The sequence below is a fragment of the Podarcis erhardii genome, assembly GCF_964252035.2.
Source record: "Podarcis erhardii genome assembly, chromosome: 3".
Classification (NCBI taxonomy): Eukaryota; Metazoa; Chordata; class Lepidosauria; order Squamata; family Lacertidae; genus Podarcis; species Podarcis erhardii.
The window spans coordinates 107,348,381-107,420,469 of NC_138507.1; the positions used below are offsets into that span (position 1 = coordinate 107,348,381).

A 72,089-nucleotide genomic window follows, 5' to 3' on the forward strand; every position below is an offset into this window, starting at 1 on the left:
AGCCCTTCAAAGCCCTCTGCCTGACTGTCTGCAACACCCCTAGACACCAAGCCCCCAGTGGCCAAAGAGATGCTAAGGAAAAATTCGGCCTGGAAGAAGGTTTTGTTTTGTTTTCTCCTTTGGCCGGAGTCTGAAGTCACCCAATCTTGGGAAGATGCTGTGTGCCATTAATCTGATCCTGTCTTGAGTATCCTGTCTTTCAGGGCAGTAATTAAGTTGTACATCTTGGCTTGTGAAGCTATCAGCGAGGCAGCTGCACTAGCCAAGTTAGAAGTACATTTTCCTTTCACTGTTCTCTTTTCTAAATCGCCTGCTTTTGTTGATGCCTTTGGCTCTCTGCGTTTTAGGAATAAAAGGGGGGGGGGGCTTATTTTGGTTAAACGCTCTAGATTGAAGTAATACCACAAGCTTGGTAATAACCACATATCCAGACTCTCATGTGACGCCATTGGTAAGGTCTGACTCAGGATAAGGCCACCTCCTATGTTCCCCTTGTACCTCTCTCAGCAGAAGTCATCCAACAGGGTGGATAAGGCCAGTGAACTGGGCCAGTGTGGAGTAAAGGTTATAAATAAATAAATACATCAAGAGAGGCAAGAGGCATCTATTACCTGCCAGTTATTCTCTTCCCAGATCCCAGTTGGGTTCTCTAGATGGGAGGGAGCTCATCCCCAGGATAATGCCAACTCCTGACAACTTGCCCTAAAATGTGAATATGACATTCTTTAATTGCACAAATAAGGAGAAACAGGGCAGTGGGTGACCAGGGTCAGGGATGAGAAAATAATGACTGTTTGAACGTATGTATCATATGATGTGCAGTGTAATAAGAGACATGCTTTCTCAGAAATAAGTCCTATTGGGTAAGTCTCCCTAGAGTGGCAATGTAATTCACAGGATTTCAGGACTAGGAAGTGGCTCCTTAAAGCTCATCTTGGGGTTTAAAGGTAATACAATTCCATTCAGCAACACTCCTTAAGCGTGGCAAGAGAGAGAGAGAGAGAGAGAGAGAGAGAGAGAGAGAGAGAGAGAGAACTTTATTCACATTAGCCAATGGCCATAGCAACAGTAAAACATTACAGTAATGGTTAGAGTGCTGACCTGGGAGAACAAGGTTCAGATTGTGGGAATCGTGCTTCCTAAATACTATGCAAAGTGTTAATTTTGTAGTATAGAATTCTGTGATGTCATATGCCTGAGGGTGGTCCCCCCCCCCCGTTAGTTCAGTTATCGACTGTTCAGCCGCTCTGCAAATATTAGTCAGTCTCGGATGCAAAACCATGTAAATATGTTTTAGTAACATAAGTATTTCCTGCCTGTCTTGTACATTCAATCTGACAAGAACACCAAGTAAAAGTCATGTCTTATTTTTAAACTTTAAAACAAAAGTGTGTTTCATAGTGTGTATTGTTTTCACAGGAGGGGAAAAGGCATAGCTGTCAACCGTCCCTTATTTGGCGGGAAAGTCCCTTATCCCAGCGCTGTGTCCCGCTGCTGTCCCTTATTTTTTTTTTTTTTTTTAGTTTTTATTAAGTTTTGCATAAGTATATTTCACAAACATACAAAAGACAAAAGTAAATAAGACAAACATAAAAAAGAAAAAAGACATACAATACATACTACCCAAACAACACAACTTAACATTAATTTTACAACAACATTGATCGACTTCCCTTTATCTCGATTTCGGATAATGTTATCTTAGTTGTCTATCTGCTGTATCTATTCCAAAATGACATTTGTAACATAGTAAGCGTTATTTCATGCCTACTGTGATTTTTTTTTTTTTGATACATATATATTTCTGATTAACATTTTGATGTACCCCTTATCTCTATTTCCATATATGTTCTAAATTTATCCCATTCATTACTAAATTTTGTACGTTTTTGATTTCTTATTTTTTGTGTCAATTTTGCCAATTCTAAATAATCCAATAATTTAAATTGCCACTCCTTTAATGTTGGGATTTTTGGTGTTTTCCAGCACTGTGCTATGAGGGTTCTAGCGGCAGCTGTTGCGTATTGGAAAAAGGTCCTATCTTCTTCTTTGATATCCTTGCCAATTATCCCCAGCAGGAAGGCTTCAGGCTTTTTGACAAACGTATATTTGAGAATTTTTTTTAATTCATTATAAATAGATTCCCAAAATTTTTTGAGAATCTCGCACGTCCACCACATGTGGAAGAATTCGCCCTCCTTGTTCTTGCATTTCCAACACAATTTATCACCTATTCTATAAATTTTATGTAATTTTATCGGCGTTATGTACCATCTGTACATCATCTTGTACATGTTTTCTTTGAGTGTCGTGCATGCTGAATAATTCATATCCGCTGCTGTCCCTTATTGATGATGTCCCTTAAATTTCCTGGGTTTCATAGGAAGCTGTTTCTCTCCCTCCTTCCCTGCCGGCCAGGGAGGAGGGAGGCTCCAACTGTGTTGCTTGGCTGTGTTGCTCACCCAATAAGGAGTCTAAGAACGACTGGGGGGTGGAGCTTGCATCAAATCGGCCACGTTGCCTGGGGACTTGCCTTTGCTCAGCGCTTCCCAGCGGAGAGGTGACAGTGGTTTTCCTTGCTACATCCCCTTTGCCGGGTTGCTGCGCTGTGGGAACCACCGATTGAGGCTTCATTGGGCTGCTGGCTGGGCTTTCTGCCTTTGGCTTGGAGGGGCTCAGAAGTTGAACATACCTGTGTTGGAAAATCCCTTATTTTGGCTGCTGATCCCTTATTTTCGAGGCTGCTGGTCCCTTATTTTCAAATCTGTAAGTTGACAGCCACACAGATCCCGCCCATGTTCCTGAAGCTCACCTTGGGCCAGTCCTTGCCTCACACAGGATCAAATGGGGGCGGGAGAACCACCTTGAGCTCCTTGGGGGAAAAGGTGGCATATAAACATAAGAAATTAATTAATGGATTGATTAATAAGGCTCCTTCGGTACTGAAATAACTGCGCTAGAACACTAATGAAAACAAAACTCAATCATGGAAGGTCAAATTCAAACGAATGCTGGGCAAAATCCAGGATAGGCCTTGCTTAATTTTTGTCAGAGGGAGGAGAGGTTTACAAGGCAATTGGTACCCCCCCCCCGGTTTGATATGAACTCAGAGCCTGACATGAAGCTACAGTTCTAGGGGAAAATGAAGTGGGAAAACTACCTTTCTTTTTCTTGAAAATATCTGTGGTATACCATTGATTTCCGTTCTCTAGGCCTGAAGGTTTCGGTGGGTTTTTTAAAAGTGTTTTTAATAGGCAACGTTAGGAGCAATTTGAAATGAAAGCTTTAAAAAAACCTCTCAGGGGTATTAACTATTCTCAGAGCAATCAATTCTCACCAGGAAAAGAAAGAAAGCTATACAATCTTTTCCATTTCTTTTTTTTAAAAAAAAAAAACTGAAGTAAATGCACAGAAATTCCTCAGAGCTACATATTCTCCGCATCATTTTGAAATTTTAAAAGGCAGCAGGAGATCAGCGTACATAAAGGGCACAATAATAATGATATTTTTCTGAAATTCTCCATAAGTCGTGACAGCTAAATAGTCAAGTAATGGCCAAAGTTTTGGCACGGGGAGAAGAAAGTGTGTTTGTGCACACCTTGGGACCTCAGAAGAGGGAATGGGAATAGGGACTGGAACAGGTGTGTCTGAACACCCACACATACCAATTAACGAAAAAGACTGTTATAGTAGTCAAGCATGATTCATGAAGGCCATATTCATGTCATACATTTAAAGCACTATGATACCATCTTAAACAATCATGGCTCCCCCCAAAGAATTCTGGGAGCTGTAGGCTATTAAAGGTGGCAAGAGCTGTTAGGAGACCCCTATTCTCCTACAAGAGCAGCTATTTCTGAACTGGTTTCCCAATCTATTCCTCTTTCCAGGGAATTCTGGAAACCGTAGCTCTGTATGCTATTCTAGGCTGCATCAACAGAAGTATAGTGCCCAGATTAAGGAAGTAATAAAAGGTAAAGGTACCCCTGCCCGTACGGGCCAGTCTTGACAGACTCTAGGGTTGTGCGCTCATCTCACTCTAAGGCCGAGGGCTAGCGCTGTCCGCAGACACTTCCGGGTCACATGGCCAGCGTGACGAAGCTGCTCCGGCGAACCGGCACCAGAGCAGCACACGGAACGCCGTTTACCTTCCCGCTAGAAAGCGGTCCCTATTTATCTACTTGCACTTGATTGTGCTTTGGAACTGCTAGGTGGGCAGGAGCTGGGACCGAACGATGAGAGCTCACCCCGCCGCGAGGATTCGAACCACTGACCATGTGATCGGCAAGTCCTAGGCGCTGAGGTTTTACCCACAGCGCCACCCACGTCCCTAAGGAAGTAATAGTACCAGTCTATTTTGCTGTGGTCAGAGCTCCCCTGAAGTTCTGGGTCCAGTTTTGGGCACCAAAATTTAAGAAGAATGTTGACAGGGTGAAACATGAGCAGAGGAGGGCAACCAAGATGATCAAGGGTCTGGAAACCAAGCCTCATGAGGAACGGTTGAGGGAGTTGGGTTTGTTTAGCCTGGAAAAGAGAAGACTGAGAAGGAGATATGATAGCCATCTTCAAAGATGGGTTTTCTCTTCGTTTTTATAGAGACACATTCAATCACATTAACTTCTATCTGCAATCTGAATGAGGACCCACTGAGGTAGAGACTTATCATCTCCTCAGTGAATCAGTGATGGCTGGTGCCTGTTGGGACTGGTAGGCAAGGAGGCCAACTGCAGGTGGCGCCAGAGCCAATGACAGGTGGAGCCAACCAATTCTACTTTGTCCCCATCCTCTTCCTCCCTGCTGAGGTTTACAAGGACAACAAGGAGACTAAGGTGGGGGGAGCTGACTGGTTACCAGATAGGCAGATGAGGGGCTGGATAAGGACAGACCGAGCTTTATCGATGCTATTTATTATTTTAAATATCTATACTGCCAACTCAAGTCACACCCACACCATACATTTGTCCTTCCAGAAGAAGCAGTTCTTGGCTCTTCATAACATTCTTATATAGAAGCAGAAGAAAACTGTGTAATTCATGGGCTTGCCCCTGAACTGTGGAAGGGCCAAGACCCCATGATTTGCAAAATGCAACAGATGTAGTCTTTCTTTTTAAAAAACCCACAGGATATAACAAGAACATTATGCATGGCATAATGTGGGCAGCGACCCCCAACGGAACTTACACAGACACTTTTATTCTTTGGAACCAGTTGAACGAAAGGGGCATAATTAAACATGCACCACACAGTTTGCCCTACACGTAGATGCTGAGCTCCCCAGGTAACTAATTAAATGGGTTGTAAGATTCCTCAACGTTTCTGGAGCCTCAGAGAATGAAAGAAAAAGCCAGAGGGGAGGCTTCTGGATCTTGCTCTGCCTGCCTTGACCCCACTTTCTACTTCCTCCGCAGGTTATGGTTCCCGGAGCTTTCGGTCTTCCGATATTGCTGTCCTTTTCTTCTGCGTTCAGAGTCTGCCATTTACACATAGGACAGAAGTGAAGGCATACTGAATATTTGAAATGGCGTCCTGTTGGCTCTACTAGGCTGTTCTCTGAACCTCCCAGAGAGGTAGAGAGGGGGGAAATGGAGAAGCACAGGACTCCCTGGCGCCCTACTTTTGGGAGGCCCAGACCTCTATTGGAAGGCACCATCTGACTGAAGAGCTGCCATGTTTAAAGCTAAAGAACTATAGCAAGGGAGAGCAGGAGAGGCCTAGGAGTGCCTCATCACCTGGACCATCACCTGGACCAAGAAGGTACATCGGTCACTTGGCCACTTGTCTCACTGTGGTGAAATGGATTATATTTCTATTTCAATTCTTGTAAGTATTTCTACATTTACACTTACGCGTATTATTATTATTATTATTATTATTATTATATTGCCCTATACCCAGGGATCTCAGGGTGGTTCACAGAATAAAATCAAAATATGAAACCACAAAATACATAATCAAAATGAAAACAATAACCCAATAACCCCCCCCCCCAAAAAAAACCCCCCACATTTTATAAGGGCATAGGATGTAATCAGATCAACCAAAGGCCTGATTAAAAAGGAGTGTTTTTGCCTGGTGCCTAAAGGTATATAATGAAGGCGCCAGATGAACTTCCCTGGGAAGAGCATTCCACTTCAAGCAAATACCTTTCTTTGTCCTTTTTTGAGGGAAAGGGGATAATTGTCTAAGTGGGTATCAGATCTGCTTCATAGGCTGACACTTTGTACACAGTTGCTTGGCTGCCTATGACCTCACTCTAGCCGTGGTATGGGGTCAGTGGACTAGGGGGACTAGGGTAGCCCCCTAAATGTTCCCCTGGCACATCCTTCCGGGAAGCTTCTGCCCAGCAGAAGGAGGGAGGCATGATGCTCGCAGGAACAACATCACTGCCGCTCCCAATCACCCTTGCAAGCTGGCACCTCTGGCCCTAACTGTTCTCCTACGAAAAAATTCACTGCACGTCACTGACCGTTCCACTGTTGAACAGCTCTTGCTGTCAGAAAGTTCTTCCTGGTGTTTACTCAGAATCTCTTTTCTTGTAACTCGAAGCCATTGGTTTGAGTCCTACCCTCCGGAGCAGAGTGGCTAGGGATACCCAGCCAGATGGGCGGGCTATAAATAATAAATTATTATTATTATTATAACAAGCTTGCTCCACCTTTTGTTAGGTAAACGATGTGTTTCCATGGGAGTCGATTGTTAAGACGATCTTCCTTAAATCTTCTGAATGGCCAATGAATTTCAGACTGATCTAGCTGTGTGTGTCAGTTAGGGCTGCCATATGCCTGGGTTTCCCCAGACACATCCAGGAATTGGGCAGCAAAATGGCATCGGGGGGTAGGGCAGGGTTTTCACTGAATCGGCAAAATGTCTGGGAAAACCAGGAAAAGCTCAACCATTTTATCTTGATTTTCAATTTGAGGAATCTGGCAACCCTAAGTAAAACAATAGATTACAGTATTTGAGTGGATCACAGATGATGATGATAATGATGATGAATAGATTCTGTGACCCACAAGGTGGGTATAGTTATTTGATGCACACTTAAAAACCCTGCTCTTGATTACGTTATCCATTACTTTTCTTCTCTACACATGCCCAGGTGAAGGAAGAAGGAAGTGGTAATTATGATCTCAGTATGGTGGCGCTGTGGGTTAAATCACAGAGCCTAGGACTTGCCGATCAGAAGGTCGGTGGTTCAAATGCCCGCAAAAGGGTGAGCTCCCGTTGCTTGGTCCCTGCTCCTGCCAACCTAGCAGTTCAAAAGCACATCAAAGTGCAAGCAGATAAATAGGTACCGCTCCGGCGGGAAGGTAAACGGCGTTTCCATGCGCTGCTCTGGTTCGCCAGAAGCGGCTTAGTCATGCTGGCCACATGACCCGGAAGCTGTACGCCGGCTCCCTCGGCCAATAAAGTGAGATGAGCGCCGCAACCCCAGAGTCGGCCACGACTAGACCTAATGGTCAGGGGTCCCTTTACCTTATGTGCCCATCCCCTAATGTCATTAGGCAGGTATGCAGATACCTCTCCTCCATTGCTGAGACTACCTACATCTGTTTTCAGATGGTCACACTGCAGGGTAACACAGAATCAATCTACAAGCTTTTATTTCCAGATGAAACCACTTTCTCAAGCAGCCAAAAAAAACATGCAATAGATCTAGCCTCTCTGTGTGTGGACTACATAGGGAAAAAAAGTACTCAGACTCCATTGATTATAGAATAAAACTTGTGTCCACAGCCTTAGTTTTAAGCAGAGTTACTGAATTACACACCAGCCACAGATCTGGGGTCAGTAGACTTCCTGCTGCAGTTGATGTCATCTCTGAATCTGATTCTTTCACTGGCTTACGGACAACTCCAGCCAATTTGAATTAGTATGCTTGCGAATGAGCTGTTCCTCATGTTTCTCATCATGAGTCAGTGCGGCCCAGGTTCTAACAGATGGCTCTGAGAGCAGTGGGATCCTTTGCAAGCCTACAGCAATCTGAGCAGTCGTATAAAGATTTATTTAACAAGCACTTAACCACCTTGGAAATGTTTGCTAAATGAACTTCCACATGGGCGATTACATATAGGAGTGCACGAGTCATATTCCGGATGCGCTGAGATTTTAAAACGAGTTCCTACACATCCGGCCACCTCAACATTTAACATATGGAAAATAAAATAAAAAGAAGCAAGCACATTAAAAATATATTTAAAAAGTAACAGAATATCAGGCTACAGGGACAAAAGGCTGACGTTCGGCCTGCTGTTTCCAGCATATAAGCAGTTATAAAGGTGCGTGGGGATCAACTTGATATTTCAGAAGTTTGGCCAATGAGCTGGTTTTGACTTTAGGAGAATGGAAGGAACATTGTCCCCTGGTTGGTAGTGGCCAAACCTGTCTACACTTGGGGCCAAATTAATGGTTTCAGTGTAACACGCAGCAACAAAAATGCTATTTTATGGCCTTGCAGAGTAAGGAAATGACCTTTTCTCGAGGCTTTTGTTTAGCCAGTGGCTAAAAGATGGTTCTGCAGGGGGCATTAACAGCTACCAGAGAAGTTTTCCATCTGTGGTCTGTAGACCACTGGTGGTCTGAAGCTCTATTCAGGCGGTCCATGGAAAAGCTAAACACCAGGAAGAACTTTCCGACAACTGTTCAACAGTGGAATGGACTCCCTCGGGAGGCGGTGGACTCTCCTTGCTTGGAGGTTTTTAAGCAGAGGTTGGATGGTCATCTGTCATGGATGCTTTAATTGAGATTCCTGCATTGCAGAGGGCTGGACTAGATGACCCTCAGGGTCCCTTCCAATTCAACTATTGTGTTGTTTATTTTGATAGCCATCTATTGCAGAGTAACAGAATGTTTCTCTATGATTAATAATCCTGCACTTCTCTGTCTCCCTCCCTTTCTCACTTTGCTGTCTCAAAATGATATTAGAAAAATGGCATAGAGGAGCCAAAAAAGTGACAGATATGTGTGGTTGCCTGTGAACTGTTTGTCCGCACAGACCCACATCAACTGTAATTTTTGGGTCACTCCCTTCATCATTGCATTAATCACGTACCACTATTAATGAGATCCCATGGTACCTGTTGGGTGCATGCTATTAGCTGATTAATATGCACTGGCTGACATCTAATCCTCAAAAGTCAATTGAATATCATTTTCTTTGCCAGCTTCTTCGTGCCCAAAGCCTGGCAGAAGGCCACTAAATTAGAGAGAGACTTAATTGATCTTCATTGAAATTCTTGGCTTAGAGGAATCTGGATGTAATGTTATGTTACTGCTGAGTTGAAAAGGCTCCTTTTCAAAATGGCTAAGGTACAACTTGTTTATCATTCACAACAAGCAAATTTTCAGATTAAATAATTTTTTTATATAGTTTTCCAGATGCTTCCTCTACCCTTATTCATTTATTTGCTCATTTTATTTTGCATTGTAAACATGCAGTTATTCCAGTTCTCTTAAGAGACTTCTTTCATTTTTGCAAAATAAAAATATCAATGTGGTTCCTATGAGAGTAAGAAATATGCAGTAGTGGTTCCTGCTAGTAATGCCCAGTTAGTCATGCCCATTAACTTCTGTTGGTCTACTTTGAGTAGGACTAGCATTGAACACCACCCATTCAATCCCATTTGCATTTTAAGGCAAATTTAAGAGTTTGGATTTGATATCCCGCCTCTCACTCCCCTTCAGGAGTCTCAAAGCGGCTAACATTCTCCTTTCCCTTCCTCCCCCACAACAAACACTCTGTGAGGTGAGTGAGGCTGAGAGACTTCAAAGAAGTGTGACTGGTCCAAGGTCACCCAGCAGCTGCATGTGGAGGAGCGGAGACACGAACCCGGTTCCCCAGATTACAAGACTACCGCTCTTAACCACTATACCACATTGGCTCTCAAATTTCCCTATTTTGCACTTTCTGAAACAATATGCAGAATGAAACACAGCCGTTCTTCGAAATTTGCTCTTCTCTGAATTTTGCAGCACAGTTTTGCAGCCAAATAATACATACCAAAATGCACATGCTAGGGCAAATTATGAATACAAATGAATGTTTGGCCTCATGTACCAATGGAATGCAGCTCCTAAAAGATTCCCCAGGAAGGAAGAATGCAACTGAAAAATGCATCAAAGCTCAACCAAAGATGGATGTCTATTTTAAATAAGCCTCATAGGTTATCATCTTTGGTCTTGTGGTGTGGGGGATGTATTGATATTATCTTTGCACACTTTCCCCCTTGCTTGAGAATTGAAAATTGAAAAGCCGAATCACCAATTTCCATAGCAACTTTGGATCCTGGCTATTTGATACTTTTTTTAATTCCTTCATTATCTTTTTGTTCTTAATGAAGGCTTAGACCTTGGAGATGCATTTAGACTGCTGCCATTGCATAAGCCTTCCTATGAGCGTGTGTAGGAAGAGGGGGCAAGCAATAGTAGGCATGGGCAGCAGAGCCCCTGAAAAGATCAAGCCAGTCGTTTATTTTATCCTGGTGGTGTCCTGTTATCAATTACAAAAGGTGAAATGAACACTAGACATTGATCACAGTGACTAGGTGGCACTCTTCGGCGATTCTGTTTTCAGATTATGTCCAGCTCTAGTGGCGTAGCAGTAAAACTGCTAGCACATTTAAGAAGCTAAGCAGGGTCTTCTAAGGTTTTTGATTGGATGGGGAACCACGTGTTGAGATTCCTGCATTGCAGGGGGTTGGATTAGATGACCCTCCAGGTCCCTTCAGCACTACGATTCTAGGAGTGAAAATAACATATGGAAATGCGTTACTGTGTATTGTTAGAATTCCTGATCTATGATTGCAGTCATGGGATTTTTGTCTATCACATGACGGTGTATGTTTTGACTCCACAGAGTGGGATGTGACAGAGACAGGATGTTTGTGTTACTGTGTTTCCTGAAGTGGGACTATTGTCCTCTTGTTCTTTTTCTCTTTGCTGTCTGATGCTAGAGAGAGAGGGAGCCATGTTGCAGTGCTCAGTGTGTGTTTATATGTAAATAAAGTAGATTAGCCAAAATGCGGATTTGCTGAGGTCTGTCACGCGAGATGCGCAAACTCAGTGGATCCCTAAGTGTGCCAGTGTCAGTTGGAATCAGTCGCTGTGATGTTCGGGCAGAAGAAAGCTTTTGAAGCTCCCGGACAATCAACCAGGAGGAAGAGAACATGCCATTTGGGCATGTGTCTCTGCCATGGTCCTACTCGAGTGTAGGCTGAACTCCTAACATATTAAGGGAAGTTGCTTTGCAAAAATGTGCATATTGGAATTTGGACCCAAATGCTGATGGATTTTCACAAGGACTTTTTTTCCCTTCTTCTTCTTTTTAAATATAAATTCGGGAAAATGATGTGGAAATGTAGAGAACTGAACCGAAGACTGGAAGGATGAGAACCTGGGAGAAGCAAAACTGACCGTTTCCCCGTCGCTGTGCTGATCCCGGGGGGAAGGTTACCGTAGGCGTAGTCAAAGTCCGGTCCTGGGTCACTAGCCTGGAATCAGTCCACAAGGAGCGGGGCGAGGTCCGAAACAGGAAGCCGGGCGGGGACAGGAGCACTGGAGAGTCAGGTCTGGGTCCGGGCAGGAACAGGTACTCAACAACGACGTTGCTCCCACAACCTGGGACCGGGCCGACTGGCCGGCCCCGGCCCCTAGGAGACCCGCCTTTCTTGGCCTTAAGGCGAGCACTCCTCCTGGGAGAAACCAGTTCCCTTCGCCTCTCTGCCCTGAGTCTCTGCAGTTCAGGAGAGGCTAAAGGCTTACTGGGCCCAGGGGGAGACTCACCTGCAGGCACTGAGTCCTCAACCACCTCTGGAGCCAGAGTGGAATCACCTGGTGTCTGCTCCTGAGGATCTGACACAGGTGCAGGCGCTTCAGAATCAAGGCCCTACCCCAGTTCAGCCGGCCCTGGAGGCGGGGACTCCTGTGCAGGCTGGGATTCCTCTGGTTCAGCCTCTGAATCGGAATCCCAGGCCATCACAGTCCCTATTGTAGCAGCAGCACCAGTAATAGTAAGGCAGCAACCGGGCATTAACTTATCAGATGGCACCCCACACCTCCCCTCTTCCTTCACCCTGCATTGTTCCCAACCAGCAGTAGACAGGGCATCATGTAGGACAGAAATGTAGATGCTACTATATGAGCCGGTTAACTAACAGGGATGGGGGAAGAGTTTACACCGACACCTCCAGCTTCTTAGGACTGCTTAAAGATTTCCATAACTTCAGAATTTCACTGTGAATCAGTGTTAACTTTAAAATGGAAGGGAAAATGTCAAAAAGGAAAAAAAAAGCCACTCAAGTGACTCCTGCCAATCTGGGAATTTTGCCAGATATATATATAAAATCTTGGCAGATTTTACACCTCCTATTACCCACTTTCCGTTTAAGCAGCTTTGGTGGTTGCGTGGGTTCTGGACAAAACCCTGCCCACCTCAGAAGATAATCAAGTATCAGTTGTTCGCAAAGGGCCAGCAGGAAAGATTTCCAATAAGGGAGATTTTGTTAAACTGAAACGTCGTTTTGCTCTTCCGTGATTTCACTGTATCTCAATCCCATCAATCTTTTCATTTGATTGTACCCTAGGGCGGTTTCATATGGGCTTATATAGGACTTGTTTTCTCCACTGTGATATTCCCCAGCCCTGTTCAGGAACAGACTCATGAGCAAGACCAAAACATGAACAGCGCCACCCTGTCTCACATACTGGGCAGTCCTGTCTCCCAACCTCCTTCATAAGGGAAAATGTTTTGGGGAGAGGGCAAGGGGGGAAGGGCGACAAGGCGGATTTGTTCTGATTTCCTTTATTAAAAAGTAGATATTTTCTTCTTTTTGCAGAAAGGAACATCAAACAGATATCAGTTAATGTTTTGTACAGCTGCCTCAAACAATGAGCAATATGAAGAATTTCCCTGGTTTCCTATAGTTTTGTGTGGGATGTGTGTGTGTGTGTGGTTTTGTCTCTCAGCATGGATTAGCATTCTGATTTTTACTCTCTTGGTGTGGTCCTACGAGTTCTCTCTCATCCATTTTTTAGATACATATGTCAGCCCAATTTGTTCATAAATGTGATACACACACACACACACACACACTCAGAACATTTAGACGGTTCAAATTAAATTAAGCCTATGGTAATGAATTTAGCTTGATGTTCACTAATCATATGTATAGCCAAGACAACAGGCCCATTCTTGCCTGCGCTATTTATAGTTCCCACCCACTGCGTGACAGATTAAAGACAAGCGGTAATCTAATACCGCTTATCTGAGCAAACAACAACAAAAAGAGAAGCGGCAAGTTTGTTTGGTTATTGTTTTTTAAAAAACATATAAAAAGGATAGTTTGATGCCAGGATGTATATTCCATGCATATACGTGATAGGAGACCTGAATGGGGTTGAAGCCAGAAAGATTTAGGATTGTATCCAACTAACAGTGTAATCCTAAACACGTCTGCTCAGAAGTTAGTCCTACTGAATTATTTGGGGCTTACTCTCAGTAGTAGTAGTAGTGGTAGTAGTAATTTTATTACTTATACCCCGCCCATCTGGCTGGGTTTCCCCAGCCACTCTGGGCAGCTCCCAACAGAATACAGTTGTACCTCGGGTTACATACGCTTCAGGTTACTTAAGCTTCAGGTTACAGACTCTGCTAACCCAGAAATAGTACCTCAGGTTAAGAACTTTGCTTCAGGATGAAGAAATCGTGCTCCGGTGGTGCGGCGGCAGCGGGAGGCCCCATTAGCTAAAGTGGTGCTTCAGGTTAAGAACAGTTTCAGGTTAAGAATGGACCTCCGGAACGAATTAAGTACTTAACCTGAGGTACCACTGTATTAAAACCATGATAAAACACCATACATTAAAAACTTCCCTAAACAGGGCTGCCTTCAGATGTCTTCTAAAAGTCTGGTAGTTGTTGTTCTCTTTGACATCTGGTGGGAGGGTGTTCCACAGGGCAGGTGCCACTATCGAGAAGGCCCTCTGCCTGGTTTCCTGTAACCTCACTTCTCGCAGTGAGGGAACCACCAGAAGGCCCTCAGTGCTGGACCTCAGTGTCCTGGCTGAACACTGGAGGTGGAGACGCTCCTTCAGGTATACTGGGCTGAGGCCGTTTAGTTAAGGGGGGTTATGAGCTGTAGCCTTTGCCCAACTTGGAGCAGACCTGTTGACCACCTGCAGAGTGTGTTCCCATGGTTCCCAAACCAGGCACATGCACCAACACCAGGCGCCAGAGCGCTTGCGGAGGGCAGAATGAGAAGGTTGCCTAGCTGTTGCAAAGCCTTGAGTGGCTTTCTGTGGAGTCTTTACATGGTGGGGTGTGAAGGGTGAACAGAGCTCTAGGCTCCAGGTTGGGCACCATCCAGGCTGGATAGCTCAGTGGGTAGAGCATGAGACTCTTAATCTCAGGCTGTGGGTTCAAACCCCACATTGGGTGGAAGATTCTTATATTGCAGGATGAGCCTTGTGGTTCCTCCCAACTCTACAATTCTATGATTCTATGAATAGCAACATCCAGCCATAGATACACCACACTGGCTCTTTTGGTAATTGTTAATTAGGTTTGCAAGTGTAAAAGGCTAATGCTCCTACCATAGCTGCATATAATGATTTTCGCTTGGCCTTATTTTCAGCCTATTGCCAAGCTCAGTAGCTCTGCGGAACGAACAGAAACATTATGCATTCATCTCCATGTCGGCCATCATCTGGGCAAGCGTCAGCCTTGAAAAATGCCTATGCTAAAGAGTTTGCTTACTTGCAGCTTGGGTCTTCGCTTAGTTGTGCCTGAAATTAAATGCACAGAAATCTGCAGGCAGACAAAAAAACCAACAGCAACAAGAAAAGAAATACAATATCGGGTGGCACACAACCTCAAATTATTCAGATTTGTTACTTGATAAATAAGGTGTCAGTCTAAACTGAAGGGAAAATGTATTGAATTTTTTTCTTCATTTCGTTATGTTATAAAGCCATGTCCATATGCCATTTATCAGTTGTCTGATAGCTTTGGGCCACGGCATACTTTTCCCCAGAACAGTATGTCTCGTAAGTCTCTCGGCAGTTTGTTTTTCTGTTGGGTGTTTTTATTATTAATAATAATCACCAAAGTCTGTGCGCAGCAGTCTGAGATACATTCTTGCCCCCTGCCCAGCCCCTGCCCAGCCCTCCGCACTTGGGAAACTCCAGTCCCATCAATTGAGGGAGAGTCAAAAAGGCTGGGCTGGATTTCAGGACTTTAGGAAAGTGTTCTCAAACTCCTCACAGCTGAGATTTGATTGATGGCTCTGTGGCCAGAGTGCAGCTATTGAGAAACAGAAGGGGGGGAGGAAGGAGCATGCTCAATGGGGACCCCCAAGGTTTGCAAACTGTTAACGGAGAAATCCGAGGGCTCCCTTGAACAAAAAGCAAGGACATCAACCAGGAATATTGGAGCAAAATAGCAGCCAGTAGGCTTGGTCTTTTTTGAAACTGTCGCGACAGGACTCCCACTCACAGTAAGACAAAACAAGATGGAAGCCCTGAACAAAAGAAGACCCCAACTTTTATTAGCTCCTAATCCCCATGCTACACCCCTAAGACTACATCATTGATACATCACAAAAAGGAGGGGTTTAGGGAGGGGTTGAAGTGGTAACCTGAGTGCCCTGACACCTGTCCTGTTTCTCCTCTTTCCCCCCTGAAGCATACATTCCAGAGGACAAAGAGTTCACAGCTTCCTGCCCCCAGAGGGGAGGGTTGGCCACTGTCCTTTGTTTTAGTCCGTACTCAATCTACTCCCCCCCCCTAAAAAATTGTTCCGGGGTACTCTCATTTTCCTACTCATATTGAAATACTGCCCCACAACAAGGCCAAACTTAGATTCACAAAATGTTTAGGGGTATGCGTACCCCTGTATACCCCTAGGGAAAAAAAGCACTGAGTCTTTCTAAACCACCAACTCATTCATATAAATTGATGGGTAGGTTAAGGTTTCCATATTTCAAACAGCGAGAGTCTGGAAAGAAAAGTTGCTGAGCTTCCCCCCCCCCCAAAAAAAATTTGTTGTTATTTTAAGGGGGGAAATCAGGAAAATCTGCACTGTCAACATGGACTGCCATACGTCTGGATTTCCCACAGAAAGACAGACAGACTACTGATATAGGTATTAAAACATCACAGATGGAACTGTGACCTAAACCACTGAGCCCCTTGGCCAGTTAGAATCTGTGTGAAGGGGTGAGTTCCCATTGCTCTGTCCCAGCTCCTGCTAACCTAGCAGTTCAAAAGCACCTCAGTGCGAGTAGATAAATAGGTACTGCTGTGGTGGAAAGGTAAATGGCATTTCCGTGCACTCTGGCACTTGTCACGGTGTCTCCCGTTGCACCAGAAGCAGTTTAGTCATGCTGGCCACATGACCCAAAAGCTGCCTCTGGACAAATGCTGGCTCCCTCAGCCTGAAAAGCGAGATGAGTGCCACACCCCATAGTCGCCTTTAACTGGACTTAACTGTCCAGCAGTCAAAAACATCATCAAATCATAAAGTTCTAAAATGCAGAACAAATGACCAGCGTCAAATCAAATTAATGTTGTAAAAATCACTGGAGATGAATGGACTCTGTCCCCATGGCCCAAATTTCATCCAGGATTACTTGGGGCAAGAATCACCTGTAAACATCAGTAGATGTTGACTCTGGCAATTCCCAGAAGTCTCAGCTCCGAAGTGCACTGGTTGTAGGAATCACTACAGTTGCATCTATCTACCAGGGCATGTAAGTACATCTGGTTTGCCATATGCTCCAAGTTATAACGGATAACAGCTCTGCAAAGTACTAAACTCCAGAAAGCTCTATGAAAGGGAGGCCCCGGTTAGACAATAAAATGAAATCCAAATGAACTTGATTAAACAAGGAAATACGCTAACTCAGACAAGTCAATTAGGAATGCAGTGGAGACCAAATTGGGACCACCAAGTGAAACAGCTGCTACTAAAACAAAGATGTCTATATTCTGATTTCCTTTCACTTTAATCTCTTTGGACACCACAGAGTAATTCTACAGCTTTCCTGTTCCTGCCATGGAATCTCATTTCCTCATTATCAGTCCTAGCCACTGCAGCTGACTGACCTCAGACTCATTGTCTTTCATTCATTTCTATTAGAATTCCTGGTTATGAAGGAAGTACATTCACAATGTACATATATGTGATAATGTACATGTATCTGGAAATCAGCCCAGATACCTTACTTTTCTGGATTATACAGCCTATGGAAGAAGAGTTTGGATTTGATATCCTGCTTTATCACTACCCGAAGGAGTCTCAAAGCGGCTAACATTCTCCTTTCCCTTCCTCCCCCACAACAAACACTCTGAGAGGTGAGTGGGGCTGAGAGACTTCAAAGAAGTGTGACTGGCCCAAGGTCACCCAGCAGCTGCATATGGAGGAGCAGAGACGCGAACCCGGTTCCCCAGATTACGAGACTACCGCTCTTAACCACTACACCACACTGGCTCCCTTTTCTGAACTATTTTTAGAGACATGATCAGCTGCAGGATAAAGGGAGAGGACTTCTTGCCTCACATACAGAGCACTTTAGAATTCCTTTATTATTTTGATAGGTACAGGATTGAGCTTGCATTATTGCTGTAAGGTGGCCAAGGGGGATTTATATGTTTTTATTTCTGCAGCCTCCCCAGCTGCCTGCACTTCCTGAATTTAAAAAAATCTGTATAGGAGGAATTACCTCATGATATCACTTCACTTAAAACAATAACAGTGAACAGCCAGACCCTTGGTAGACAACCTCTCTAGCTTGCTGTGTTTACAGGAAAGCCCAGCCAAGGAGATAATTGGGTTTTCACCAAAACAAAGGCACCCAGGAAGGCTGCAAAATACAGAACACTGGAGAGATTCTTTCTAGAATGAATGATATGAGACGTGCAAACTCCGCAGGGTCACCTTTAAAATAAGGAGAGCATGGATAAAGATGCATGCCCCACCCATGAGAATGTCACTGAATTGTTTGTTTCCCTTAATAATTATTGCATGCAATTTCTTTTCTCATCTGATGGAGAATGATAGACTACACTGATATACTAACAGTACAATTCTAGAGCGACTTGGGTGGCGCTGTGGATTAAACCACTGAGCTTTTGGGCTTGCTGATTGGAAGGTTGGCGGTTCGAATCCGAGTGACAGGGTGAGCTCCCGTAGCTCTGTCCTAGCTTCTGCCAACCTAGCAGTTCAAAAGAACATCAGCGCAAGTAGATAAATAGGTGCACACCCCGCCATGTAAAGACTCCACAGAAAGCCACTCAGGGCTTTGCAACAGCTATGCAACCTTCTCATTCTGCCCTCCCCAAGTTCCTGGTGTGGGTGCATGTGCCTAGCTCGGGAACCATGGGAACATGCTCTGCAGCTGGTCAACAGGTCTGTTCCAAGTTGGGCAAAGGCTGCTACTCATAACCCCACTTAACTAAACAGCCTCAGTCCGGTATACCTGAAGGAGCATATCCACCCCCATCGCCTGAGGTCCACCACCGAGGGGGATGCAAAGTTACAGGGAACCAGGCAGAGGGCCTTCTTGGTAGTGGCACCTGCCCTGTGGAACGCCCTCCCATCAGATGTCAAATAAATAAACAACTATCTGATGTTTAGAAGACACCTGAAGGCAGCCCTGTTTAGGGAAGTTTTTAATGACTGATTTTTTAATGTATTTTTTATCGCTTGTTGGAAGCCACCCAGAGTGGCTGGGGAAGCCCAGCCAGATGGGCAGGGTATAAGTAATAAATTGTTGTTGTTGTTGTTGTTGTTGTTGTGTGTATGTTTAGGATATATCACTGTGAGCTGGAAAACTGCTCTGCCACAGGCTTTTCTGTTTGCCTCATGATTAAACAGATAGTTCAAAAGGTATGTGTTGATAGCTGCATTTAATTGGATCATATTCCCAGGCATGCTAGAATTAAAGCAAAGCCTAGATGTTTTGCAAGATGCTTCATTTTTCAGTACTTAAAAGCTGGATGGTAGATTAGAGGCTTTATTGCCTGACTCTGTCAACTGAATTTCTGATCTAGGTACCTGCTGCTCAGGTTGCTGGCAAAAGCACTGAGCATCGCTTGCCAGACCTAGATCAGAGTGATCTAGCAACTGATTAGTAATGATTTGTAAAGCAGCTGAAGACTTTATTTAGCAGCTCAGGTTCTGGACGACTTGGCTTGCAAAGGAGCTGATGGGCAATCTTGCAAAGCGTTCAGGATTTGATCCAGCTGAGGGCTTAGCACCAACAATGTCACTAAGGAAATGCCAATGGACGTAAAACAGACAAACACAAAACTGGGAGATCATACTTTATAAGGTGTGTGGAGTCAGCTACGTAATGGTTTCAGCTAGATTTTGCTCATCAGATTTGTCCTCGAAGTGCTCCTTTGGAAAAAGTTGTTGTCAAATATTCTCCAACACCTAGTACTCCAAATATGTATTTAACATCCAATTGAATTATTGTTTATTTGCAGCATTTTCACACAAACATGTTCTTCAGCCCAAAATGCTACCAAAGTGGCTTACAATTCATTTTTAAAAAAACACCAAGACAGTCTCTGACCTCTAAAAGTTAGGGAGAAAGGGAAGAAGGGAGTATGTGAATTCAGGCAATTGTTTAACTTTTTGATGGCAGAGGATTGATAATTTGACATTTCTGACGTGCAATGGCATATACTATTTGACAGTACTGACATGCAATGGCATACACTATTTGACAGTACTGACATGCAATGGCATACACTATTTGACAGTACTGACATGCAATGGCATACACTATTTGACAGTCTCGACATCTCAGGTCTTAAGATTGTACAAAGAGCCCTTCTGGGTCAAATCAAAGGTCTACCTTGTCCCGCACCCTTTTTCCACAGTGGCCGCCCAGATACTCCTGGGAAGTCAACAAGAACACAATACCACTCTTGCACTGTGGTTCCCTAGTGACGGATATCCAGAGGCCTGGTGCCTTGAGTCAGAATATAGGCAGCATGTAGTCATCATGACCAGTGCTTTTCTTCTAGGAAAAAAAATGCTGGTACCACGTACCCTTGGGTACCCCCAGGAGAAAAAGCACTCACCATGACTACTAACAGTTGATCACCTTATTTTCATTTGTTTTTGTTTTCTATTTAAAACTTTGGTTTCCAATTTAAAAGCTTACACAAACAAAAATCTACAAAGGCAAAACAAAGAAACAGGAAAAACAAACAACATTTGTATTACTTGAAACCTCATGATTTCAGTATGTCCCATTTCTGAAACCTCTGTTTTTGGTTTTGCTTCTGTTCTCTGCTGTGGGTAGTGTTCCTATTGTTGTTTTCTTGTGTCTTCGTTTTTGTCTTTGTAGATTTTTGTTTGTGCAAGCTTACAAATTGTAAAAATAAATAAATGTGAAATGTGAAATTACATTTTGACTGTATTTTGTAGCTGACACCAAATCATAGAATTTTTGAGCTGGAAGAGACTCAAAACCTGCAACACAGGAATCGTATCTTCTGTCTGATAGCATTTCAGTGCTTGCATGCAATGAGAACATAAGAGGTCTGTGAGATTAAATCTAGGACCCATCTGGTCCAGCATCCTATTCACACAGAGGCCTACGAGATACCTCCGAGAAGCTGACAGGTAGAACTGTGAGATAAGATGGCGCCCAGTACGCTTCTGCTGCGCCGATGGACATCTGTGCCGATAGAAAACTTGAGCTCCCTTAGCTCTCTTAGCAAAGTCCTTAGCAGAGTTTTTGCAGCGGCAGATACTGTTGCCTTGTGTGTGGATAATAAATCAGACTGAATGCAGGCTTCTTGCTAATCTCCAACAGTCTTCTAATGCAGTGTTTCCCAACCTTTTTTGGGCAAAGGCACACTTGTTTCATGAAAAAAATCTCGAGGCACACCACCATTAGAAAATGTTTAAAAAATTAACTCTGTGCCTATATTGACTATATATAAAGTAACTCTCTTTAATAGGAATCAAATAAACACAAAGAAAGTATTTTATAATTACTTTATTATGAAATAGTAAGTACCGTATTTTTCGTCCCATAGGACGCTCCGTCCCATAGGACGCACCTACTTTTTTGAGGGGGGAAATAAAGGAAATTTTTTTTCCTTTATTTCCCCCCAAAAAAACCAGGTCGGGGAACAGTGGGATGGCGGTGCTGCGCCTCCCCGCTGTCCCCCGAGCTTGTGGGGCTGGCCCATGTCTGCCTGGCGCGAGGGGCGCTCTGCTTCAGGGCGCCCCGCGCGTCCGGCGGCAGGCTACAGTCCGCAGCATGGGGAACCCTCTGTTTCAGGGCGCCCCATGCGCCCCCCGGGTGCGCAAGGCTTGCCAACACGAGCGCGGAGCACGGGGTGTCCTCCGAAGGGCGCCCCGTGCTCCGCGCTGCCAGCTGCCGCCCGCAAGCCTTGCGCTCCTGGGGGGAGATCCCCCGGGTGCGCAAGGCTGGCCAACACCAGCGCGGAGCACGGGGCGTCCTCCGAAGGGTGCCCCGTGCTCCGCGCTGCCAGCTGACGCCCGCAAGCCTTGCGCTCCCGGGGGGAGATCCCCCGGGTGCGCAAGGCTGGCCAACACCAGCGCGGAGCACGGGGCGTCCTCTGGAGGGCGCCCCGTGCTCCGCGCTGCAGGCTGCTGCCCGCAAGCCTTGCGCTCCCGGGGGGAGATCCCCCGGTGCGCAAGACTTGCCAACACCAGCGCGGAGCACGGGGTGGCCTCCGAAGGGCGCCCCGTGCTCTGCGCTGCCAGCTGACGCCCACAAGCCTTGCGCTCCCGGGGGGAGATCCCCCGGGTGCGCAAGGCTGGCCAACACCAGCGCGGAGCACGGGGCGTCCTCTGGAGGGCGCCCCGTGCTCCGCGCTGCAGGCTGCTGCCCGCAAGCCTTGCGCTCCCGGGGGGAGATCCCCCGGTGCGCAAGACTTGCCAACACCAGCGCGGAGCACGGGGTGGCCTCCGAAGGGCGCCCCGTGCTCCGCGCTGCCAGCTGACGCCCGCAAGCCTTGCGCTCCCGGGGAGAGATCCCCCGGGTGCGCAAGGCTGGCCGACACCAGCGCAGAGCACGGGGCGTCCTCCGGAGGGCGCCCCGTGCTCTGCGCTGCAGGCTGCTGCCCGCAAGCCTTGCGCTCCCGGGGGGAGATCCCCCGGGTGCGCAAGGCTTGCGGACACCTGCGTGGAGCACGGGGCGTCCTCCGGAGGGCGCCCCGTGCTCCGCGCTGCAGGCTGCTGCCCGCAAGCCTTGCGCTCCCGGGGGGAGATCCCCCGGGTGCGCAAGGCTTGCGGACACCTGCGTGGAGCACGGGGCGTCCTCCGGAGGGCGCCCCGTGCTCCGCGCTGCAGGCTGCTGCCCGCAAGCCTTGCGCTCCCGGGGGGAGATCCCCCGGGTGCGCAAGGCTTGCGGACACCAGCGCGGAGCACGGGGCGTCCTCTGGAGGGCGCCCCGTGCTCCGCACTGCAGGCTGCTGCCCGCAAGCCTTGCGCTCCCGGGGGGAGATCCCCCGGGTGCGCAAGGCTTGCGGACACCAGCGCGGAGCACGGGGCGTCCTCAGGAGGGCGCCCCGTGCTCCGCGCTGCAGGCTGCTGCCCGCAAGCCTTGCGCTCCCGGGGGGAGATCCCCCGGGTGCGCAAGGCTGGCCGACACCAGCGCGGAGCACGGGGCGTCCTCCGGAGGGCGCCCCGTGCTCCGCGCTGCAGGCTGCTGCCCGCAAGCCTTGCGCTCCCGGGGGGAGATCCCCCGGTTGCGCAAGGCTTGCGGACACCTGCGTGGAGCACGGGGCGTCCTCCGGAGGGCGCCCCGTGCTCCACGCTGCAGGCTGCTGCCCGCAAGCCTTGCGCTCCCGGGGGGAGATCCCCCGGTTGCGCAAGGCTTGCGGACACCAGCGCGGAGCACGGGGCGATGGGATGTGGGAGGGAGCTCGCTCCCCGCCCCGCGTGTGCTCGCCGCCGCCGCCCCGCCTCTCGCCGCCCGACTCGCACGCCTCCCTCCCACGGCACACCAGCCGACATCCCGCGGCACACTAGTGTGCCGCGGAACACCGGTTGGGAAACACTGTTCTAATGAGTAGGAAAAACATCATAAATCAGCCCGGCGAAAGAGCAGACATCCTTTCACCTCTCAGCCAAAAACGAAAGGAAACTCACACACAAAGAAAGATTCCCGTATGTGAACATAACCACGCCTCAGAATGTGAGACGTCACACAGAACTGTTTAACCCTATAAGTTCTGATTCTCCTCACAAGAACAGCATTCTCCCTACTTGCAATTTCCAGCAACTGGTATTTTGTTGTTGTTTAGTCGTTTAGTCGTGTCTGACTCTTCGTGACCCCATGGACCAGAGCACGCCAGGCACTCCTGTCTTCCACTGCCTCCCGCAGTTTGGTCAAATTCATGCTGGTAGCTTCAAGAACACTGTCCAACCATCTCGTCCTCTGTCACCCGCTTCACCTTGTGTCCTCCATCTTTCCCAACATCAGGGTCTTTTCCAGGGAGTCTTCTCTTCTCATGAGGTGGCCAAAGTATTGGAGCCTCAGCTTCAGGACCTGTCCTTCCAGTGAGCACTCAGGGCTGATTTCCTTCAGAATGGATAGGTTTAATCTTCTTGCAGTCCATGGGACTCTCAAGAGTCTCCTCCTGCACCAGAATTCAAAAGCAACTGGTATACAGAGGTATATTGCCTCCAGCACTGAGTTAGAACAGAGCCCACATGGCAAAATAGCCATTAATAGCCTCATCTTCCACGAATTTGCCTAATCCTCTTTCATGGGCATCCACATGGATGGCCACCACTGAATCTTGTGGCAGTGAATTCCACAGGACAATTGAAGTCGGTATTTGAAAGTGGACTTGTTACGCACAAAACTGGTCAAAATCAAAACCAGTCAAGAGAGGCCAAGCTTAAAATATTTCAAGATTTTTTTAAAAAAAAAATAGCAGTCCAAAGAAATTTTGAGCTTGAAATATTTCACGCAAAATTCAATTGCTGAAACTGGAATGCGTGAGAATGTCCACATATTTGGAAATATTAATTACAGCTCTAGTTTCAAGCCTATAATCTAGGCAAAAAACAGCTCTAGCTTCAAGCCTATAATCTAGGCAAAAACAGCTGAGATATATGATGACTTGATATTATGAATGATCACAGCAGAATTGCTGGTATTGTGGCCACAGCTTTTAAATATAATGTAAGATTAGTTAATGCACTTTGACCATAATGCAGATGTTTAGTTTTGTTTAATAATCTGTTGCCCATTCTCATCCCAAATTACAGTGGTCTCACTTGTAATTTGCATGATTCGAGGTACAACCATGCTACACATGACTGATGACTCAGAGAAGCATAATTATTGCTACGCATTTGCTTTTAAAAATATGTGCAGCGGTCTTTCATAGCAAAACATCTATTGTGGGGGAGTTATACTGGTCTACAAACACAGTAGCTGCTTTTCATTCCTCAGCGTCTCAGGTGTTTTAATTGTCTCCTTAAAAACCAAGGGTCACGTGCAACACCATCCCTTCGAGACACCTCAGCACACGCTATTGTTCCTGCAAAATCAAAATATCCATTGCAATCTTCTCCCCTGGAATTTCTCCATTGTGTGCATCTGAATGTGTGCAAAAACATTTTTTTTTAAAAAAAAAAATAATGCTCTGAGTGGAGCAAAACAGTTCCTGGAAGAGCACAGCTTTGCAGGGATAAGGAGACATTTTTAATCATCAGCACAATGGAGGTATCATGAATACTGGGTTTGGCGCCTTCCCTGCTAATTGATTTCTGAAGGTCATCACAAGGGCAAACAGAGAGGGAGCATGCAGGCTTTCAGGCCGCAGTCTCAATATACACTTGAAAGTAAGTCCCATTGAAATGAATGGGGCTTGCTTCTTGGTAGACCCATCTAGAATTGTAAGGCAAAAAGGTAAGGGTAAAGGACCCCTGGACAGTTAAGTCCAGTCAAAGGTGACTATGGGGTGCAGCATATTTTAGAATTTAAAAAAAGGAAAATGCATTACATTTTTGCAAGCAGACACCCCTAATATGTGTGCTAGAGAAAATATAGTTTATATTAGGGGAAATGCGCACTAAAAGGCTGAAAAAATGTATCAAGGACTTTAAAAATAAATTGCAAATGTGGTGAATTTAATTTCAGATTGGGGGGGGGGGGCAGAAAGAAACAATGACTGGCCAATTTGCCAATTTCCGTATTCTCTGTTGAATGCTTCTTCATGATCCAATCATTGCATTGCCAGTTTCCCTCTCACATCACAGACTATAGGCTACAAATTAATATTTCTTTCCTGAGCATCTTTTAGCACAGCTGAGGATTTCACAAGGTTATTTACGACCAGAGCTGATGTGTCTGATTATCTGGGACAGAAGGCTGGTTATCACAGAGCACCCAAACTTAAGTGTTTAGAATCTAATTCCAGCATGGAGAGGGGAAAGATGAAATTGTCAGAACTCTAGTTTCTAGCTCAAAACCACAGGACTGACATTTTGGGAAGCAGTTGAAAGAAGCCGGCACAAATCATTTGACCGAGCATGACCTCCACCACAGGAAGAAGTGATTTGAAGGAAATGGCATATAAAAAGGAAGATGGGGGTAGAACTGAATTGCCTGGATGGCATAAAGTCTACCCTCCAGTTGCTCTGGATGCTGTTGCAGCCCAAGGCCTCAATGATTGGACGAGATGGATGGAATTTGAAGAGAAGGCTTGCGATGAAAACAGAAGAAGACCCCGGGCAGGTCTGTCTTGCAAAGGTTAGGCACTGTAATTGGCAGCGATAAAGATGGCTCCTTTTGTGGCTGCAAGGGCCATAAGGTCATGGTGAGGAATTGAAAGATTCTAAAAACTAAACAGAGAAGGAATTAGGGTGGTATTTTCTGGAACCGGAAGCAAGGTTGGAGAGCTGAGCCCAAAATGACAAAATGAATTTCAGTAGAAACAATTGTAAGGTTGTGCACTTAGGCAGGAAGAATCAGATGCACAAATATAAGAAGGGGGTCAAGGGAAGTAATAGTACCACTCTATTATGCTTTGGTCAGACCACACCTGGAATATTGTGCCCAATTCTGGGCATTTTAAGAAAGGTGTTGACAAGCTGGAATGGGTGCTGGGAACCCACAAGGTGTTGTGAATGTTAAAACCGTTGCCCGCACAGTGAGGCTGGTGTGTCATTATGGCCAGGCATAGAAGTGTAGAGTTGGAAGGAACCCTGAGGATCATCTAGTCCAACCCCCTGAAATGCAGGAATATGCAGTTGTCCCAAACAGGGATCAAACCTGCAACCTTGGCATTATCGGCGCCATGCTCTGTCTAGCCAACTGAGCTATCTAGGCGATAGTTCAGTTCTGCAAAGAGGAATTGGGGATGGGGTGCTTGTGTGGACAATCACCCGTTCCAAATGCTCAGTGCACCCTAAGTTTAAAGAGCAAACATGATGAAGCACAATGCAGATTAAACTGACAAGCAGCAGTAGCAGACGTGATTTCTGCCGGCCCCGCAGATGTGTGAGCTGATTATGGTTCCGCAGCACTGAAGGAAACTCTTCCTGCATATTTTAAACTCAAAAGAAGCCACCCTCTCGTACTTACTATTCCCTCCACATCCTCCACAGTTGAACTCTGGCATTCCCAGGCTGGCTCTGCAGTGGAACACCGGTAAACCTGAGGATAAAAGACCTGGGAATAGGTTCCTTGCATTTAACTGGGGGGGGGGGGGCTCTGACATTGTGGAAAAGGCATTCTGTCCCCATCGGCAAAAGAGGTTGTGGGTGCTGCATCAGCAAATGCTGATCCCAGCACGTTATTTGATGACTCAGATGAAGGTGAGGAGGGGGCGTTTTGAGGGCACAAGTGCCCGAGCAGGAGAAGGCTGTTTCACTCTTTCTCTACCAGCCATTTCCTCCCCTATTCCCTCCCCCTACAAACACCACCCTCTTTTTTTTAGATGAATCCCAAGCCGGAGTTAAGATTGCCGTAAGAAATATCAACAACCTCAGATATGCTGATGACACAACCTTGATGGCAGAAAGTGAGGAGGCATTAAAGAACCTCTTAATGAGGGTGAAAGAGGAGAGCACAAAATATGGTCTGAAGCTCAACATCAAAAAAACGAAGATCATGGCCAGTGGGCCCATCACCTCCTGGCAAATAGAAGGGGAAGAAATGGAGGCAGTGAGAGATTTTACTTTCTTGGGTTCCATGATCACTGCAGATGGTGACAGCAGCCACAAAATTAAAAGACGCCTGCTTCTTGGGAGAAGGGCAATGACAAACCTAGACAAGCATCTTAAAAAGCAGAGACATCACCTTGCAAACAAAGGTCCGTATAGTTAAAGCTATGGTTTTCCCAGTAGTGATGTATGGAAGTGAGAGCTGGACCATAAAGAAGGCTGATCGCCAAAGAATGGATGCTTTTGAATTATGGTGCTGGAGGAGACTCTTGAGAGTCCCATGGACTGCAAGAAGATCAAACCTATCCATTCTTAAGGAAATCAGCCCTGAGTGTTCACTGGAAGGACAGATTGTGAAACTGAGGCTCCAATACTTTGGCCAGCTCATGAGAAGAGAAGACTCCCTGGAAAAGACCCTGATGTTGGGAAAGATGGAGGGCACAAGGAGAAGGGGACGACAGAGGATGAGATGGTTGGACAGTGTTCTCGAAGCTACCAGCATGAGTTTGACCAAACTGGGGGAGGCAGTGGAAGACAGGAGTGCCTGGCGTGCTCTGGTGCATGGGGTCACAAAGAGTCGGACATGACTAAATGATTAAACAACTACAACCACTGGTAGAGCACATAGCACCTTTTCCTTATTCTTTTTTAACACCATCAAGTTAGTAGTACATCATAGACTTTATCATAGAGTTGTAGAGCTGGAAGGTGGGGGATGAAAGGATCCAAAATGCTATGGAAAGGGTTAATGATCATCAGGGCCACAGAACTCTGTGATGCCATACACCTGAGGCAGCTATTTTCAGTTGGTATGATTATGGCAGTTGGGAACAGTCTTGACAGTTACAGCAGCAGGTACGTTCTGTGGGTGTGCTGCAGAACATACAGCAGGTATGTTGCTCTGTGTCTCAGAGTTAGTCAGTCTGTGACAGTATTTTATCTCACCTACAAATCTAGGTAAGATGTATTAGCAACGTAAGTTACACCTGCCTGCTTTGTGTATTTAACCTGCAAGTGCAAATGCACTGAGTTAAGAGTTATTTATTATTTAAACTTTAAAGGAGAGTGTTTTGCGGGTTTTTATAGGAGGAAAAAGGGAACTAAGTCAAGATTTGGACTCTCTTCTGCATAACTCTGTAAATGGGAGCTAGAGTTTAATTCCCACAGAAGGAACCCAGACCTACCCCCTGCAATGCAAGACTCTCAACTAAAGCATCCATGACAGATGGCCATCCAAACTCTGCTTAGGAAAAAAACCTCCTGAGGGAGATCGTTCCACTGTCAAGCAGCACTTACTGTCAAAAAGTTCTTCCTGATGTTTAGTCAGAATCTCCTTTCTTGTAACTTGAATCCATCGGTTCAGGACCTTCCCTCCAGAGCAGGAGGAAACAAGCCTGTTCCTTCTTCCATGTGACACCCCTTAAGTGGTTGGTGATGTCTATTTTCATCCTGAATAACTAGAACAGGGGTCAGAAAACTTTTTCAGCAGTCCCTCAGACCTTGTGGGGGGCCGGACTATATTTTTTTTGGGGGGGGGATGAACGAATTCCTATGCCCCACAAATAACCCAGAGATGCATTTTAAATAAAAGCACACATTCTACTCATGTAAAAACACCAGGCAGGCCCCACAAATAACCCAGAGATGCATTTTGAATAAAAGGGCACATTCTACTCATGTAAAAACATGCTGATTCCCGGACCATCCATGGGCCGGATTTAGAAGGCGTTTGGGCCGGATCCTGCCCCTGGGCCTTAGTTTGCCTACCCATACTGTCAGCAACAGAGGGTGTCATGCTGCTTTCTCCACCACTCAAATGTCACTCCTGATGCCTGCAGTATATTTCAGGTTGTGATTTCGCTGTGGATCCCTTCACAGATACGAACAGCTGCTGTAGCTTTGCTGATCAGCATTGCATGCCATGAACAATGCACAATATGTTATATTCTACATTGTTTCCCTAGAACCCACTTGAAAGTCTGGTTGCCTCCTTCTGTCTTCGAATGGAGCCAACGTGAATAAAATATTGGGGGGGGGGAGCCCCGCTCTGCATAATCGATCACATGACATGGTGCACAAACACCATTTGAATGGCAATGCCAATCAACTTTGGGGCACCCTCAAAAATTTTATGGGGCGGCAAAGGGACCTCAACCCCTAAGTATTGGCTCCTATGCTGTCATCTGAAAGCAAACAACTGTCACTTGGGGGCAGCAGTTGGAGCACATGAGTAGGGGGTATCTGCTCTTCCCCTTCGAATTCCCCTTCGAACGGGAGGGTGAGCTCCCGTTGCTCTGTCCCTGCTCCTGCCAACCTAGCAGTTCGAAAGCACACCAGTGCAAGTAGATAAATAGATACCGCTGCGGTGGAAAGGTAAAAGGCATTTCCGTGTGCTCTGGTTTCCATCATAGTGTCCCATTGCGCCAGAAGCGGTTTAGTCGTGCTGGCCACATGACCCGGAAAGCTGTCTGTGGACAAACACTGGCTCCTTCGGCCTGGAAAGTGAAATGAGCACAGCAACCCCATAGTTGCCCTTGACTGGACTTAACCATTTACCTTTTTTTACTCTTCCCCTGCCCCAACCCACCTTGCCTGGTGCCTTCCTTATGGTCTTTTCAGCAGCAGGTAGATACCTGGGCCTTTAAGTTTTGCTTCAAATGGTTCTATTTTGTCTTTGTTGTTAGTTTTGCTGTTTTTAGCACATATTCTTGCTTTTCATTTCCTATATATTATATATATTATTTAGTTTGTAAGCTGCCCAGGGAAAATTGATTGCCTGATGGCTGTATAGATGTATCTGAATAGGTACATAAGGAGCTGCCTAATACTAAGTCAGACCATAGGTCCATCTAGCCCAGTACTGTCCTCACTGACTGGCAGCAGCTCTCCACTGCTGGGCATTGAGTCTTGGACTTTTTGTACACCAAACAGATGCTCTACCACTGAACTACAGCAATAAGAAGAACCTTGATAATTTTAAACTGAATGGAGAAGCCGTACTAGACCCGAGATCAGATGCACCTCTTTTCCTTTACAAAATGCAATGCTATTTCCAGACCGACAGGCCTGCAGACGCCTTAATCCAAATTTCTTTCCAAATGGCACGGCGTTGCTTTCTTTATTTCAAGATGACCACCTTCCCCTGCTGGGTAACCTCTTTTCTGAATAGAGTGAAATCAAAACACTCTCCAGAAAAACAATCTGTACTTGTCAGAGCTGAGAGCCAAGCAGTTTGAGATGAATGCAGTCTCTCTCTCTCTCTCTCTCCTCTGAAAGCCGCCAGACAGGAATCCTTTGGGTGTGAGAGGCTTTTCAATCAAGATGCAGCCTCTGTCTTGGTGGGACCAAATTGATGGCCGAGTGCTCTCCAGGTTCAAAGATGTTCTTTTCCCGCTTTCTCTCTTTAAACAAACACATGTCTCATGGAGAACGTTTGCACACTTTTGGCTGTTAGCCGTTCCTCTGGGGAAATGTGCCCTTTCCCACCCAGAGCAAGCATGGTGTGCAACAAAACCAGGACACAAATTAAGCACAAGCTGGTTAATTAATCCCATGACTGAGAATCCTCTGGCCCTGAGACCTGCCCCCTGTCTGCTAGTAGTAGCTGCATTCCACCAATCTAGATGGCTTTAAAAGGAAGAGTGCGGGCTCTTGTGGTCAGATCCTGCTTCAAAATGATCTACAGGTGGTACATGACGCCAGTCAAGCTTGCAAAAATTTATCATTTGCCTGATAATAAATGTTGGAAGTGTAAAGAGATTGAAGGTACATTCTTTCACCTTTGGTGGACATGCCCAAGGATTAAGACTTTCTGGGAGATGATTTATAATGAAATGAAAAAGGTATTTAAATATACCTTTCAGAAGAAACCAGAGGCCTTTCTCCTGGGCATGGTCGGCCAATTGGTGTCAAAGAAGGATAGAACTTTCTTTATGTATGCCACAACAGCAGCAAGAATATTTATTGCAAAGTACTGGAAGACACAAGATTTACCCACCCGGAAAGAATGGCAGATGAAGGTGATGGAGTACATGGAACTGGCTGAGATGACTGGCAGAATCCGAGACCAAGGAGAAGAGTTGGTGGAAGAAGATTGGAAGAAATTTAAAGTTTATCTACAGAAACACTGTAAAATTAAGGAATGTTAGAAGGATGTTGGAATGAAGCTATGTGGTTTCAGCAGAAATGTTATAAAGGATTAAGTAAAAATGGATTGGTAATTAGTGAAAGAGGAGAATGTAAAAATATAGTATATCAAGATAATTTTTTTAGGATAATAACAAGGATGGAAAGGATTTGCTGAAATATTTTATTGAACTAGAATACAAAAAAGGGAGGTGTGAGGAGGTCAAGGAAATAAGCAAAGGAAAGAAAGTTATGTAAAGGTTGGATTTGTGTGTTCCCCCCCTTTTTTTGTTTGTTTTTGTGTTCTGTTTGTTTAACTTTTTCTATTTTTCCTTTTGTAACCTTTAAAACTTTAATAAGATCTATTATAAACAGATCCTGCTTCAGGCACCTGGTTGGCCACTGTGAGAACAGGATGCTGGACTTGATGGCCCACTGGCCTGATCCAGTAGGCTCTTCTGATATGGACATTGCCAGGCTTCAGGGAATCGGCTTCCTCCCCCCGTGGCAGTAGATAAGCAGAACAAAGGAAAAGGAGTCTTCTTACCAGTTAGAAACTTTAATAATCACAGCGAGAGAACAAAGAACTCGTCTCCTAGAAATGGCCGTGCTCCCAGTTAAGGATCCCACCCCCTTCTGTCCCTATTGATCTACGTCACTTCTACGTCTTGTAATCTGGGCCTGTCCCCTCTGTGCTTTGTGTGCTTTCTGTTCTGCCACTTTCACAGCTCTTGAAAGACCTACACTGGCTCCCAGTACGTTTCCGAGCACAATTCAAAGTGTTGGTGTCGACCTTTAAAGCCCTAAACAGCCTCGGTCCTGTATACCTAAAGGAGCGTCTCCACCCCCATTGTTTTGCCCAGACACTGAGGTCCAGCGCCGAGGGCCTTCTGATGGTTCCCTCACTGCGAGAAGCCAAGTTACAGGGAACCAGACAGAGGGCCTTCTTGGTAGTGGCACCTGCCCTGTGGAATGCCCTCCCACCAGATGTCAAAGAGAAAAACAACTACCAGACTTTTAGAAGACATCTGAAGGCAGCCCTGTTTAGGGAAGCTTTTAATGTTTAATGGGTTATTGTATTTTAATATTCCGTTGGAAGCCGCCCAGAGTGGCTGGAGAAACCCAGCCAGATGGGCGGGGTATAAATATTATTATTATTATTATTATTATTATTATTATTATTATTATTGACCTTGGGGAGAGCGTATGAATGCTTTCCATAGACAGTGAATCTGTTAACCCTCTCTCCCCCAATGTTTCTTCTCCTAGCTGTTCACCACCCAGTTCTTCCCAACTTCTGCCTTCTGAACTATGCCCCTCTGCAAACCACTGTTCCAAATCTATTCTGTCCTCCTGCTCCTGGGAAGATTCAGGATAAGGGTCAGGGTCAGGGAGAGGGGGAGGGGGAGGGGTGGCTCTCACCATTCCTCCTCAGTGCAGCCCTCCTCAGCACGGTCCCTGACAGACATAAAGAAATCCACAGATCTCTAATCCTAAAGCAGCCCCACTTCTATTGTTTGATAGCCATGGGCTACAGCTGCCGCTTGCCCCACTCCTCTGCTACCCAACAGGTATTTCATTTGCTTTGTTAAGTGTTAGACCTCATTTTGGTTGTTTTTTCTCTTTCCCTCCCAGGAAGTGCACCAGCAAGAGGAAAATCAACTTGGCCTTAACCATTGACTAGAGTGCGTGAGGTTGCAGGAAACCCATATAATCAAGTGGGGGCCCAAATCAGATCCTTCTTGACTATAGCCAAGAACAGGCCTTTGGGCCTTGCTTGGTCTTGTCTCCTTTCCTCACTACTGAAACCTCTGACACCTCTGTGAAGCCTGAAACAGTACCCCTGAATGGTCCTTGCCAGAGTGAAACATTTCTCCTCTATAGCAAACTCCGCTCTGCAGGGTTATCAAGCGTTGTTCAAGAAGAAATCTCCACTCCCATGGAGCACATTAAATTACTTCTCAGCCGCGCTTTCCCTATTCGGTCACATTTCGCTGCATCTCACGCTGGGTAGTTCCATTCGACTTGGACTTGTACAGAACTTCCTTTTGCAACTTGTCGGGTGCAGCAGTCCTGTTCGTGATGAAATTAAAAGCATTCATCCACAAAGACAAGGCTGCTCTCAGCCACTGCCATTCCTCTAAGCTGTAGGATTACCCCCACCCACCCAGTTCATCATGCCAGAGAACGGAGAAGGGGAATTGAAGGAAGGGGAAAATCTTCTCTTTCGTTGGTGAAGAGTTACTAGCAATGAATCAGATTTAATGTTATGCTCTCGGTTTATCATGAGCTTCTCATAGCTATCATTGTATTCTTATGCTGGGCATCCCGGGAGAGGGCTGGTTCTGGCCTGATCCAACAGAGATCTCTTCCTGTGTTGTTATGAAACAGAGCATGCATAAGCAGCAGTTCTACTCAGGGGAGAGAAGCTGTTTGCGCCATTTTCATAGGGATGCTCGAACATAAGAAAAGCCTGCTGGATCATGAAAGCGTGCATGAAAATATATTGGTGAGGATAACATGCAAAAATGCATGATATTAAGAGAAATTGCATGCCAAAATGTGTCAAAACAGCATGCAAAAATGTGTTTATTAGGAGAAATTTGCACTGTAATGCTGGATAATTTTCATGGTGATTTTTAAATAATTATTATTAGTCTCAAACTGCTGCATAAATGTGGAGAACTTAATTTCAGGGGAGGAAAAGGAGAAATTGAGACAACCGAAGCTGACAAATCCTTCCATCCCTAGTAATGACACTCTCCTCTTGAACATCAGAAATAGATGGAGTGGTATGTTGCTATGCTTAGTCCCTCCATCTTCCAATGTTCAATACTCAGGGGCAGTGCTTTTTTCGGGGTGGGGGGCAGGGATGCGCATACCTCTAAACATGTAGTGAATCTAACGGGAGAGGAAACTATAAAAAATTTTAGTTTCTTTGCTAGCACGGTGAATCATCAGTTCCGTTGCTACCCTCAATGGCGGCCTCATTTTCTGTCACAGTATTTCCTGAGTCTCAGATGGAAGCGAGTGTTTAACATGTGAAGTAGGACTTGGAATTTGGCATGGTGTTGCCACCTCCGATAGTGGCTTCGTTTCCTTTCCCTGTGATTTTCTTGAGTCAAAATGAGAGTACCCCTTAAACATTATTTTTATATAAAAAAGCACTGCTCAGGGGTCTGAAAACTGCTTAGGAACAATATATAAACTATGCCCCTCCCCCAATAACTTCACCTCACTTCATTCCACCAGCATTTATTATTTTTTGTGAACTATTTTGACTCTAATTATTGTCCTGTTTGAGTCAGGCTATGCTGTATCCAGGGTTTCACAAATGCATAGAAAATGGTGAGAGTTTGAGCAATGCAGAAGCAAGACAGTCATTGGACAAAATGCTGCCTGCTTTATCTGATGGAGATCTCCCCATGTGGTGTAGTGGTTAAGAGCGGTAGTCTCGTAATCTGAGTAACCGGGTTCGGGTCTCCGCTCCTCCACATGCAGCTGCTGGGTGACCTTGGGCCAGTCACACTTTTCTGAAGCCTCTCAGCCCCACTCACCTCACAGAGTGTTTGTTGTGGGGGAGGAAGGGAAAGGAGAATATTAGCCGCTTTGAGACTCTTCGGGGTATTGATAAAGCGGGATATCAAATCCAAACTACTACTACTACTTCTTCTTCCCAGCTGAAATGGACGCACAGGCGAGTACATTGAGTTGGGAGATTTGGCATTCTTTGATCTCCATCAGAGGAGATTACATCTGGGGCGCATGTGGGTTGTGAAGGCTTATTGTTTCCAAGACAAGTGTCAGTTGCCCTCATCCCAGCCATTATTCTTTCACAACATCAGGCTGCCTGTAATCCTCCTGCAAAAACAAAACCCAAAGTTTACAGGGCTCCGAATACTTTTTATGGTGTGCTCTGGGCCGCTATGCTCTTTTTAAAAAAACACACAAACCAAAATCCATTTCCTCTGCTGGCATGGAACACACACGGTTATTATGCATGAGGTCCAGCCTGCAAGTATGACATAAATGAAATGCGCATGGTTTTTATGTGTGGAAATAAAACACTCTGGATGAGCCAGGAACCCTTCAGCAAAACAGAGGCCTGAGCCAAGGGATTAGATGCCAGTCAATCAGAAACATTTCCCCCCCTCTCTCTCCATATTCCCTCTACACACACACACACACGTGGGGTGGGCAGCTGCTGCATGGTCCCTTGCAATTAGTGATGAATTAGCCAGGCAAGGGCCATAATGGCCCCCTAACTATGGGTCGTGTAAGAACAGAAGCTCTCTGCACCATAGGGCAAATGGGCGGCTGGCAATGACAAAAACAAAGCCAGAGAGTTGAGTGTGTGTGTGAAATATACTCGGAGTCGAGAGTGGATTTCATGCTCTTTATTCAGCTCATAGTGGTGAGGAGGAATGGAAGTTCCCCCAAAGTATCTGCTTTATATACATTATTTACACAATGGGCCCCACGTGATTGGCTAATTCCGGGATTCACTTGTAGGCCAATTAGGTTGAGGATTCACTTCCACCTGGAGCTGGATTGGGTGGCTCCTGTGCACCAGTCAGACTACTGCAGTCTGGACCCTATTGTTCTAGGACCAATCAGACTGCTACATTCTGAATCCTATTGTTCTAGGACCAATCGGACTGCTGCATTCTGAATCCTATTCAACTCAGTACGTAACAGTGTGAGAGAGAGCTGGGCTAGAATAAGGTTACCAGATATTTTTTTCAATGAATCCGGGGGACACTTATTGTTTGCTATGTACATGTGAATGCCGAGAAAGGTGTAAATCTGGGGACTGTCCCCAGGAAACGGGGACATCTGGTAACCTTACTCTATGGGAAAATATCAAAGAAAGACAAAGAGAATGGCTCTTTCTCTTTTTTGCCTTTCTGAAGCAGGTTCTTCAGAGGCAGAAGACCTTCATGGGAGGGGAAGACAGTTTATTTCAGAGCTAGGAGAACAACAAATGACTCAAGGCGGCGGGGGTGTGGGGGGTGTGACCAAAAGGTACCCCTGCTGCTGTTGCCGCTGCCGCCTATCTTTTTAAAGTCAGTTTCTTTTAGAGCAGGAGGCAAGCTGTGGAGGTGCTTTTTTTTTAAAAAAAAAGGACTGGTCAACAACTTTTGCGCAGGGCACCACATGGGAAGAAGAATCTGTTGGTTCATTTCCAAGGAGAACAAAGGGGCAGAGAGAGGAGAGGAGCCCTGTTTGTGGGCAGCAGGAAGAGGAGGAATTGAGGGTTTCATTTGTGGAGAAAGAGAAGCAGAGCCTCTCTGATTCTCCAGAGCCTAGAAAACATAGCAGACAAGGCTGCGGCAAAGGTTGCCAACAAGCCAGGGGGGGAAAGCAGCTTGACCTGCTCTTGCACAGATGGTTTAATATGCAGAAATCAATATTATAATGCTCATTTGATTATCTTTCTTTTTTAAATTTTTTATTAGGAATTTAAACAAAACATATTATCTTAAAACATATCATCCTTAATTTCCCCCCCACCCCTCCCTCCCATAAAACAACCCACCCTCCCCTCCCCCTTCCGTCTTCCCTCAGTTCCAATCTCTGGTTTCTCTATAAATGCTATTCTCTGCATGTTACAAAATTGTATAAATCCTTAATTTGTCTAACTGGTTATTATCAATAAAAAGTTTATGAGTGTTTATTCAAAGCCTGCCAAGGAGTCCAATTCACTTTGTTGGATCTTTAGATACTTTGTAAAAGGTTCCCATTCATCTTTAAAGTCACAGTTATCCTTGTCCCATAGTTTATGTGTTAATTTTGCGAATTTTGTAAAGTCCATCAGTTTCTCTTGCCGTAATTCTTTAGTCAGGATTTCCTCAGTCTTCCATCCTTGTGCTATTAAGACTCTCACCACCGTTGTCACATACATGAAGATATTTTTCAACTTCTTTGGCAGGTCTTTTCCTACAATCCCTAACAAAAATGCTTCAGGTTTTCTAATAAATGTTAGATGGAACATTTTCTTCAATTCATTATATATCATTTCCCCAAAAAATTAATTTCATTACAATCCCACCACATATGGTAAAATGTTCCCTCTTTTTCCTTACACTTCCAACACGTATTTGAGCTAGTTTTATACATTTTCCCTAACTGCACTGGTGTCATATGCTATCTATACATCATCTTCATATAATTTTCTTTCAACAAAGAACATTCTGTAAATTTTAAATAAATTTTCCATAACCTTTCCCAATCTTCCATCATAATGTTATGACCTATATCTTGTGCCCATTTGATCATGACTGATTTTACCTCTTCATCTTTCATCTCCAATAGTGCTCATTTGATTATCTAATTAGCAGAATTCAAATTTACACTCTAGAACAGTGGTTCTGAAACTTCTTTCTTTGGGGCCATACTTTCAAAATAAAAAAATTGCAGCTTCATCAGTAGTTTTCATTTCCTAGAGTTACTTATTTTTCACCTAAATGTCTGAGTTAATCTCACACAGGAGCCTGTGGTGCAATTGAAGAAAAGGTTTTTATTAACTTCGTCTTTGAAACTCATGCTATATGCCTTTCAATGTTAAGCTTAATCAAAAGCCAATGTGCTCAGCATGTATTAGAATATGGTTACCAGATTATTTTCAATGAATCCAGGGGTACTTTTTTTTAAGCTGAGTAGCAACAGGGAGTCAGTAGTGGGGATGGTGAGGCAAAAGACCTTGGGCCCAAGCACACATGCATATTGTATAAGGTGCAAAACCCTTCTTTCGCACCCTGTGAAACATAAATGCGCAAAGTTTTGAAAAAACTGAGCAATGGCCGGACGAGCCTCCCCCAATCAGTCAAAACAAAGGGGGAAGGGGACAGGAGATTAGGGAAGGCTTGGGAGTCACAGACGGGCTGCGCGCAGTTGCCCAGTTTTTTTTAAAAAACCCTCTGCATTTCTGTTTCACAGGGTGCGAAAGAAGGACTTTGTACCTTGCCCGGCAGAGAAACCACACACCTTGGCCTTTCTCCTGGGCATTGTCGGCCAACTGGTGCCAAAGAAAGACAGAACATTCTTTATGTATGCAATAACTGCACCAAGAATGTTGTTGTTGTTTAGTCGTTTAGTCGTGTCCGACTCTTCGTGACTCCATGGACCAGAGAACGCCAGGCACTCCTGTCCTTGCAGCAAGAATACTCATTGCAAAATATTGGAAGACACAAGATTTGCCCATCCTGGAAGAATGGCAGATGCAAGTGATAGACTACATGGAGATGGCAGAAATGACTGGCAGAATCCGAGACCTGGAAGAAGAGTCGGTGGAAGAGGACTGGAAGAAGTTTAAAGACTATTTGCACAAATATTGTAAAATGTTTGAATGTTAAAAAGATGTTGGATATAAAGACAATACGGCATTAGTGACATAGTCAAAAGGAGTATGCAAAAAAGTGTGAAAAAGAAAGGGGGAAAAGACCAGAGTAATGTTATGTCAAATGTATATTAAGTGGTATAAGGGACTAAGTTATAAAGATTAGGTAAAAATGATGTGGAAAGAGAAGAAAAACTGGAGACATAATAGGTTGAAACATATAATTATAAACAAGGTTTGAAAGAGGGTCAGAAGTTGCTGAACTTGATTGTGTAAAGGGGAACACAAAAAAGGGAGATGTGAGGAAGTCAAGAAAGAGGGTTATAGAACTATGAAGTTAAAAATTGGATTTCTTCTTTGTTTCTTTTAAATGTTTTTATTGTTTTTTTTTCTTTTTCTTTTTTGATATCTGTCTTACTTATGTTTCTGTTTTGTAAAATCTCAATAAATATCTATTAAAAAAATAAAATAAACGAATAATAACTAAAAAAGAGAGAGAGAGAGAGAAACCACACACCTTGTACCCCTCCTGGGCAATGACGTGCCACCCGCCTGTGACTCCTGAGCCTTTCCCAATCTCCTGCCCCCTTCCCCCTTTGATCTGTACCACCAGACGTCCCCGGTTCCCTTTCGGCAGTGGCGGCAGCAGCAGTCAGCAGCCTGGAGCCAGCAGCCTGGAGCCAGCCTGGTAGCGCAGTTGGCTCCGGCTGGCTTCAGGAGCTGCTTGCTGCCTTGGAGCCTGCCATTTCTCCTTGCTATCTGGCGAGGAAAAATGGCAGGCTCCATGGCAGCAAGCAGCTCCTGAAGCCAGCCAGAGCCAACTGCGCTACCAGGCTGGCTCTGGGCTGCTGAGGCTGCCACTGCCACATTTCCCAGGACAGATTTGCAAATCTCAGGTCATTCCGGGGATAGAATTTGTCCGGGGACAGATCTGCAAATCCAGGGACTGTCCCCAGGAACCGGGGACGTCTGGTAACCCTAGGCTAGAAGCAGGCTGCAGGCAGAAGCCAGAGAGTAAAAGCCATGCTTGATTTCTGTTGGAATCCAAGGTTGTGGCTATGTGAGAAGTAAGACGTTCTTGGGTGTTAATGCTGTGAGCCCTTCCATCATAGGCTCAGGTTGTATATGTAGTCAAACTTCAGTTTCCAAACACATCTGTTATGGTCCGTTTCGGCTCCCGAACACCCAAAAACCTGGAAGTAAATGCGACAGTTTTCGAACAGTTTTTGAAACCCAAACATCCAACACAGATTCCACTTGAGTGCAAGAAGCTCTTGCAACCATTTGGAAGCCACGCCTCTGTTGCCGAACATTTCGGAAGTCAAATGGTCTTCTGTAACGGATTACGTTTGACAGCCAAGGTTTGACTGTATGTGTAAATAAACCATATATTTGTATGTTGTGGATCTCCCTGAGATCTGCGTATGAAGCACGGTATAATCATAATCATTAAGACAACTCAGTCTCTGCTTTCTCACATTCTGAGGAAACGGAACCCTAGGTAAGTGCCCCAAATTGCTGGAATCTGGCACTGCTCAGAGATTGGGCTAGTCACACGTCTCTGAAGTCTCTCAGCCCCACTCACCTCACAGAGTGTTTGTTGTGGGGGAGGAAGGGAAAGGTGAACGTTGGCTGCTTTGAGACTCCTTCGGGTAGTGATAAAGCGGGATATCAAATCCAAACTACTACTCTTCTTCTTCTTCTTCTTCTTCTTCTTCTTCTTCTTCTTCTTCTTCTTCTTCTTCTTTGTACCTTACCTTACCCTAATATGTTTTTATTTAGCTTCCCCCCCCCCCATATTTATCACCTTGGGACATACGTGGAAGATCAGTAATAAGCATTCCTTTGATATCTGCAAATTGCTAAATTTCACTCATTGCACATAGAACAAACCCCCCTCTGTTGATGGCCGCTCATGGATATCCAGGAAATCAAATTGCACATATGGCATTTGCACAGGAGTAATTTCTGGTCTGGAAAATGTGGCATGTATATTGGCTGCCTTTCAGTGCTGCATCTTTTACTGTGTATTGATTCCTGGACTTCAGCAATAATTAGCTTGTTCAGTTCTCAGAGAGCACGGTAATTTCATTAAGGCTTCATTCCCTACAACAATTTCACTTTAACTACTCATCTTAGCTCAGTATAATAATAGACTACAAACCTTCCATAGTCAACTCACCTTCCCTCTGCTGAAAGCTTATCTGCAAATCGTCCCTTTCCAATGTATTGACACATCACAGAAGATTATTGTTACCTCGAGGAGATTAGCATGGTGCCCAGCAATTGCCCCTCCCATGCTCCCACAGTGACTAGAAATCCTGTGGGCCTAGTCCTTTAAGTGGCCCTGTACATTTGATAAAGGATTAGTTTCTCACAGTCAGTTATTTGTTGAGATGGCACTGAAATGGCACTTTAGGTGGCACCTGGAAAAAGTAGTATAGGATAGCCTTGGGAGTCACCTCTGTGTTGACTTCCTTCCAAGCGTTAGTCTTTCACTCAGTTGGGAAACTGATGTGTCCCTCTAACACCAGCTGTGGCTTATGTAGCTCCAACAACCACTCCGTTGGGAATGGTTGTATTGCCCAAATGCACAGTCCAAAGGGTCTATAAGCCCCAAGAACACATTTGTTAGTTGTCACCTCTGTGACAAGCTCTCAGTTGGGTGGTTCTCTGACAGCACTAGAGGGCATAAGATTGTGGCAATGCTTTGTAGCTTTGGGGAGGGGGGGCCATTTGATGAAATCTTTAGCCTTCACTCTATTTGTGTGCTCTAAATCCTAAAAGAACGATTGCTCCTTAGGCAGTACACCTGCCAACTTCATCCAGGCTCATCTCATTCCAGCTATGCTCTGTCTTCACCTTTGTTCTGCCTACCTTTGATTGTCTTTACAAGAGATGTCGCTGAATAATATCAACACATCCACTGGAGCAAACTACCACCATCACGTGACACAGCTGGTGAAAGAATTGCACTGGCTGAATTTAGCTCCTGGGTGCTGGAGAAATTCAATTTTGTTCACATGATCTCCAACCAACCAACGTGTAGAAAAATGGATTTTATTAGAGAAAACTCCATGCAAAAATGTGTACATTAGTCAACACTGCATATAAAAAGGTGTTTATGGGGAGAAATTTGCACTAAAGTGCTGATGAAATTTCACAAGGATTGCTGCAGAAATGTGGAGAACTTGTGACTGGAAAACGAGAAAAGGAGAGAAACAAAAAATGATAGATTTGTCTATCTCTATTTTGGCAAGTAGTTTTTTATGTCTGTGGTTATTTCCTCATAGCCGTTGTCACATTTCATTTGAACACAGCTTCATACAACTGAGACGTGCATTCTTGTTTAAGCAGAGCTTTGTATGTTCTTCACTTTGCAAGGGGAGCAATAACCTTCGGTAAATCAGGTCTCCTGACCAGTCACATGACCGTCTAGACTGATTTTCCTTCCTGCCTAAACACAACAACTTGGAGAGGTCAAACTCATTTCAGGAAATTCGCTCTCATGTTCTTGCGAGACCTCAGACATGTTTTCCCTTTGAGAGCAATAAAGTGATTCTCTGCCAAGATAGAGCACTTGCTGAAAGTTAAGCTGTGCTGGGACCATGGTGGGGGAGGAGGCAGCTGTGATGCCCAAAGCACCTTGAAGGGAGGGCTGCTGAGGTGAATCTGTCAGGGGGTGGGCAGGGAAAGAGAGAGGCATAACTCAGGAACTGATCCCATTGAGTCAATGGGACCTAATTCTAAGTAAACATGCACAGATCAGGCATAAGGGAACAAGTGGTTCTGTTTCATTGTGGATGTTATACAAAAACCGTCCTAACAGTGATTGGATAGATCAGAATGAGTTGTTGTTGTTGTTTAGTCGTTTAGTTGTGTCCGACTCTTCGTGACCCCATGGACCAGAGCACGCCAGGCACTCCTGTCTTCCACTGCCTCCCGCAGTTTGGTCAGACTCATGTTTGTAGCTTCGAGAACACCATCCAACCATCTCGTCCTCTGTCGTCCCCTTCTCCTTGTACCCTCCATCTTTCCCAACATCAGGGTCTTTTCCAGGGAGTCTTCTCTTCTCATGAGGTGGCCAAAGTACTGGAGCCTCAGCTTCACGATCTGTCCTTTCAGTGAGCACTCAGGGCTGATTTCCTTAAGAATGGATCTTCTTGCAGTCCATGGGACTCTCAAGAGTCTCTTCCTCCAGCACCATCATTCAAAAGCATCCATTCTTCGGCGATCAGCCTTCTTTATGGTCATGGTCCAGCTCTCACTTCCATACATCATTACTGGGAAAACCATAGCTTTAACTATACGGAATGAGATTGAGAGGTAGGCGAATAACAGCATCAAAGAATTGTACAGTTGGAAGGGTTCCCGGGGGCCAACCCCCTGCAACGTAGGAATCTCAACTAAAACATCCATGACAGATGGCCCTCCAACATCTTCATTAAAATCTTCAAGGAAGGAGAGCCCACCACCTTCTGAGGGAGTCTGTTCCACTTTCAAACAGCTCTTCCCGTCAGACAGTAGTTCCTGAAGTTTAGTCGGAATCTCCTTTCTTGTAACTTGTAACTTGAATCCATTCTTGAATCTCCTTTCTTGCAACTTGGGTCCTACCCTCCAGAGCAGGAGAAAACAAGCTTGCTCCATCTTCTACTTGACAGCTCTTTAAAGAGCGAAGTCTTTTCAGCCCGACCCACTCACACAACCAAATCGCTCGAGTAGTCTAGGTATTTATTCTTGCCCTGCAGGAAACTGCTGAAGACATGGAAAAGTCCTGCGCTGGTGGGACTTGCTGTTCCCCAGAAGCAGGCATTGCTGGTGTGGAAACTATGAAGGTCATCAGGAGTTTCCACATGATAAGCTTTGCCATATGCTGTGTTGGTAGGATGGAGAGCCAGCCCAGGAAAAGGAGATATGATAACTTGCTGCAGCAGGAGCAATCAGATTGTCCATTTGCCAAAGGCAGGGAGAGTGAAAAGAGAGAAAGCAGCTGCCTCAAGAATCAAAGTCATATGGTCTAGCCCCTTTCCCTTTCAGATCGGCTCCCTGCTTTTATCCATATCATATTTCCTAGGCAAAACATCTGGTTCTTGAAGTCTGCCCTTCAGCTCTCCCAAGACATCACTGAAAAAGGCATTCCTTGTTTCCAGGGGACTGTGGATCTGCTTCTCTATCTTTTTCTGAGCAGTTAAGGCTGAGCCTTTTTAAAGGCTGCACTGAGATGCTGCTTCTACCAGATCCGTGAACTAACTCCCAAGTCAAGAGTTGTCAAATTTTGCTAATTTCCCATGGAATAAATGGATGCTGTGCTTAAGAAAATGACTATACAGGTCCGTTCTTAACCTGAAACTGTTCTTAACCTGTGGTACCACTTTAGCTAATGGGGCCTCCCGCTGCCACCGCGCCACCCCCACGCGATTTCTGTTCTCATCCTGAAGCAAAGTTCTTAACCCGAGGTACTATTTCTGGGTTGACAGAGTCTGTAACCTGAAGCGTCTGTAACCCGAGGCACAACTGTAGTGTGTACATCAGATAAGGGAAGGAAATGGCTCAGCCAGCATGCAGGTTGCTTTATAAAGTGTGCATAAGCCCTAATACTGAGTCAGACCACTGGACCATCTACCTCAGTATTATCTAAACCAGTGGTTTTCAACCAGTGTGCCATGGCATCCTGGGTGCCTTGAATGATGGTCAGGGGCAACACTGGCCTCCATCCCTTTTCAGGCATTTCTATCATGCAACAGCAAGCTATCACTCTGCATTTGAACACATTTTAAAAAGAAAAGCCTGACTAGTTTTTCAGGTACCTTTTACTTAAGTAACTTTCTAAAGAAATGCCTGAAGTAACTGAAATTACAGTCTGAAGTCTTGTTTATTCTGTTATATTTTACTCAAGTAGTCCCATTTATCCTAAACAGAACCCAATAAGGTAGACATGTATGTACAATATATATATATATATTTAATATGATCCCATTGGGATCCCAAGATGAAATTTTGCAGGTAGCTCTTAAATATATTAAATAATAAATACTTTTTTTGTATTTTCTAAATCATATTTTTTTAAAATCACTATTTAAATTTTAAATTTTGTAACTTAAATTAAAATTTTAAAGTAAGTCCATCACTTGGCATATATTAAATCCCATGTAGTTCTGAAGAGATTGGTGTTTTTAGTCTTGATGTATCTCAGTTCTGGGCTGAGCTTTTAAGGTTTTTTGTGTAGTCTGGCAAGGCCAAAATTGTCCATTTCTTGAAATTTCAAATCCTCATAACTCACAAATGGGATGAGATAAATTTTTTAGATTTAAACTTTGTTCTGATCATTCAACAAGTGTACAGAATATTAAGAAAATTGTATGACATGAGATGAAAATGTCGGATCACTTGATATAGAACGACCTGACTCTGCATTTCCAGCATAAATTGTTCCTCTTCACATTACAATTCATAGGAAACTGCCTTATCCGGAGTCAGACCATTGGTCCATCTAGCTAAATAGTCTCAACACTGGCTGGCAGTTACTCTCCAAGTTTTCAGACAGGGGGTGTTCCAAGCTCTGCCTGGATATGCCAAGGACTGAACCTGGAACTTTCTGTATGCAGAGCAGATGTTCCGCCTCTGAGCTGCAACCTGCCATCTCCTCAACTCAGCCAGTTATTGGTCTCTTGCAGGATGTTTTGAGCCAGCACTGAGCTTTTGTTAGACTTGGCATAACTGATCCAGTAAACATAGACTGAATAGGCAAGAGTGAGGTAGCAAGGGCAGAATAGAAATCCAGGACAGCTTAAAAAAAAATTTTGGGGAAAGGATTTATAGCAGCTAATTTGCTTCTTGAGACATTGGAAATAAAGCAAAGCTTTAATCTGTCAACTCCTGAATAGTGCTGGAGTAATGGTGGGAGTTGTTGTTTGGTTGTGTTTTCAGAAGCCGGTGCTGGAAAATGTTACAGGGGGTGGGTGTCTAATTATGTTGTCAGCAGGTAGATTGGTGCCATATGGCAGTGGCTGCAGACTGGGTTTGATAAAGACTATTCCAGGCACCTCATTAATATACAACTGCGAGCAAACAAACAGAAAGGCAAGCGAAAGGAACACTTGATCGGTGTCTAGAAACTGACTGATGAGAAATAATTGTGTTGTCGGCAAAGGCAGCTCCTGTAACCCGACTTCCAGTCACCCGGTATTGTTGTTAGAGGTTGTTATAGTATAGGGTCAAGATCCCTGCGGGAGAGAATGGATGCTGCTGTATGAGAGGAGGAAGTAAGAGGCACAGCTGTGGAGGGGTGCAGAAAATAGTGCCCAATTGCGCAGAGCACTTTCACAAATGCAATGGATGCCTTCTGTGGCTGGTGTCCATCTTATAATGTCCTTCCTTGATGCTGCAGCCTGGTGACTGTGCAGTGCTGAAGCAGGAAGGGAAGAAAGTCACAGAGCTGGCTCCTAGTGCTTTTTACTGGTAGTGGGATGGCTTTTTCCACCACCTGTCAGATCTGGGGCCAAGCTTGCAACAGGCTGACACTTCCTATGGGGAAGGACCTGTTAGAATTCTTGCTCCATGATTGCAGTCTTGGGATTGTTGTCTTTCACATGATGGCATACTGTATGTTTTGACTCCACAGAATGGGAAGTGACGAAGACAGGATGATTGTATTACTGTGTTCCATGAAGTGGGACTGTTGTCCTTTGTTCTTTTTCTCTTTGCTGTCTGATGCTAGAGAGAGAGGGAGCCATGTTACAGTGTTCCGTGTGTGTTTATATGGAAAGAAAGTGTTGCTGTTGTTGCTTAGTCGTTTAGTCGTGTCCGACTCTTCGTGACCCCATGGACCAGAGCACGCCAGGCACTCCTGTCTTCCACTGCCTCCCGCAGTTTGGTCAGACTCATGTTTGTGGCTTCGAGAACACTGTCCAACCAGTAAATAAAGTAGATTAGCCAAAATGCTGAGTTGCTGAGGTCTGTCACGCAAGTTGCGCAAACTCTGTGGGTCCCTAAGTGTGCCGGTGTCGGTTGGCATTGGTCGCTGTGATGTTCAGGCTGAAGAAAGCTTATGAAGCTCCCGGACGAAAGACCAGGAGGGAGAGAACATGCCAGTCGGGCATGTGTCTCTGTCAGGGTCCTACTCGAGTATAGGCTGAGCTCCTGATAGGACCATGGTTGCTTCCCCCACCCTAGAAGGTCCCAGGTTCAATCTCTGGCATCTCCCAGTAGGGCTGAGGATCTCCCCTACCTACAGCCATGGAGAGCCCCTGCCAGTCTGTGCAGGCAGTATGGAGCTAGATGGATCAATGGTGTGTCTCACAACAAAGGCCCCTGCAGAAGTCACTTGATAATTTGTGTTCATGATGGAACCGGGGAGGTCATATGAATATCTTTCATAGTTTTTCGTCTTCACATCTTTTTCACACTCAGAGAAAGAAATCGACCACTTCTGTGTTGTTTCTGGAGTGGTTCTATAAAGGTTCACATTATCTACAATGTATTTTCTCCATGTGGGATATTTAAGATACATCATTTCCACAGTCCTTTGGGAGGAAAGCTCTGGGCTGTTTTTCTCTCTTCACAGGAGCACCAGTCCTGGCTGGAACAGGAGCCTTAGGGTGGGAAAGCTCCTCCTCAGACCTTCTGATGAAGCCAAAAGATCACAGTCCCTGTGCTGCTTAGTAGCGTGGTTCTAGCTGTCTTTTCCACACTACCCAGCTGATGCCTAAGCAGTTCTGCAATAGGGAAATGTGTGCACTGTTCCCTGGGCTTGGCAGGCCACCTGTCCTTCAGGCCATCCTCAATACCTTTCCTTTCCACCACAGACAATTAAGGTATCTGCAACACACAATCCCTATAAGAGGTGGTACCTTCCAGATGTTGTGGAACAACAATTTCCATCAGCCCCATCCAGCCCAGTCAGTTGTCAGGCTTCATGGGAACTGCAGGGTGACAACATGTAAAGTGAACTATGTTGGCTATTCCTGTTCTACAACATTACAGAACTAGACTTTCCATTAACCCCACACTCAGAACTCAATTGCTTGCCATAATAGCCCTCAGCAGAGAATGTGCTACATAGTCAAGCAGCAAAAGTGAAATTTGCCCTGTGAATTTACTGGGGTGGCTGCTAGGATGTATTATGGTTGTTATCTGAAGGGCAATATTGTCTCCTGAATTCTAGTACCATCTTGTATCATTTAAGCTAAGAGAACCCTGGGAAGGACAGCATCCAAGCTTTGTTTGTTTTTTAAAACAAGCACTATATTTAACCTTAGAGGGACGCGGGTGGCGCTGTGGTCTAAACCACTGAGTCTTGGGCTTGCCGATCGGAAGGTCGGTGGTTTGAATCCCTGCGACGGGGTGAGCTTAAAGTGCAGTTATATAAATAGGTACCGCTCCGGCAGGAAGGTAAATGGTGTTTCCGTGTGTTGCTCTGGTTTCGCCAGAAGCGGCTTAGTCATGACCCGGAAAAACTGTCTGCGGACAAACGTCGGGTCCCTCTGCCAGTAAAGCGAGAGTCCTTCATGACTGGACTTAACCGTCAGGGGTCCTTTACCTTTACCTTTTTATATGTAACCTTAAGGGATCAGTCAGGTAACACCTGAATACTTATTACCGGACACCTGCTCATGTAACATCTGCATGGAGTCTGAATGCCGGAGTTAAGGTCAACTGTCAACACCCCATAAGTAACCCAACTTCCTCCTTCTTGCAAACATTCCATTCACTTCTCTTCTGAATATTTCGTCACCACGAAGCTATATGTTGTGTTTCATTCTTCTTAGACAATGGAAGTATATCTTGAGGCCTCCACATAAGTTTCTTCAGCAACAGTTTCATCAACAAACCCAGATTGCTCGGTCCCCCGTTCTTCATGAACCTCCATTATTGAAAATGTTTTCAAAGTGTTAGATTGCCTGCCAGTTTAATTCATGGGCAGTGATTGTGAATCCAGGGTAGCTCATGAATTTTAGGCTGAATGATGGTGCACCAGGAAAGGCGTACCAGAGGCAAGTTATTTGCAGTTCAACATTTATTATCCTCCTTTGCTTCTCTGCTGCTTTTTCAATGTTCTAACAGGAACCATTAGTGTCCAAAGGAGAAAAATGAAGACAAGAAGAGCCTTGGTGGATCAGACCAAAGACCCATCTAGTCCGGTATCCTGAGATGCCCACCAGCAGGACGTGAGCACAGGCCCTCTCCCAGGCCTGTTTGATAGAAACTGATATTTAGGGGCATGCTGGGTCTGATTCTGGAGGCAGCAGCATGCAGTCATCATGACTAGTAGCTACAGGTAGCCTTAACCCTTAGGAATGGTTTTATCCCATTTTATTTTATTTTATTTATTTTAATTGAAAATTTTATTTATAACGTAACATAAACCCCCACCCCCAATACTGAAATCACCCTCATTAAACGTGAACATAACATACAGTAAGCATAATACAACAATACAAACAACCAAATAAAAGACTTCCTTTATGCTGTATCTGGCCTACTTATTTACTTCTTATAAGCTGTTTCCTTTATGAATAATTATTAAGATTTTTCTAATTATAACTTAAATATCCACAAAGTCTCCTGCAGACATTAATCAAAACAAGTCCAGGTATGTATTTTAGGACACTGTTTTGTGAAGTATTCTCTGCATTTTCCCCATGCTTTTTGAAATTCTTGTCTAGTGTGATCTCTAATTGCCTCTGTTAATCTAGCCAGTTCAATATACTCTAACAGTCTGTTTTGCCATTCCTTTTTTGTTGGCACAATTTCTTTTTTTCAGTTTTTAGCAATTAGGATTCTTGCCGCTCCTGGTTTTATCCCATTTTAAACCCATCTAAACTGGTGATAGCCACATCTTGTGGCAGCAAACTCCACAGTTTAGCTATTCCCTGCCTGTCCTGAATCTCCGAACTTCATTAAATGAACCTGGGTTCTAATACAATGAAAGAACAATTAAAAAGAAATCTATGCACTTTGTCCATGCCATGCATGCTATAAAACTTTATCATTTCCCTCCGCACTTATTCATCTTCCTTCCACACCAAAAAGATCAAAACAGTGCATTTTTGAGCTGTTGCAGTAACCAGAACTGAACTCGGTATTCCAGGTGTGGTCACACCATAGACTGGCATAATGGTGTTGTGGCAAAGGCAGTTTTATTTTCAGACCCTTTGATGATAATTCCCCACATGGAATTTGCCTTTTCCACAACTGCAGCACACTGAGTCAGCATTTTCACTGAGCTGCCTATCACACTGAGCCTCAAGATCTATTTCCTAGTCATCCACTGCCACTTCAAACTCCATAAGCATATTTGTGAAGTTAGGATAGTTTTGTTTTTTAACCCAGCATGTAGCAATTTACACTTGTTTACATTGATTTGCACTTGCCATTTTACTGTTTATTCACCCAATTTGGAGAGATCATTTTGGGGCGCCTTGCAATCCTTGTTTTTACCAACCTGAATAATTCAGTGTCATCTACAATGTTGGCCATCTCACTGCTGACCTCTAACTCCGGACTGTTTATGAACAAGCTGAAAGGCGACAAGCTCTCATTAATTCCAGTGGTACTTTTCCTCCTTGACTTAAAGTTGACTTCAGGCTGCAGGCTGCAGGCTTCAGGGAGACAATGTTTGTCACAACTGTCATACAACAACATCAAGCCCTGTGATCGAGCCATTCCATCAAGCTGTGAGTGAGGCCCCACCTCCAGACTGGTGTTTTTTGAAAGTATATTCTGGAATGTGATCTTGACACAATAGCAGTGCAGTTTTCGTGTGTGAGTGGGGTGGGTGGGTGTTTTTGAATCAGGTTAGCCATATTGATTCATATGCTGTTGGTGGATTCTTGTCGTTGTCTTGTTGGGCTGTGTATGTGATAAAGAGGAGCCATACCAGAGTGAAGGTATCTTCTTCTATTTGTCCCCGTGTCAGTTTCAGTTTATCAGTTAATTTTTCTAGTAGGGCTGTTTCCTATACTATTTGGTACCATTGGTCCATGCTTACTCCTGACAGGTCTCTCCAGTGTCTGGCTATGATGTTTCTGGTTCCTAATGTAACCCTAATGTCTCAACAAATGAAACTGACCTATGGAAAATGTGATTTGAAAAAAGAGACAATACGCATACCTTTGTAAACCAAGAAAACTTTAATAAAAATATTTTTAAAAAAACAATAGCAGTTCAGTAGAATCATAGAATTGTAGAGTTGGAAGGAATAGCCAAGGGTTATCTAGTCCAAACTAAGGCCCAGGGGCCGGATCTGGCCCAATCACCTTCTAAAACCGCCCTGTGGACGGTCCAGGAATCAGCGTGTTTTTACATGAGTAGAATGTGTGCTTTTATTTAAAATGCATCTCTGGGTTATTTGTGGGGCATAGGAATTCGTTCTTTTTTTCTCCCCCAAAATATAGTCTGGCCCCCCACAAGGAGGGGGACAGTGGACCGGCCCCTGCTGAAAATGTTTGCTGACCACTGATCTACTCCAACACCCTTCAATGCAGAAATCTCAACTCAAGCATCCATGACAGATGGCCACCCAACCTCTGCTTATAAACCTCCAAGGAAGGAGAGTCCACCACCTCCTGAGGGTGACTGTTCCACTATCGAACAGCTCTTACTGTCAGAAAGTTATTCCAGGTGTTGAGTCCGAATCTCCTTTCTTGTAACTTGAAGTCATTGGTTTGGGTCCTACCCTCCGGAGCAGGAGAAAACAAGCTTGCTCCTTCCAGCTGACAGCCCTTAGTGGTGGATTACTTCTACTTTGGTGTGTCCTCCGATGCTTCCCCAATGCAACCACATTATTGCTGTCTGGAGGGGCAATAATGCAACAAAAGGGGGACAGAAATAAACCGGAACATTTGCAGCCTAAAAGGTTGCGAGATTTCAACAGGCAAGTTATAGAATGTGCACTCATTGGAAATGAAGCAGTTTACTGACCCAGTGCTTTCGCAAACAGAACAAAAAGCAGGACTGCATATAACTGCCCTGATAGCATCGTGAGCACAAATAATCATATATCCATAATAAAAAGGGCCCCAGGGAGAGAGGTGGGACCCCATGAGCTCTGCTGAAAGAGCAGCAACTTTTGTTTCCTCTCCAAAAAAAGGTTCTGTTTCTGCTGCTCACTAGCAGTACGCTGTAACTGAATATTAGAGAAGGAAGGAGAACGAAATAGAAATAGAGAGGGGGAAGAAAGATAACGGGGGAGGGAAAATATAAAGTTAACAAGAACATTTATACATAAATATATATGTATTTGAATTTTATTTTTGCTTTTAAATAACAGAATCTTTTAGGAAGTAAATAAGAAGAAAAAAGGGGAAAGAAAATAAATAGAATGAAAAAGGAAATAAAGCACTGGTCCTGGTTTACTTAATCACTCATATAGGAGTAAGAGTAAGATGAGAGAATGAAAAACAAGTGATGATGAAACCCTGCCATTCATGACTGTTTTATTCAAGAAAGAAAAGGCTGTGAGCTTTAAAGAGAAAGGAAGAAAAAGAATTCATGTCCCAGCTTGCTTTTTTTCTCCTCCCTTCCCAGTCTCTTTTCCTTTTGTGTTGTGTCTCTCATATTGTTAGCCTGAGGGTGGGAACTGTCTTCTCACTGATATTTGTAAGTCACCTTGGGACCGATTTTTGGTTGAAGAGTGGGGGGAATGCTAACAACAACAATTCTTTTCAATGGCACGTGGTGAATCAGCCAGGATATAGGAGAATATATAGGGCTGAATTTCTGGACATGTCATGCATGATTTTTGTCACGCCCAGTATACCATCTCTGTGCAAAATACCCACCCTCTTGTGCCTAAAACCACATATCACCACAGAACCAGGCTGTTGTGCAAACACGGTGCCCTGGCTCAGTTTGTAATGCTAGTGGCAAGTTATACTGTCACACTGAGGCAAAAGCAATTTCCCCGTTCTCCTTTCCATACTGATTTTTCAAGTAAGACGACTGATAGGATCAGCTCGCAGCTAGGACTATTCAATCTGTTTCAGTTTGCTGCAGCTGGAAGAGTTCAGCCCAGGAGGATGCTCTCAATAAAAATAAAACTGTTCAGCTTGGTGTTAGAATGGTTTATTTAATTCTAATTGATTACTCTTGAGGGTGTCGAAAATAACATGTGGGTGGCTTTGTGCCCTTTGCGTGAAAACACATCAATCACACCTCTAAGCTAATGGAGGGATAATTGCAATAAACGTACTTCTTACTCATGCTGTTACTGTTTTTCATCATCATCATCACCATTAAAAATAGGCACAAGAGAAACAGTAGAAATGGAAGAACAAATTAAAGGCAAAAAAGGAGAAATTATACAATTGCTGTAGTTATACAGCTCAGTAAGTAGAGCCGGGGATTGGTGGTAGGACAACCATGAGTGGTCATAGGAAGAAGAGGCAGAAGACTAAGAGGAGGAAGTATTGGAAGCTGAATAGGTAACAGGGCTTAGTGAACGGAGGGAGTCTGTGCTAGAGAGCAGTTCAGAATCAGAATCAGAAACTGAAGTAGGAGAGGAGGGGACCAAGAGGCAGAGATGAGTCAGGCTGGTGAAGGATCATGGGTGTCTCCCTCTCGTGCTGCAACAAGCTCCCCTCTTCCCTGGTCTTCCAGAACCAGGAGAGGCATGAAGTGGGAGGAGGAAAGACAGGCACGCACGCAGGTGCAGTCTCAGATTGCTTGGGAGAAACTCTGAAGAGGAGGAGACTTAGACAGCTGAGGGGAGGTGGGGACTGAAGGAATGGGTTTCCCAAACCCAAAACTGACTGTGAAGGCAGTTTGAAAACTGCACCAAAATTCCTATTTTTCCTTAGCTAAAATCCATTAACTTGAGCTCTGAGTCAATGTATAAACAAAAACCCGGCTGTGCTCGAAGCTCTCTCCCTTATCAGTCCGTGGTGGCAATGAGTGACCTTGCCAAGTTCCAGTAGAGCAGGGATGATGCGTGTGTGCCTTATCTTATGTGCTGACCACAAAAGACGCACAGCCCCAATCTGGGAACAGCGCCAGAGCGTGTTCCCGGAGATGATGACCTATTCCTCCCAGATAAGAGTAGGGAGAGGAAGATCCTTTTATGGTCAGAAGTGCAGGAAGGAAATCCCTTTTATGGTTAAGAGTGCCGGAACAGGAACATCTGTGATGTCAACCTGCGTATACAAGCTGACGTGGCTGGGGAAGGGGGAGAGGGTGTCTGGAGGATATATATAAATACTGCATGAAATTTCTCATTTCTTTGGACTTGCTGTGGACTTGATCACGCAAGTGCCTTCTGCTATCCGGAGAGCAGAATAAACTCTTTCTTTGAATCAACCTCGGTGTCATTTGACTTCCTTCCTCCTGTCCTGGAGCAATGCAGACCCAATCGGTGAACTCCAATAAGGCTACAGGGACCTTCAGCCTCTGCCATTTCTTCATAGAGGCAAGACCTACAGAAGAAGAGTTGCTGTGCTCCTTAGGCCCGACACACCTGTGCATGTTTTTTCTAATAAAGAGTTAGCTCCACTTACTCTGTATGATTTACTGCTGGCTGGCTCACTCAACGCACATTTAAAAATTGCAAAGGCAAGGATTGTGGGATGTAATCCACTGGGAACAGTCAAATACAACATTCCTTGTTTTGCTAGAGTGGACATGCAAGGGAATGTTTGGTCCAGCCAGTTGAAACTTCCTGTTCCTCCTGGCTGGAGCATCCTTCCTTGCCTGCCTTCAGCGATCACACTGTGCTCTGCCTGATCATGAGTAAACTTTATTTTTATTGCTAATGAATAAGACTATGGTGTCTTTATTCTTTTAGGAGGGATTTAAAAGGGGATCTTACCAAGAACATACGATGCAATCTGAAGCAGATTGAATTGCATAATAGTAAGAGGTTCTAACTGTTGGTGATTCATTCCCCTTATCTGCAGTCATGGGATTGTTGTCTATCACATGATGGTGTATGTTTTCATTCCACAGTGTGGGAAGTGATGGAGACAAGATGTTTTGTGTTACTGTGTTGCGTGAAGTAGTACTATTGTCCTTTGTTCTTTCTCTTTGCTGTCTGATGAGAAAGTGGCAGGAGCTAAATCAGAATGCTCCGAGTGTATTATATGTAAATAAAGTAGATTAGCCAAAATGCTGTGCTATTGGTTCTGTTATGCAAACTGCGAATACTCTGCGGATCCCTAAGTGTGCTAATGCCTTTTGGCATTAGTCGCTGTAATGTTTAGGCAGAAGAAAACTTTTGAAGCTCCCGGATGATCGACCAGGAGGGAGAGAAAATGCCAGTCGGGCATGTGTCTCTGCCAAAGTCCTACACCAGAGTAGGACGCTCCTAACACTAACGAGCCTGCAACCAGATTTCTGCTGTGTGAGAGAAGGGGAATGTAAACCCTGCTAAGTAAAGGAACTTGCTAGCGCAGGTTAGGAAGGATATTAATAAACAATATATCCTCTCCTGCCACCCTGAACATTCCCACAAGGATTGCATTAGAGCTGTAGCCCAGGTGAGTGTTTTGTGCAACCAGACCTGCCCTTTTGAGAGCCAGCGTGGTTTAGTGGTTAAGAGCAGTGGACTCGTAATCTGGTGAACCGGGTTCGCTTCCCCGCTCCTCCACATGCAGCTGCTGGGTGACCTTGGGCTAGTCACACTTCTTGAAGTCTCTCAGCCTCACTCACCTCACAGAGTGTTTGTTGTGGGGGAGGAAGGGAAAGGAGACTGTTAGCCACTTTGAGACTCCTTAAGGGGAGTGAAAGGCAGGATATCAAGTCCAAACTCCTTCTTCTTCTTGCAAATCTTTTGGGAACGGCCTAAAATTCAGAAATCTCCCTGCTCTCTTGCAGAGCATTATACCAGCATCTGGAGGTTTAGAGCAGGGCTGCAGAAACTAGACATCACTGGACTCCAGTTCCCATCAGACCCAGCCAGCAGGTCTAAGGGTCAGGGACCATGAGATTTGTAGTCCATCAACCTCTATAGGACAAAAGGTTCCATAGCCCCTGTTTAGGGGAGCCACGAGTGTCATTTCCTAACATGAGCCTCCCTTTCCTACTGTTAGGTGAAGGGTGACTCCACCCATTGGAAAGATGGGTGCACCACAAATCACAGCCACTGCATGTTCAGTGTACCCCTATCCCTGTTTACTCATAAGCAAGTCCCACAAAGGGTTTCACACCATACATTCAATGAGTGTGCAATCAATGCACCTGTGTGCACAAAGAATCAAGCTGTACACTCATAGTTATTCACAGGTAGCATTTAATTGGCATGTAGACTTTGTACCCACCGACTTTACAAATCAACGGGTGTACACTCTTTTCAAATGGATGCCAGTGCCTGTGGACTTGTAAACAAGCCTACCTTGTTAAATGGGGCTCACTGCCAGGAAAGCGGACCTAGGTTTTGCAGCTTTCATCTGACCCTGAGTTAAATGCAAGGGCTCACTCAGGCTGAATTCTGCTTGATTGAGGACTGCAAGATAGCAGGCAAATTAGTTCCATTCACTGTGACATGAACCACCGTTTTAGACAGCTCAGGGTGGAGATGCGAAACTTTTAATGCCTTCTGTTTGTAGGCTGATGAGAAGTGGCATATCTGCAAAGCTGAAGCATCTGGGTTGGCTCTGAGAAACACGCAAAAGCTTTTCTGTGTAGATGATTCTCCAAGGAAATCCAAAGCTCATTTGGAGTAAATTAAACATGAAATAAACCAGAAGTATCAAAGGGGAAAAGGAGAAGGCATACACGACAAACTGGGATATATACACCTAGCTATAGCAGGCCAAGCTGGTTATACACAGTTCTGCAAATATAGATAAACCCCTGGCTGCTGTCAGCTGCAATCCCTCCTCCTCCAGTCTAAGGAAAGTTGAAGTGTTTGATGGGAAAACCCAACTGCAAACCTTGCTTCTGCTGGACTTGTGGTTTGATTTGTTGTCTGCAGGGAGGAACTGGCTGTTACGAACAGGTGAACATTATTCAGAGCTGGGATGAAAGCTATCAAATGAAAGCTGCAGGGAAACAAAAAGAGGGGCTGAGTGAGACAGGGTGAAGCTTCCTTCCTTCCTTTTTTGCATTTCTGCATTAGCGTGGTAGCTGTCAGTAGGGTCTGTGTGCGCCATTTTGTCTCCCAGAATGGCCCTCAGCATTGAATACAAATCCATACCAGGTTTCGCTCTTCAGTCATCTTTACGGCATCAGTGTAAAAGAAGCCAGGATCATTATTCACAAATTTCAGATGGAGGGGAGACTTGCTAAGAGCTGATGGCTTGCCAAAATCTACCTGGTGGATTCTTGGCCGAGATGAGCTCACAGCTACATCAGCTACACACCATTACCTGTGCACACTGCCCGTCTCTGTCCTTTGAAAAAGCAGAAGGCAAATCTTGAGCAATAAATCAGAAAGCAGCATATGCTTGAAACCCCCATAAGGAACTGCAGCAAGCTTATTTTAATTTGTGGGTCAGCAACTTCAAAAAGAATCATAATGTCCCCAATTAAACAGCTTACAAAAGCTCTGTTTTTAAGCCCCCTTGCTTGCTAATTTGTTCCTGCAAATTCTGCTATTATCTCCAGGGCATGACGGTTACTTACGAGGTGCTAAAAAGGATTAAAGAGATGATGTGTCTGAAAAATAATTGACCTTTCTGCAGTTTCTAGGTTCAGGAAATGAGAGTTTTGTGGACAACTCTTAGCAGGCAGATTTCGGAAGAGCAGCTCAGCTACACAGGGAAAAAACAAAGACTGTGCAGCTTCTAAAAAATCTAATTGATTTCACAGAAGTGCCGACTCCATCAAATGTGTGAAGTAGAGAGAAGAGAGGGGGTGGGTTTGGATATAAAATGCATATACACATGGGTGGAGGTGCAATAGAGTTTGGCAAGAAAACTAAGGCTGTATCTCCACAACAAACACCTAGGAGTTGGGTACCAGTCAAATGGTAACTTTAGACTCTGGACTTATGGTCTTATGTCCTTCACTTCTTTAGATGAGAATGTACATTACTTCACTTACTTTGCGGCAAGCTGACCTTTCTCAGTTTTGGGGCACGACTGCTTATTTTGGGACCTGTATGTCTGGCCCCCAAATCCCACTCTGATGGAAACACTGGTAATAGTTTTGCTGTCAGGGCTTCCTCCACAAAGAATCCTGGGCATTCAAGTTTGTGGGAGCTAAAAGAAGCTTGGTCCACAAATTACTCAGGATTCGTCCTTTTGGATTTCAATGTGCAGATAATTTTTTTGCTATATTTTTCACTGGTTGCCGGTTCATTTCTGGATCTGATTTAAGGTACTCACATTAAAGCCCTAAATGACTTAGAACTCAAATATCTGAAGGGCTTCCTCCTTCCCTACAGAAACACTCTGGTGCAAATCAGATCAGCAGAGGGGATCCTCTTGATAGTCGCACAGCCCCTGAATTGTGGGAAGTGGGTTTGTTTTGTGGGGTGTGAAACACAGAGCAGTCAAATACAACATTCCTAGAGTGGACATGTTTAGACATGAAGAGGGATGTTTGTCCAGCCAGTAGATAAACTTCCTGTTTCCTCCTCTGCTGGGACAAACTTCCTCTACATGTGACCAGAGGTGGGTGTGACCTTTCCTGTGCAGGTAACAAAGGCACAGGACTGGCCACCACATCTCTCTCTTCTCCATTTTGATTTCATCGAAGAAGCATCAGCCTGAGATGCTCTCTTGGCTTCAGAGAGGACAAAGGAACTACATCTTCTTATGGGATAGATTCCAAGTGTATATATTCTGTAACTTAAGTCTGCCTTCTGGGATCCATCTGTGAACAGAATGTGTGAGTAAACTATTGTATACCTTTTATACAAGACTGTGTCATGTCTATTCCTTTTAGGAGGGAATAAAGGGGAATAACCAGGAAACTTATTTCAGAGGCTTAAGCAAGCCTGGCAAACCTATCTGCTGTGTAAATTTAAAAGGGGAATGTTACTCTGCTAAATTACAGAACTTGTTAACGCAAGTTGGAAAGGATATAATTAAACAATATATCCCTGAACATTCCTACATGTTTGAGAGACTCCATGGCTGAATACTATAGTTCCCAGGAGCCAATACAGTAAGGTGCATGCATACACCACCATGACCATGTTCCTACAATTATGATCCAAAAGAGGACTTTGGAGAAAGACAAGCTTTCCCCCCAAACGTTCTCGAATAAAAATCGTAATTACTGAGCTGGTATTTTGCACATCACTGCCACCAACACTACAATAATGACACATATTGATGGCATACATACATTCATCTCCTCTTTCTGGGGGTGGACGTTTCTGCATGGTGGGCTGCCCCTCCCATGAATTACCCACATCATGTGGATTAATATGCCTTATAGAAAAAGGAGAAGCAATATAGTTTGCACGGCACCAGATGTATTCTGTGAAAAAGGAACATCCTTAGTGATAGCCCTGTCCATGTGATCTCAGGGTCATAGGTTCAAGCCCCCCATTGGGCAAAAGATTCCTGCATTGCAGGGGGTTGGACTAGATGACTCTCGTGAGCCCTTCCAACTGTACGGCGATTCTATGACCCTCGGGGAACAGTTCCGTTCCGCTACCCAGACAGTGTGTGTTTAATGCAACTAAGAGCCAAAGCACAGAGCAGTGTTTCGGCTCTGAAAGCATAACGCAGGGGTCGTCAATGTGGCACCTCCCAGAAGTTGCTGAACTACAACTACCATCTTCCCCGACTATTGGCCATGCTGTTTGGGGCTGCTGAAGTCCAACACCTTCTTTGTTCAACCATTTTGGCTGTTCCTGGCATAAGGAAATGCTGAAACGACTTCAAACAATAAATTTTCCCCAAGTCTTTACAGTCCCTCATGCAAGCTGCTTCAGATTCCTGACTCTCGCTTTCAGAGTGTTTGAGCTCTGCTGGGAGGCTTCCTTTAAACAGCAGTTTCTCCATCGCCTCTGGGCCTTGCTGAAAGCCTTTCCCCTCGTTGCCAGTAGCCCCACAGCCCTTCAGAACTGCTGTCTCCACTCGCAACTCAAATCAGCCCCAGAATCAGATTTCCGACTGCTCTGGTGGTTTTGATCTCAGCAACCCTCCTCTTTCTTGCCACTCCAGCTCAGCTGGCTAATAAGATTTGCAGAAAGCATGGGGCTGATCACAATTAACATGCATGGAAGGAAAGCTGCATTGTACTGAGCCTGACCACTGCTCTATCTAGTTCAGTGATGTCTCCACTGAATGGCAGCAGCTCTCCAGGATTACAGGCATGGATCTATCCCAGCCCTACCTGGGAGCTGAACCAGGGACTTTCTGCATGCAAAGCAGATGTTCTGCCCCTGAGCTATGACCCTTTCCCTTGAAAACGTAAGTCTCAGGTTAGGGGGCTGAGCAGCATCAGGAGCACATGGTGGGGATGGAAAATTTACACCTTTCCCCCCTGCAGTGGTCTCAGTTAAAACCACCCCTCTGAAGCTGCTATGTCAATGGAGGCTTCCCTAGAGGTGCAAATAGAATCTTTAGGGTAGGCAATATTTCTCAGGAACATGGTGGGGGAAAGAGTTAAAACAGGGGTGGTCATGGCATGGATGCGCCCCCTAATATTGGGCCAAACCAAGGGGTAGGTGAGTGGCACAACGGTGCTACAGTCTTCCATATGGAGGACCGTTATCCACCAATACATGCCCTATTTCTTTTTCTCTCAACTCCAAACAACATCCTAGATTATAGTGATGGTTCATATATATATGGAAGTGAGAGCTGGACCATAAAGAAGGCTGATCACCGAAGAATTGATGCTTTTGAATTATGGTGCTGGAGGAGACTCTTGAGAGTCCCATGGACTGCAAGAAGATCAAACCGATCCATTCTTAAGGAAATCAACCCTGAGTGCTCCCTGGAAGGACAGATCATGAAGCTGAGGCTCCAATACTTTGGCCACCTCATGAGAAGAGAAGACTCCCTGGGAAAGACCCTGATGCTGGGAAAGATGGAGGGCACAAGGAGAAGGGGACGACAGAGGACAAGATGGTTGGACAGTGTTCTCGAAGCTACCAGCATGAGTTTGTCCAAACTGTGGGAGGCAGTGGAAGACAGGAGTGCCTGGCGTGCTCTGGTCCATGTGGTCATGAAGAGTCGGACACGACTAAACGACAACAAATATGTGTGTGTGTGTGTGTGTGTGTGAATGAAAATTTATAAAGAAAAAAAAGAAATAAAGAAGTAACAAAGATAAGAAACAAAGAAATCAAATTTTTAAAAAAGAGACAAAGTTATTTACATAGTAAAAGTACTCATCAGCACAATCCTTCCCATCCTCCTCATTATACTGTTTGATATAACATTCTTTTTTACAGAGGTTTGCATTGTATAATATCATTTCTTCCTGCTTTGTATACATTCCTTTGATCTTTTTCTTTACAAATATCACTCAATTTCTGCTAATATGGAGTTGTTTGTACAATAAAGTTTTACATAGTTCTTAAATATTATCCATTCTCTAGTTGTTTTTTGTTTCGATATTCCTCTAACTGATCCCATCAGTTTTGCTGATTGTAGATATTCTAACATGAATACTCGTGTTAGATTATAGTGATGGTTCATTGCTACCACCAGCAGGTCCCCTCTCCCCGTCCCTCACACTGCAATAATACCAGGTGATCTGGTGTATCATGGTGGCTCATCTTCCACTCCTGAAAACTTATAATTTTTTCAAGCAGACAACATTTGAAAGTACCCATTTGCAAGTGTGCGCCATGTCACTGAATATCATCACCCTCATGGGAGCAGTGATGGGTTGTGCCAAGTGTCAAGGAGGCGAGTTAATAATTACCAAGTCAAGTATTAATGATCACATAAATCTCTTTCAAATTAAAAGTTTTGCTCTTTTGTACATAATTCAACTTGCCCATATGAAATCCGCCTCTCTTTCATTCAGAGAGGGGAGTCCCGCTTCCTTTCCCCTTCTCAGCAAGTTGATAATTTGCCAGTTTTTCCTCCACTTCAGTTATTTCCCAAATGGTGCCTTCAACTATTGCAAGTTTGCTCTGGCCCCTATAAGGTGACGCAGTGAGAGTTTTCATCTTCCAATTTTCTCTCTCTGCAAGGACGCACAACAAGATAACAGGCTGCAAACTCGTGCCCACCCCTAACCAAGCTAATTTTGGAATTTAAAGAAGAGAACAAAATAAATGTCTAGCAGCGACTACCTGCTGAGTCTCCCTTTTATGTAACAGGAAGCAGCAGGATAGGTTAAAGTGAAGTTCTGTGTCCAAGGAAGTGAAACAAAAGCCCATGAGCCCTTAATCACCCAGAATTATTTTTTGCAAATGGAGAAACACTGGTGGGGGAATAGCTCTCTGTGTGTGTGTGTGTAATAATACAGTGGTGCCTCGCAAGACGAAAAGAATCCGTTCCGCGAGTCTCTTCGCCTAGCGGTTTTTTCGTCTTGCTTAGCGGATTAGCGCTATTAGCGGTTTAGCAGCTTTTAGAGGCTTAGCGGATAAGCGGATAAGCGGATAAGCGGCTTAGCGGCTTAGAAAAAGGGGGATAAAAGGAAATAAACCCCGCAGGAACTCACAAGACATTTTCGTCTTGCGAAGCAAGCCCATAGGAAATTCGTTTTGCGAAGCACCTCCAAAACGGAAAACTCTTTCGTCTAGCAAGTTTTTCGTCTTGCGAGGCATTCGTCTTGCAGGGCACCACTGTAATTGATCAGCCCATGAAGGACCTGTATAGGCATATTGGATATGATGGACTACCAAGGAAATTCTCAAAAACTCACAAGGTTTCTTTTGACTGACTGAAATTGGCCCTTTGATTTGGCTTATTTGTTCAGCCTTCTATTGGTTTATATGTTGAAGACTGGGGTATTAGGATGGAATTTGGTATTCACGTTCATGACACAGCTCCACACTTTGAATTAGCTGGACACCACCACTCCAGCCATGAAGGGTAGTGAGAAAAACACAAACTATAACATAATGTAGTACAAAATATTTTGCCATGATACACAGTTGATGTATCAGTGGTGCAGTGGTAAACACTTAAAGGCAGGAGCTCAGCATGACAAAGAAATTATGCCACTTCAGCTACCAGCATGAAGCAGGAACACCAGCAAAAGAGAAGGGTACATGTACACTGTTAAGTTGTGGGTGAACATATCAGACGACACAGCGATTCTTCAAACAGCTCTTGTTTATTCACAGGCCAGAACTGAACTGAAGGGTTCAGCCAGCCTGCTTATATAGAGCTCCACTACAACACAACAGTAACTACTTTCTGTAACTATCCAATGACTGAACATCACTTTCAATCCCTTATTTGCATATGTGGACCTGAGTGAAAACTATCTACCGTATCCCCCTGCTGGCCCAGGGTGAGAACTTTAGTACATAATATACACAGCCTCTGCTTTATTATTCTCTTCATTCTGTGACTTCATCTGTGTTAACTTACCACAATAAAACTTTGAAGCTTCATTGTCACCTCATGGACTTGTCAGGGCAAGGACCTCTACTCCTCTGGCAGATTATTTCCCTGCTCCTGCTCTGAAAGAAGTACCAGAACTGCCCCTCCCCCATGCATTTCCCTTCCACTAAACCACTGATGCATGTTCAAGGCACAGCTTTATGCTTGAGGTTCAAACAAAACTTCATCCCACCTGCCCCTTGGAGTTAAGGAATGTTGTGAAACACACTGCTAATATATCATTCGAGCAGCAGAATAGTACAATGGACGTTGGTGAGCGGATTGACAACTTCATTCTTTTTGCGAAGTTCAAGCAGCAGCTAGGTTAGGCAAATAAAGAGACTGCATGACTCAGTTCCTCCTCTGGGTGAATTAGCACTGTTTCAGCTGTGGATAATATTCAAAAAGAATACATGCAGCTGAGCACATATGGAGCTGAGTCATAGGGAATTTGCACTGAAACTCAGCGTGCATGTTTATGATTGTCAGGTGGTGTCAATATTTGAACTGAGAAGTCTTTGGATCTGCGTGCAGCTGCCTCTTGTGGTGAGCCAGTGAACTGCATATTGCAGCATCTATCTAGGACATGGGTAGGCAAACTAAGGCCCGGGGGCAGGATCCGGCCCAATCGCCTTCTAAATCCAGCCTGCAGACGGTCCAGGAATCAGCGTGTTTTTACATGAGTAGAATGTGTCCTTTTATTTAAAATGCATCTCTGGGTTATTTGTGGGGACTGCCTGGTGTTTTTACATGAGTAGAATGTGTGCTTTTATTTAAAATGCATCTCTGGGTTATTTGCGGGGCATAGGAATTCATTCATTATTATTTTTTCAAAATATAGTCCGGCCCCCACAAAGTGTGAGGGACAGTGGACTGGCCCCTTGCTGAAAAAGTTTGCTGACCCCTGATCTAGGATTCTAGGAGGTGAGAAGTACCATCAGAGCCCCAACCTGGCAATTGGACCCTCCTCGGCAGAAAGGCATATAGGAGGTTCTTGCCTGAACAACATGGCTTTCTGAGCTTCTGTATGTTCCTGTTTCATTTGCTTGTTCTTCATTCCAAACTTGACTTGTCCTTCACTCCTGGCTTGATCTTCAGTTTGTCCCTCAACTAGGATTCCTAAGTGCAATTCCTGGCCCCCAGTTTCCAGCCCATCTCAACCCTACAGCGCAAACCCAACAATAGGATTCTCCATTTTCAAGGGACCATCTATTGAGCTGTAATGTGATACCTGCCTTGAAGACAGGGATTGGACGGGGGACGGGGATTTAATTCCATTAGCATTTAAATTTGAACCTGCCGGATTAACGCTTTCTGAAACAGCCATCCTTCAAAAACATGCACTTCTCTGAATCCTGAAATGCAGTTCTCCAGCCAAGTGATGTGTACAAAATGCATATGCTAAGGTAAAGGGAAAGGGACCCCTGACCATTAGGTCCAGTCGTGGCCGACTCTGGGGCTGCGGCGCTCATCTCACTTTACTGGCCGAGGAAGCCGGTGTACAGCTTCCGGGTCATGTGGCCAGCATGACTAAGCCGCTTCTGGCGAACCAGAGCAATGCATGGAAACGCTGTTTACCTTCCTGCCGGAGTGGTACCTATTTATCTACTTGCACTTTGATGTGCTTTCAAACTGCTAGGTTGGCAGGAGCAGGGACGGGAGCTCACCCCGTCGTGGGGATTTGAACCGCCGACCTTCTGATCGGCAAGTCCTAGGCTCTGTTGTTTAAACCACAGCACCACCTGTGTCCCCCTATATGCTAAGGTACAGTGTGCCTAAAGATGCATGCTAGTGAAAATAGCATACAAAGATTTGGGGAAAATGCTTTGCAAAAATGTGTATGTTAGGGGGAGGTGTGTACAAAAATGAGTATATTGGGAGAAATTCTGATGAAGTTTCAGGAGACATGCCCGCATATACGTGGAAATGGAAGACCAACTGAATGAATAACAGCATAGAGGATAATGTGGTTTGTGGGTCAGAAGCATGTTTAGCAGCAAGAGGCTCTTGTTTTCTTTTTCCTTTCCTTTCCTTTCTTTTTTGACAGCATCAGGCATACATCAGGCGTTAATGTGTCATCAGCCATCCACCCCAACCTAGGTAATAGAATTTGTCCCAGTTACTCCTTGCTGTGAAAGGAATGATTCTTCTGTACCTGGTAAGTGAGTTGGTTTTAAGCACAGCAATTTGCGATTAAGCTAGAGCTTTTCCCGTGAAAAAGACATATATTTGGAATCAAGAAAAGTACCCTCTGCAGAGTCTAAATTCCATCCATGCAAGTCGTCAACTTCAAGAGCCACACTTAACAAGTCACCTTTCTTTGACTCATGCTAAGTTTACCTCCGCAGCCGTGGCAACCTCATCTATCAATGGAGGGCCGTGTTGTTCGTGTCAGAATTCATGCAGAGAGAATCATCCAGGTAGAAAGTCTAATATATATATATATATTACAAATCTGCTCGTAAAGAAGTCTTAAATACTTCTCATATCACTTACCAAAGCCATTGATCTCCTTCCCTTACACATTCAGTGCTGTGTTGACAGAGCTCTCTTGCTTAAATTCTATACTGACAAGGTCACATTTGGAGATGTTTACCAGAAAGGGGAATTTATTTCCTCATGATAGCAAAAGGCCGTCAGTTTCCCAACCAAATTCCTTGGCAAAGGGATGCATGACAGTTTCTTCCCCATCCCTGAGCGTTATATGAAATGTGCTCTGATTTTCCTGTGTCTTTGCTCAATGCTACAGTGAATAAGATCCTATGCATTTTAATGCAGAAAAAGCACTAGACTGGCCTCAGATGCAGCTGTTCTGATGACTCTGGAAGATCTTCCCACATTTAATACCATCCGTCCCTCATCAGCACCACACCATACGGTAGCAGGAGTGTTCATGGTCAGGATTCTTGTTCTCAGTCTGCCCTGGATATTTATTAGATGTCAGAGACATTTATCTCTGAAGTTATGTTGGGGTTTTTTTCCCCTACTGCTTTTTGTTTTTTAAAATATTTAAGAACAAAAACCAAAAAAGCCCAGGTAATGTGATGTCTCTGGAGCCACTGGCGGAGGAAGAGGGGGGTGGGGGGAGTGCACCGCCCCTGCCCCCACAATCCCGGTGGGGTGCCATCATGACTGCCCCCCACAGGCGGCGCACCATGTCCCCGGGACACGTGCCGGCCACGCCCCTTCCTGCTCTCCGCCCCCGATGCTGGAGCATGAAGCTCCGCCACTGTCTGCAGCAGGGCTGAGATGAACGGTGGACATATTGTACAAACATGTTCAGCAACTCTGAAAAGTGTCCTCTTTTGATATTGGGAGGGCAGTGTTGCAGTTTAGAGTGAGGGCGCTTGGTGATTCAATCAGCTAGACACTTCCACAGCCACTATTCCAGGAAGCACTGCCCTCATTCTTAAATGGCTCCTTTGCCCTCCATGACATCCTTACTTAGCCAAGTCTGATTTGTTACATAATACCATAATAATGTCATCACTAGGCCAGCTTTCCTCAACTTCAGTACCCTCCAGATGTTTTGAACTACAAGAAGAAGAAGAAGAAGAAGAAGAAGAAGAAGAGGAGGAGGAGGAGGAGGAGGAGGAGGAGGAGGAGGAGGAGGAGGAGGAGTAGGAGGAGTTTGGATTTGATATCCCGCTTTATCACTACCCGAAGGAGTCTCAAAATGGCTAACATTCTCCTTTCCCTTCCTTCCCCACAACGAACACTCTGTGAGGTGAGTGGGACTGAGAGACTTCAGAGAAGTGTGACTGGCCCAAGGTCACCCAGCAACTGCATGTGGAGGAGCGAAGACGCGAACCCGGTTCACCAGATTACGAGTCCACTGCTCTTAACCAGTACACCACTACACTACACTCGTGTCAGCCCCAGCTAATTTTGGGGGGTGACCGGAGCTGTAGTCTAAAACATCTGGAAGGGACCAGCTTAGCAAAGGCTGCACTATGCGATCTCTAACTGGTCGCCAGTCCTGCTTGCAGATTTCGTTTTTCTTAGAAAAATTTCTGAGATTTTCCTTCTTCTCAGCCCTCTAGAGAAAGAAGCACACTTTGCAGAATTGTGTTCCAATATTTCCCACAGCTCCCTGTCCACCACTGAAGATGCAGATCATGCCTTGGCCTCCCCAATATTCAAAGTATTTTCTGATTTTGCAGGGAGCTGCTGGATTGGAATGGTATGCATTTTGAGATAAGGATGGAACAGAAATTCATGTGATCTGCATTTTTAAGAAAATGGACCAAATTCACACCTCCTGGACTAAGGCATGGCTTGAAACACAATTATCATTCATATTTAGCACTTTTCTGCCTTTTCTGATACAGTTCTCAGCCAAAGAAATCTACCAAATTGCTTAAAGATTGCATATTGTATACAAATTGCATACGTTGCAATAAAATAATATTTAAACAATGTATTTAAATACAAAATTATATAGATATAGATGATATAGCTATAGATATATCATCAATATCGATATCGATATATAGACAGTGCTTTTTTCTGGGGGAATGCAGGGGTATGCATACCCCTAAACATTTTGTGAATCTTTGTACTTTTGTCCATTTACTGTATTTATGTTTCCCAATTTGAACTATAAAATTTTGATATTTTTTTTAGTCAAAATGAGAGTACCCCTAAACATTTTTTTAGAAAAAAAGCACTGGATATAGATATAGATGATATAAATATAGATATGAGAGGGAGAAATTGGCTAGAACAACCTTGCAAATGTACATGTGCAAAATTAATATGAACAGGAAATAAACTGCTGATCCAGCCATCCCTATTTTTAGGTGATATAGCTGTAACCGTGGCCAACTGCTGATTTTTGTGATTTGGCAACCATGTATTAATTTGTCACTAATTTTCCCCTGTCTCCCTCTGCAGTAGCTAGATGATGTTTGCATGGACGTATGGGAAAGCTGGCTACTGAGAAACAATCAAACATAAAAGTTGCAAATTGCCACTGATTGAAATGGAACCAAAATTCATTTAACCTCACAGAGAAATATGCCCACTGCTTCCCCTCCCCCCAGTCTTCTCCATTCATCTTAAGCTTCGGTGTTATTTATAACAGCAGCAGAGGCAAGACGTGTCATTTTGCCTAAAACACTTTTGTCTCCCTTTCATGCTTCCTACCTGGAAAAAGCTGGTGCCCGCATACCAGCAAGTATAAATATTAATACAATATGTGTGACACACGCTTTCTCTGGTTGCCATTTCAGATACTCCCATTTTGTCGTAAGTTGTAAGAAAGTGTGGTGTTAATTTTTTAAAAGCCTGAGGCAAATTCTGAGAAATTCTAGGGAAACATTGCCGTGGGTGGTGTTCGTTATTCTTTGCTTGCAGTTAGTGCTTAGTTTGAGACAGAACTAGATTAAACTGACAAATAAAGAGAGTGTGTGAACATAAGAAATCGCCCTTTTCTCACCACTGTGCAACCACAGCCAGTCTTTACATATCTGACACTGTAAATGTAAACAGAGGGAGCTTTTAGCAAAGAGTGCACATGCTTCAGCCTTGAGCATGTCTTATTTCTGCCCTGCCATTCAGCAGAAATGTGGCTGCAACTCGCACAAATTCTTCTCCAGCTTGGATTAGAATCCATCCAATCCACAGAATTTCCAGTTTCTCTCTCCCCAGCCATCCCAATCTCCAAAACTTCCTCCCTTCCAAATACCTTCTCTTCCCTTCATTTCACTTGCCTGGCCAGCATCAGCAAGCAGAGTGGCGGCAAGAAGGCCTGTCACTCCTCTGACTTCTTCCATCACCTGCTGCAAGTAAAACGAAGGCAAAATAGGATGTCTAGGTCAGTGGGGTCTGGCAGCAAGAGTTTGTTGGTTGATAGGGCAGGGATAATTTTCTGCACTTTTGACTGGCTCCAAAAATGAACCGAATTCTTTCCGTTTTGAGAAAACTCATCTCCATGTCCATTTTGTCATTCCCCACCCAATCCAGACACCAGACACTACCCTCAAATTCAGAGGAGCAGTCTCACACACTTCCCCAGTCTTCCCAGCCCTACAGGAGCCAAAGGCTGTAACATAAGTTGAGGACCCTTTAAGAGGCAGTCAGCATCTCTGCAGAAGCTGGATTTATTGCACTTCATGAGTAGACAACATAAAACATGGCTTCAGTTGGAGTTGGGTGCTTGCAGCAACAGCCCTTTGTACTGCTAGCTCAGCAAGATCCTGGGAGCTCTCCGGGGTCCTGAACGTGCTCTGAACTCCCAACCTGGTCTATTGATGGGACACTGTGGGCTTTCCCTGTGAGCCACAAGCTTTAGTAAGTAGTAAAGGGCACATTCAAGGAGAGTAGAGAAGAGCTGGTTCATATCTATTTACAGCCCTGTATGTGCCTTGATTTCACTATGTTGGCATTTGTAATTATTAATATTTTCCATTGTCACTCCATCTTATGACTGCACTATTTTTCTATTTCCACTTCTTATGGAAGAGCAACTACCAATATCTATGGTCCAACCTACAAACCAGTTCAGCCAAACCATGTTGACTTAGGACACTGAAGAGAGTTGGGATGAAATCATCTTGAGGCCAAGCATTGCAAATTATCTGGCCAAGGAATTGCAAGCATTGGACCAAATATATGTGTAAGCTCAGGATAATATATGTTGCCAGAAATTTAATTCTAATTTAAGCTGCCCACTCCGGGACATTTCTGTGCCAGATTTGGTGCATTTTGAGCCAGCTCCTTTTTAAAAAAAATGAGCAAAGATGCAATAGAGAAATTGCCCCTTTCGAGTGAGATTTACATAACCATAGCTGTCATTTGAAAGAGTGACTCTTGAAAGGAGAGAGCAAATCTCACCTTTTCCCTGAAGGAGAGTAAAGCATGGACCTAAAGAAAAGAACTGAAGCACAATTCAAAAGCATCTTGGAGCCAGTGTAGTGTAATAGTTAGAGTTACAGAGGTACCCAATTCATGGAAATATGGGTTGTATCCAACCATAGTCCTACGCTTACCAAACGTTCTGATATCAAGAGCTGTTCCACAGTGGAACAGACTCCTTCAGAAGGTTGTGGACTCTCCTTCATTTGAGGTTTTTAAAGCAGAAGTTAGATGGCCATCTGTCATGGAGGCTTTAGTTGAGATTTCTGCATTGCAGGGACTAGATGACCCTTAGGGTCCTTTCAAACTCTACCATTCTGATTTACACCCACTGAAATGAATGAAATTAAGATAGTCATGCTCAAGAGAGTCATGCTCATTAACTTCAATGGGTCTACTCAAAGTAGGACTAGCACCATTTTGAGGGTCTTTTCTGTTATTGTTTTCTACACAATCAAGCGGCATAAGTAATACATAAGTAATAAGAAATAAATAAAATATTAAGAATATCATACAGTAAAATGCCAGAGGCATTCCTTTTAGGAATTTTAAATGACGATATTCCTAAAGCCAAACTAAATTTTTCTTATACGCAATGTCTGCAGCAAGAATCCTGGTGGCTAAGTATTGGAAAGGCAATCAGTTACCCACTAGGGGAGAGTGGTTATGTAAGCTTTCAGAATACTTAGAATTAGCCAAATTGACAGACATAATAAGAGAAAAACCAAAAAGTGAAGTAAAAAAAGAATGGGAGTGCCTAAATGAATACCTCAAAAGTCAAGGTTCAAGGACAGAAATCTGGCTGAGTCTGGAATAACCTTGTGAAGTGAAAGGATAAGATAGAGGGATTTATATCTAGATGTTAGGATAGAGATGATAAGGAAAACAGGAAGACACAATGAGAGATAAAGGAGGTGCTGTGGGATTGGTGGAAGTCAATGTCTTGCTGTTGTTTTAGTGTTTATAGTATTAACTTGTAAGATATGGATTTGTTGTTTTTGTGTTTTTAGTTGTTGCTGTTTTCTTTAGTTTTCGAATGTTGGTTTCTGTGTGTTGTGTATTGTTATTTTCTGATATTTTTCGTGTTGTTGTTCTTGTGTAGAAAATACTAATAAAATTTATTTATTTTTTAAAAAAGTAATAAGCCCTGTGTTCCCTATGGATTCTTAACTAATGTCCACCCTTATGCTTTTCAGCACAGAACAAAGACCTTTTCTTCTCCTCCCCCACCCCAGGTCTTGCTTTGCCTTTCACTGGACTGGACATAGCTCAATATCTCTTCTTCTGTAGGTCACAAGCCACACCAGAACAGAATGCAGAGCTCTGGATTGCTATGCAGTTTCCAGACAGCATTCGCTTTATTAAAAATGACTCCAAAATAAATGCCCTCATTAACAAACAAAAATCTGCTCTTTAAATAACTTATCAAGCCCTACACAGTAGCCTGGAGCCAGATTCTGAATGAGCAGGGGGCAGCATTTCATGTGCATATTATAAAATGTCAGGGCTGCCCAATTTCATCATGTAGCCCAGAGCAGACTTGACTGATTCTTCAGCATCATGACAAAAGTATTTAAAGACATAATTGTGCACACGCAGCATAAATCAAAATTGTGATTTCTTAAGATTTCAGAGAATTGCTTAGCTTTGGACTTCAGCTGCCTCTGTCTGTGCACTGAGCACTGCCTACCCTGTGCATTTCTAGCAATGCAGCATGACCAAGCAATGAAATCAGACATCTATCTGAGCTGCAAAGCACTGGTTCCTTCCCTTTCCTCCATCCCCTCACCTTGTCAAGAAAAGGGGCTGACATCTACACAGGTAATCCTAAATTAAGCCACATGAGTCAAGGTTAAGGCTCAATTGATAGAAAAATTGCCCCGAAAACTGAGGTTTGGGTGTATAAGAAAGCAAAGGAGGAAAAATAACAATAAATTAAGGAGAACTGGTGCATTGATTTTCTTGCCTACCTTTGTTACAAAACCTATTATTCCTTCCCAGCCATGGCATGGCAATAACAAGACTCATTTGTGGTCAAGGTCACAGATGTTGCTCATTCCTCATAAAAATAAAAGAAGACCGCAGTCACTTTGAGTATTATAAACTTCAGGAAGAGACTTTTTTTGGAAAACTTAAAAAGACTCTTGGGATGTGTCTTTATTCGCCTTTCTGCTTTAGACCCCACCATGCCACA

General features: G+C 44.5%; 2 long non-coding RNA genes across 5 annotated transcripts; both read left to right on the forward strand.

Moving 5' to 3' along the window:
* The first annotated feature begins 11,982 nt into the window (after window positions 1-11,982).
* On the forward strand, window positions 11,983-12,902 carry LOC309338174. Its single transcript, XR_014154785.1, has 2 exons — window positions 11,983-12,008; window positions 12,834-12,902. It is a non-coding gene; the product is annotated as an uncharacterized lncRNA (long non-coding RNA).
* Window positions 12,903-27,510: 14,608 nt separating this feature from the next.
* Window positions 27,511-37,719, forward strand: LOC309338048. Of its 4 annotated transcripts, none has more exons than XR_014154624.1 (3): window positions 27,511-28,126; window positions 33,952-34,086; window positions 34,547-34,712. It is a non-coding gene; the product is annotated as an uncharacterized lncRNA (long non-coding RNA). The 4 variants fall into 4 exon arrangements; XR_014154625.1 differs by having other exon boundaries at window positions 27,512-28,126; window positions 34,619-34,718; XR_014154626.1 differs by lacking the exon at window positions 34,547-34,712 and adding an exon at window positions 36,208-37,719 and having other exon boundaries at window positions 27,513-28,126.
* The last annotated feature ends 34,370 nt before the right edge of the window (window positions 37,720-72,089 follow it).